We start from the raw sequence: 69,968 nt of genomic DNA, 5'->3' as shown, positions 1-69,968 counted from the left end.
CAAATTTTTACGCCTAACTCATGAGCTCAACCATCCCAACTTATTACGATGAAGAACTCAATGAACTAATAACATCTATGGAGCCAAACATAAGTTACAGTCCTTATTTATAATTCAAGTGACTTTCATCTGACTTCAGAATCGACGTCTTGCTGAAATAGAAATTAATATGATGTCTGCTTCCAAAGCGACGTGACTACTCAACCATTCTCTTCCATTCTCGCTAGGATCGCGGTCGACAACTCTAACGTTACATACCTTTTGCTACGGCTACATCTACCTAAGCTATATTATGTTTTGCTATTTATACTGAGAGTTATTTACATTAGCGTAGTGATTTTACATAACTTAGCTTCTATACGAGGCAATCATTGCTATCATTTCATTCCATTAACTTTTCTTGCAAAAAGTTTGTCTAGACTGAATATGAACAGTAAATTTAAAAGTAATATCACTACTCATATTTACATCGATCAATCTAAAGGTCAGTTGCCCCCGAAACTGTTATAGCGGTGGCAACGATTCGGCCTACTCAGTCATATTATGCCATCAAAACTACTAGTATTCTTATAGTATTCAGAGAAAAAAGAAAATATTCTAAAAAATCACTTCCGTTGAGATGTGGCCGTGGAGCCGGGACGATTTATTTGTCGCTCTGCATTCTGATTTCAGGGTGGTTTAAAGTGGAGGTTGCTAACTGAATAGGCCTAAATACTCGACTCACTTAATTTGCAGGATTTTCACTCCGAACCCTTAGATATACCATGGAAGCCGATAACAGCAAACGATACATTATGTGCATATTAAGAATTACAAAAACTATGATGCCAGAACAGGTACGGACTCCAGAGACGCGAGGCCGCGGGTTGCCGGAAGTTTTTTTTTCCAGTGTTACATTGATTAAAATGGGGCATTAATGTTCACTATAGTCCATTCCATAATTCAATATAAAGCTTCCGTATATAAGAGAATCAAAAAATATAAAAGTAGGTAGGTACCTAATAATACTATTATGCCCGAACTAAATCTCACTAATTACAAATGTAATTTATGTCGAAGTATATACAAGGTATGAATTATTTCCAACAGAAATTAAAAACCGAACTTGATCAATTATACATATCATATCTGATCGGATTGTTTACAAATTCCGTCGGCAGGTGACCCCCGCTGCTCGGCCGTCCATCGCGAGGCACCTTTCAATGAATTATTCTTCCAGATATACATAATTTACCATATCATTTATCGCCATATAAATATCCACAGATATTTTTGAAAATGTCTATTTAGTAAACATAATTAACTACTTTAGAACTCTTTTGAACTTGTAGCACTGAACACGCGACACTATCGTCTTATACAGAATTTTTTACACTCCATTCACTCCATTTCAGTCCATGAAAAGTGAAATTTGTCCATGAACATCAGTCTACTTTGTCTACACTGCTTGTCCACTAAGACACTAGAACTACGACCAGCTGGCTCCGTCAACTCGCACTTCTAGTACAGGTCGGCCGTGGGAGCCGCCGCTCGGCGCTCGGGGCTCGCCGCTCGCTCAGAACCAGTACAGGTCCTTGGAAGTATCCTGCACTTGTGCTTCCAGACCTGTCAAAATAGAATTACTCGTAAAAAAATATGTTCAAAATTAAATATTAAATTATACAAGTCAAACCAAATGATCCATACTTGTCATTTTTTTTCCTTGGGATATAGTTTTGGTACATACGATACGAATTACTCAGATATATTTGACATATTGCTACTGTTGCGGTTAGGTAACGTCCCAAAGGTATTTTCAGCGAAGCGTACCTATTGCATGTTACAGCACGCGATTTTTCTTTAATTACATTGGAAAGAAATACCTACCTAAGTATTACATTAAAAAGAAAGACCTATCTTTCATATCAGCAGGGTGTCCAGTCCACAGCGAACTTTTCCCGGACCATTTTTTCATATTTTCAAATCAATGTTTTAAATTTTTCAGCAAGTACCTATTGTTATGTGTAATTTGTAGTTTTTAAGCGAATTAAAATACATCCCAAATTAAGTATATCATGAAACGCCAAAGTCATCAAAGTTAAAAATTTGTAATCATTCTAGGCTATTCTCTTGCTAATTCTATTCTCTTACTAAGCTCTTGCTGGATTAGATAGGTAGGTATACCTATCTAATCCAGCAAGAGCTTAGCAAGAGGGTCGAGAGTAAGCAATGTCTGACCAAGTGTGGTCGTCACGAATTTTTTCCGAATATTTCATAAACTTCTGTTACATATTGATTTTCAGCCTGTAATATCTTAATATTTGTGTAACGTAGAGAGAAAAATAACATGATTAGGGAGAGGGGAAAAGGAAGACCGGAAAAGAGATGGATGGATTGCGTTTGCGTGAGAGACGATCGTGTAGCGAGGACATGACAGGTTGACTTAGAACAGAGACTTATGGAAAAATAAGACAATTGCCAAATAAAAATTAGTGAATAATAGTAAATATTTTTACAGTAAAAAAATAAACCTCAGTTTTATTATTTTACATAATTTCACTTAAAAAATTCTGGAATCGAGCGGGAATTGAACCCACGACCCTGTCTACCCAGAAACCACTGAGCTATCGAGAAGCCAGAACGGCGAAATTATTTCCGTCTTATCTACTCGAAATATATGTATAATTTTATTCAGAGCAGAGTAGATATGTCGCAGCCAAATTGTTAAAATAATCGTTCAATCAAACAGCTAGCTCTTTGACTGAACAACAACGCCACGTGTTTGATTGAACGGCTATTTTAACCAGTTGGCTGCGACAGACACAAAGTAAAGGATGTAAAGAATCTTAAGATACCTACCTACTTTTAGATATTTCTTGTTTCTTTTTGGCAGTTATGGGATCTATTAATTGCAACCGTAGGCATATTGTGTATCGCTTGTCTCGTCGCTCTTGATCACTGACGATTAATTTTTTACCAAGAACACTTTGCTAGGCATCGAGTGCTCCCTAAATAAAAAAAGAAGTTGCAAAGAAGTGGAGATAAAGATACATGACGACCTCTGACGACCTCTGTGGCGCAGTGGTAAAGTGCTTGCGTCTGAACTGAGAAGTCCCGGGTACGATGCCCGGTCGGGTCATGAAAAAGATATTTTTCCGATTGGCCTGGGTCTTGGATGTTTATCTTTATATGTATTTGTTATAAAATATAGTATCGTTGAGTTAGTATCCCATAACACAAGTCTCGAACTTACTTTGGGGCTAGCTCAATCTGTGTGATTTGTTCTAATATATTAATTTTCATATTAAAATAGGAAAATAACAATATCAAATTTTTATTTTAACTGAAAATTCCTTATTGATTTATACGTGTACAGAAAGAGATCATGCGATAGCGGTCGGCCAGGCAGGTCGGTGTCAATACTCTGCACATGGGGATAGTTAATGTGGGGCCAGTGGCGGGGTGCGGGCAGCGGGAATTGACGGCCGCCTTGTGATAGTGACCGGAGGCGCGGACGGAGGGAGGTGGACGGGGATTGGTCGCCGCTCGCCAGCCCCCACCCACCGTCGCAGCCCGCGCCCACACCGCCCTTCTTGCCTCCCTTCCTAGTCCGGCTCTGGCTGCCCGGACAAACCTATTTAATTTGTTGTTGTGACTCGAGTATTGTTCTGCTGTAAAATTAGTTCTAGCTGGCTTTTCAAGCCAGCTAGAACTAATTTTTATCCAAATTTATAGCCAGATGCCAAACATATTATGGGCAAATGACTTTTGTCATCTATACGAAGACCACACCATAGCAAATAAATAGATAACCTCCCTCTAACACCTTGATATTTATAGGGCATTAGAGCCAGTAATCTATTTATGTTCTTCCTTTGGCCATGTCCTTATGCTATTCACACCATAGATCTAATCCTTGGTTGAGTCGATGTACCTAACTACTAAATTGCCATAAGGAAGATAAAGTACAGATACTACCAATTAATTAATTTCAAGGTTACCCTATAACAATTTAATGTCAGATGATAAAGTCTGTTATGCAAATTACATTTCGATATGCAAATAAACAGGGGTAATATTTATACTGGAATACCTATTGACGTTAAAATAATGGAAAACGACAACTGGTTTTCTTGACTAATTTCCTATCGTATAGTCTGTGTAGGTCCTATGTTAGGTAGCTAATAATTGAGGTACCTAAGTAGGTATAGTTAATAAATTGTCACCTGGTACCTACTAATCTAAATCCTCTGTATTTAAACCATGACATCTACCTAATTTGATGCCACGAATGATCCAGACAGACAGAACGAAACAAATTGATACCTATACTTACCTACCTATTAAAAATAAACTTATAATAGCGCCAGTGAAGAAATGACAAGACGAAATTTAGAGCCATGTGGCGGTGTCTATTTTAGGTGTTTACAAAATTTAAATATAGGTGAAATGCAATAATAGCTATATAGGTACGAGTAATAAAAATCCATCTCGAATTCCCAACGCGAAGAATCTCAACGCTTTTACAAGGGGAATCTCATTAGGATACAGATTTAAAAAGAAATTGGGAGGAAAATATCGGTACGAGTTAGAAAAATACGAACCCTATTTATGGGCAGCCGTGCGTGTCGAAACGGGGGCACATTTTCTTTCCCTCTGCTCGCTTCAGAAAATGTTATCAATCAAGAGAATAGCTGCGATTGGTGAAACAAAGGGTCGGACGAGGAACACGGTGCCCGGGGAGAGTGGGGTTACATTACGCGGGTGAAGAATTTAATTTGCGAGGGCCGCCCCCGTCGCGCAAATTAATTTTAATCGTCGTCATTAGGAGCAGGGTCGCACTCAGCGCCGCACCCGGGCCCCGCGCCCCGCGCCCCTTGCACGCGTAGGTTGATCGCCTCGGACTCGCCGGCCCGACTGGTTTTTATCCCGAGATGTTTGTTCGGGGTCGGCAATCGTTTGTAATCACATTCCCATCCGCTGAACAATTACCCTATCCTTAGAAATTAATCTAAATTCCAGCTCTGAAGGCTGCGAATCACGCGAACCTGAAGCGAGGGCTTAACGTTTGCTTACCAGTACATTACATCAGAAAGCACGTAGCGTCGGCTATCGTAATCGGCTATTTTATTTTTTGTTAAAATACGAGTAGTTACAACACTGTTACAACAACACTATTTTATTTATATACTAGCTTCTGCCCGCGGCTTCGCCCGCGTGAATTTCATAGCAAAATCTCAGTAATTTTTTTATCGCGTACTCTGTAAGTCTGGTAAACATATATGATTTAAATTCACATTTTTTCTCATCTTTAGATCAATTTCCAGTTTCCCGCTGCGTTTCTCGTCCAGCAAACTTGTCCAATCCCGCAATGTAGATATCCCGTACCGTTTCCTACATGTTGTGCCACCATGTTTTTCGCAATGTGTCCCGTCCCGTTTCCGACTCCCACACCCGCTTTCTGCAACGCGTGCCGTCCCATTTTCCATGACGTTTTACGTGCCGGTTTTTTATTAACCACAAACGAAAATTAAACATTTTTTGTATTTACTTACTGTTATTTACTACAAAAAGTAAGTGTGCCAATTTTCATATTTTTATCTTGAAAATTGTATTAAGTCCCATACAATCTTTCACCCCTCTTTTGAAGGGTAAAGGTAAATTTTCAGAAAAATCTGAAACACGTATTCATTAATTTGTTGTAAACAACCAAAATCCAAATTTTCTAGTCAGTAACTTCAACGGCGTAGAACTTTCATATTAAGATTTTCACTCCTTTTTCTTTCTACAAAATTTTTAAGTAAATCGACTCCGTGGATTGTTATTTTAATTTTCCTACAGGATCCTCCTCATTTTCCGGGATGAAATGTCTATAAGATGTTAACCCGGGACTCCGAGGTATTTTTGATTTATTATTAGTTTTTCAATCATCCTATGGAAACCTGACCATTTACCGGAATTAAGCCGGTATATAAGGTCCCAAATTTCAAGCAAATCGGTCTAGTAGATTTCGAGTGGTGCGCGTTCAGACAGACAGACAAAAATTTCCAAAACTATATTTTCGTCATCTATATCAGTAATTAAGTATATTCCATGAAGAATTAAAAAAAAATATGTACAAATTTGGCCTTACTTCAATTTTATTATATGTATTCATATTGAATTTGACTAAAAGGAACTGAAAGTTCCTATACAATCCTAAATAATTCTATAAATGCCAAATGGTTGTTTGTTTATTTGTACCTCTTCATGCTCTATATACTCAACCAATCTTCTTGAAATTTTGCATACATGTAGTTTGAAGTATGGAGAAGGACATTGGGTACCTTCATTCCGGAAAATTAACGCGGGCAAAAGCTAGTTCTCTGGACAATAAAACCTAGGACCAGTTCAAGGTTTATTGACTTTGAGTGACTTGACTTTTTGTTATTTTAATGTTTTCAGACTCTCATGAACTTCGCAAACAAATTCGGAGACAAACTACAACAACATATAATAATGTCCATTCGTTTAAAAAAAGCTTTAAGATGTGTCATAAGTGTGAAAATAAATATAAGTATTTTTGTGGTTTTAGTTTTCAAAATCAAAATCAAATCATTTATTCAGAAATTAGGCCTTCACAGGCACTTTTTGACGCCATATTCTAAATTAAATGATATTTAGTTATTATATATAGTTTTATGTATTTTATTTATAATTTTAAAAATAGTATAAAAGTAACAAATGATATCTTCAAATTAGCTGTCGCAATGCCTGAACACCAAGGTACTGGAGACAAGTAACCAGTGTCTTGTCCATATTCACTTATGGTGCTGAGTACCAGACCCAGCAGTGGGTTGGTTGATGCTCATTGCAGCAGTGGCTAAAACGCTAATGATAAAAATGACGCGTGTTCCATGGAATATAAAAGAATTTAACCGTCTGACATATAATATACGACAATTTTATTCTCAAAATTAGTTGTCCAAATCCAGAGACGAGAGGTCTCCTCGGAGTGTTCCACGAAGCGGGGCGGCGGCGCAGGTCAAAGCTGGAATGCTTTGTTTTGTCGCGGAGTTCGCTGCTGCACTTCAATCACCACAATTAAAATATTTCTCCGAGAACATCCCAGTGTCAACTGTTTCTGTGAGACTTGACAAACACACGCGGAACTGAAACTTTGTGACATCCTCCGCCATGCTTATTTTATATTTATTGTGCGCTTTTATGTTTTACGAGTTTTATGTTTTTTCACAGACTCTTTTAATCTCTTAGATAGCTATTATTTTATTCATCAGACAAAATTGCCCTCGAAGGATAATCGTTTAGGTATGCCATTATGTGCAATATTAAATTTTTATTTATTTTATACTAGCTGATGCCCGGGACTTCGTTCGCGTGGCCGAACAATTTTTGGTAAGGAGTCAAAATTATTAGAGAAATTTAATTGTACCGACAAAGCATAACGATAACTATACATACAGAACTAAAAAACCATTATTACTCTTCTTCAGGTGTTTCAGATCTTACATTATTTATACATCAACTAGTGTTCTAGATCTTCGATTTTTATACCTCGACAAAAAATGCTCATCAGACTGAACAACTTTTGTTTAGGCGTCATTTATATACTTCCTATAGTTCAGCTGCCATCAGTAGTACCATCATGGGTCTACATCAGGTGTTCCAGTTTTGAAAAATATATAATTTTGTTATTATGTAAATTTATTCAATGTACAGACTTTTTTCTACTGTTTTATTATATGTATCGATGCAGGAACTCGATTGATGACTTTGAGCAACTCCATATTAATTCAATACATCTAAAGCTTGGAATCAGAATAATAAGTACTGTTAGGCAGTTTTTGACAACGCTAGAAGCTCTTAGGTACTTATATTAGAATCGCTAATCTCACATATTTACCTACTTACCTAAATAAGTCTTTAAATGTACTGTGCCCTTATACCTACATTAAGGATGGCAGCCACCCATGAGGCTGTGAAAATGGCAGACTACTTTGTGGGAAAAAATAATAAATCTGGTTGTTGTTGGAGTTGGAACGGCATCAACACACCAAGAAGAAAATTATACTTTTGAACGACAACAATCTACGCTAAAACGATTCCAGAGATGGTAAAATGATCTTATTTCGCTCTGACCTGGCACAGGTGGGTAAGAGTAGGGCGAGCAGGCAGCTGGGTCGAGATGGTGCGAGGGATGATGCTGAGCGTGCGCGTGCGCGTGATGCGCGTGCGCGTGCGCGTGCGCGGGCCACTCCACCGGCTTGTACTGCGTCAGCGAGGAGCGGCCCAGCAGCAGCCCGCCGACGCCGTAGCCCGCCGCCGCCGCCATGTTGTGGTGCGCCTGCGCCGCCGCGTGGTACTCCGCCGCGTGCCGGTGCGCCGCATGCCCGTAGCTAATTATACCAAATTAATACAAATTAAGTATTAAAAGCCGTCTTCTTTGTTAAATAACGATGGGAGATTTATTATTGATTTATTTTCGCAACACACAAAAGCTGACTGATTAATTTATTTTTGTTGAATAGGCATATTATTTCAAGAACAGATTATTCCACAATATCCGGTTACACGGTACACACCCAGTATAATGCTGGTGCCAAGGATCGTAGTCGTAGATGTCGACGCCCGCACACGCGCCGCTCGCCGCCACGCCGGCAGCAGCCGCTGCGTTGAAGAACGATGCAGGCAAGTTACGCGACACCATCGGGACACCGTCTGGAGAATGACCAACATATAGTTAGGTTCTATTACTATCTACCTACTAGATAAGATACCTCATATTGATATATATATATTCACATTGTATGACGAAAAACTAAGAAAATACAAGATTAGAGAAAGTGCAACTGATGTCCTAATACCTGATATCGCCAGTAAAAGACGCGATTGTATTATTAGCATTCAAGTGGTTTAGTGCCATTCTGATTAGAGCGCAGTGTTGTTTTTGCTCGCGATGGCCGACAATCGAGCTCCGCCGCCAGTATGGCAGTGCTATGTGTTTTTGTCGCGCGGCTCCCTTAGAAATCCTTTAAGTAATGGCCACTTCTTTAACTAATCTGTTCGCGTAAGCTTGCCGAGCGAAGGGACGCGCCCTTCGCATCACAATGCGGCCCAGTTTTTGGCAACACGCGGCGGCTGCGTTCCAACCGACCGGTTTCGCGACTCGCACCGTTGCGTCATTCGCGATCTTTACCAATACGACTTGATAATCATCCTTCACATACAGTATCTATAACTATTTCAAACAGTGTGCAGTCTCAACATCGTTAGCCGAGCATGCACATGACAGATTCCATATTGTCCCAGTTGCCAATATGGAAACCAATTTCATCTCGTGGCAAGAAGTTTTGCATATACTGCCACTAGAAGAGAGAAAATGGGCGTAGATCGTAAAATACTGCATACAATATAAATCAAAGACATATGGTCTCGGGGAACTAAACAAAATAGACCCGGCGGCAGCGTCTGATGCTATATAGGTATATACCTATTTCAAAGAGAGAAAACAAAGTCTTAAGACCATCTCTGTCTGTTTCTAAGCTTTCTTCTTTTAAACCACGTAACGGAGTTTGTAGAAGTTTCACTGGTATTTAGGCAATTTATTCCCTAATATTTAATATAGAAGTCAGGCCAAGTCGCTAGTAATATTCATAACACTGTTCATTTATTATTTTCAAGTACCTAGCCGTGATCGATTCTACGGTTTTAATGGTCCTACTGTGAAGTGGTTTAGTAGTTCTCAGTGGTCGATGTCATAAGATTGAAGTTACCTGAAGTGATGGCATCCACAGACCATATACCCTTAAAGACAACGCTTGCATACATTTTTGTATGAAAACGCAATTGCCAAATTGTGGTCAGGTGCGGGTACGGGGAAAGTTGCTTAGCTCTCATCGGAGCGTTCAAAAATACATCAAAATTGACAACGTTTTGACTACTGTGTCTGACTGACTAGTGATGGGCAACACGATGACTTCAATCGAGAATTTCTAAGGCCAGACACACATGTCCCATTAGTGAGAAAAAAAACTCTTGTCTCGAACACAGTATGGGAGGTCTCGGGAAATGTATATCTGTATGACTAACAATACCTGGGTTAATGTTGCAACAGAAAAATAATATATTTTTGTCAAAAAAGACATAAAGGAAAGACAATATATTATTGTCTTGATCATTTATTTGATCTTTATTAGGTACTATTGTTCATTGTAATAAATATTGTTGAGAGGTTTGCGTAAGTACCTATAAGTATTTTACTCCAATAAATAGGTACTATTTTATTTACACGAGTAATCCTCGCGACAAGCTTTTATGATCATATTAGCTGATGCCCGCGACTTCGTTCACGTGGCCGAACAATTTTTGGTAAGGAGTCAAAATTATTAGAAAAATTTAACTGTACAGACAAAGCGTAACGTTACCTATACAGGAGATGCTCATACGACTGATATATATATTTCCTATAGTTTAGCTGGACCATTATGACTCTTCTTCAGGTGTTCCAGAGCTTCGATTTTTATACATCAACAGGAAATGCTCATCAGGCTGAACAACCTTGGTTAAGGCGTCATTTCTGTAGTTTCCCGGACCATCATGGGTCTGCATGAGGTGTTCTAAATCTTCAATTTTTATACCTAAACAGAAAAATCTCTTCAGACTGGACTACTTTTATAAGGGCGTAATTTCTATATTTCCTGTAGTTTAGCTGTGCCATCTTGGGTCTGCATAAGGTATTCTAGATCTTCGATTTTTTTACCTCAACAGAAAATGCTCATCAGGCTGGACATCTTATGTTAAATCGTTATTTCTATATACATATATTTTCTATAGTTTAGCTGTACCATCATGGGTCTACATCAGGTGTTCCAGATCTTAAATTTTTATACCTCAACAGAAAATGCTCATCAGACTGAACAACTTTTGTTAGGGCGTCATTTCTATTTTTCCTATAGTTTAGCCGTACCATCATGGGTCTACATCAGGTGTTCCAAATATTCGATTTTTATATCTCAACAGAAAATGCTCATCAGGCTGAACAATTTTTATTAAGGCGAAATTTCTGTATTTCCTGTAGTTTAGATGTACCAACATTGTTCTCCATCTGGTGTTCCAAAGTTTTCAAAATAACAAAAAAAATTGCATTCAAATCCGTCCAGTAGTTCCGAAAATTAGCGTGTACAAACAGACATACAGACAAACAGACAGAGATTTTTTTTCAAATTCTTTTTCTGTTATTATGACTCTATCGCCTAATTTTGTTTTTATGTAAATATATTCAATGTATCGGATTTTTTTTCTACTGATTTATTATATGTATTGATTGATAAATTGTGTATAATGAGGTTATAAGTTGACAGTTAAAATTTTAAAGGAACATTTTATTTTCTTCTTTTTGGAGCATTTAAATAAAAGTTTTTTTTTTATTTTAATTTATTTTTAATTTGTAGTTATGCTTTCTAGGTTTCTGAGTCTGTTCATCTCACTCAACGTATCATTGTTGTTGCAAGGTCGTTTGCCGGTTAATTTCGAACAGTCTAGCTCTTCTATAAGAAGACCTTCTAATGTTTTTACCCTATTTAAGGCCACGTATGCTTGACCAGCAGCAAAGATCTTTTTTTTACCTTTTTATTCTCAGCCCGTCTGCTCATACTATAAGAAAGCATAAAAAACTATAAAAGTCCGCCATTGGATTAAGAATGATATCAGAATATTTTTCCAATTATTCTCGGCGAGCCGTTTTATTTGATACCCACATTTCAGAAATGCATTAAAAATAACTATGATCCGCGAACTTGGATGGTCAGCCATATTGGATTTAGAATGACTTCACACAGCTTATCATGTATTGTCACCCAAATTAAACATGTATACAAAATTTCAGCTCTATCGATTGAAGATTCATCAATTATGATCACGAATCAATTTTTCAAAGAACTCGAGAATTAGGGTTCTCAGCCACGAATATATATTTTGACTTTATTTCGATCTTAGAATGCTCACCTTTGGGCTTGTCGATCGCGAGTGCTCTTGTGAAGTGTTCATCGACGACTGCGGCAACGTCTCCCGAGTAGTGCGTGAAGACCACGCAGTTAGCGCTGACGTACTGAGCTCGTGCGCGGCCGGCGCCTGCGCCTGCGCCGCTTTCGCCTTCCGACTCCGAGGATCCACCGCCTGGGAATAGTGTAATCAGTTTTTTATTACGAAAAATGTATCTTTCATCTTGTTCGTAGTTGCTTTGCGGGCTGTGACACCGCGAAGTCGACAGTCAGTATAAGAATTAAACCTTAAAGCGTTGAAGATTTACCTATGATTATATACAAATAGTCACCTTTCTATCGTCAACACCCCCTTGGGAATGCTATTGTTATATTATCCTTGGCCGCCTCGTACGACATCCTGGTTCTGTTCCAAAGCAGAAGCATAATAAACCGTACCATCAGCGCTGGTGCGGCCGTGGGCCGACAGATCCTCCTCCTTGGCTCGCAGCCTGGGGGCGAGGTGCGCGTGGTGCGCGTGCGGCGGCGAGCCGGCGCCCGGGGACTGCGCGCCCGACGACGCGGAGCCCGAGCTGACCGCGCCTCCTGCGCTGGCGCCGTACGCCTCGCTGCCTGCATTGCTACCACTCTGCACGTTGAACTGTTGACATTATACGCTTGTAAAGAACATAACGTTAAACCTAAAAACTACATTGAATTTTATTGTAAATTTTGTTTTCTTTCAGACACCAGCGTTAGCACTAATACACGGGAAAATAAAGAAGATCGATACCTATGTTCACTACGCTTCATTACAGTCAAACAAGGCTGGTCGGGCCGGCCGCGCCGTACCCCTGTATGTGCCCTGTAGTGTATAACCCCTGAAGTTAAACGGTGCCATCAAGTGTATGTGATCTTTCCAATTATATTTTATTTTGTTATATTTGTTAAGTAGATTGTTATTTGTTAAGTAGATTGTTATTTGTTAATGGTGTTCTTTAGATACAAATCGGTCAAGTGGTAGTTGAATTCGCGTGATAAGAGTTACGTACATTTTATAGTTTAATTATAGGTTTTCCTGTAATCTACAAGCAATTGTTGATACTGACCCGGTCATACTGAAAGTGCGGCGCGTGATGGAAGGAGCGCGCAGCGCCGCGGCCGTACAGGTAGGGGTAGTAGGCGCCGTACATCACCTCCGTGCAGCTCACCGCCATCCCGCCGGCGGCGCGCGCCCCATCGCCCTCCCCGCCCGTCCACTCTCGCTGCTACCTGCCAACGAACAAATACACGTAACCCAAACCGCCAACGGGACATCACTAAATAGCATAATATATGTATATAGTACATAGTACCGTACCTAGTTACTTTTCAAGAAGGGTTTCGAGAGAAGTGATCTAAAATCATCCATCTTAAACCTTCAACAATCAACTTAAACCCCACCGCTCCCATCTGACAAGATGACATTCATGGAAAGTGAGCTTTAAAGCGTTCTCTGGAGACAGGTACTATTTACATTGACCACAAATAAGCGGACCAACTCACTGTCAGCACTCGTCTTGTACTTTGCTGTAAATAGGTATATCCCAATCCCAACTATTGAATGCGAAAGTAAGTTTGTTTATTATTAAGAGTATGGATAGGACCTTTAATTAGAGTACCTTTAATTCCGGAAAAAAACTATTGTTCCCGTGGGATTTGCGAAAAACCTGTATTCCATTATAGGTGGCGCTAAATGTTAATAAAAAAAATACAATAAAAACACTAGATGGCGCTGTGTATTTTAAATGTGCTATGGGTGTATTTCAACTGAAAAAGTGTTCACAAGGGCGTTCAAGCTAATAAACTAAGAAATCGGGATGGTAGATATACCTAGCTAGAGCTAAAGTTTCTAGAACGATTTTAATCCTCGAGACTGGAAGAGAAATGTAAAAATGATTGATGCCCAAATCAACACCCAAGAGTATGTAATTAACGCAAGTGTAGGTACTTGAGAAAAAATATTAGTCAATCAATCGCGAAATTACTTTCGAACCCTTTGCTCTTTGCAATCATATTTTATTAACAAAAATGTGCTAATGGTTCAATTTCCTAAATATCAGACAGCAAAGTAAAAAGATTATAAAAACAGTTTGCTTCACTGGTTCAAAATTTACAATTTTGCAATCTCGGATGCGAGTCAATTGGACTTACTAATAAAGACCAAAATGGCGGCGGTTCGCGAGCATTAGTTTTGTTTTTATCAAGTTCGTACTTCCTTCTATATAAAGTATTCTCTCTAAGTCAAATTCAAATTCAAAATTCTTTATTCAATTTAGGATGATATACATCACTTATTGACGTAAAAAAAATACTTAAACTACTGCCGGCTTCCAAAGCGCAGGTGAAGAAGAAGCGCCGCAACAAACTTCACCGCAGCCTTTTCTCCAAGGACGTCAATTAACAAATACTCGTATAGGTCTTACTAAAAATTAGGACGAATTTACATCATTATTAAAAATGTTAAAATTTGAATGAATAAATAAAATAAAAGTTGCATTTCCAATAAAATTATTGAAAATTGTCACACAAAATATTTATATATATATATATATATATATATAAATAAAAAGCGAAATGTACAAAACGTACGTAATAATGTCATAAATCAATTACATATGTTATGAGGACACTGCACCATGCTTGGGCCAAACATTATTGTCGTTCACATAATCATCAGACTTGTAATATGCCTTTTTACAAAGTACTTCTTTTATATAATTTCTAAATTTTTTGTCTGTAAGACTACTCGTACCTATATTATTGGATATACCTAACATAGTATGTGCTTCTGAAGATGGTTTTGTACACATGGCAAATCTGGTTCATCGAATTAAATGCGCAATGGACAACTATCGTTGGTTTCCTAATCGCCCGCTGTCATTTTGATGAAAATAATGGTAGTAGTCATTCAGAGCAACAACATTAGATTTTTAATTTAGCACGCTTTTAGTACTCATGTGTAATTTGTCTTGTATTGCCAGAATTAAGCTTCTGTCTCCGGGAAGAGTTCTCGACTTAGCCATGCGTTTAAAGCTTCCTTATCGACATTAGTTTGGTAAGTGTTGGTAGGTAGTGCCTAACTTTTAAAGACTTGGAGGTCGATTTAGCAATTTTGGCTTACTATGAACTATTCCTATTTCCACAGTGCAGGTTTGCGAACTCTTAAGAAGATTACACCACACGATCGTGTATGATATAAATCGTATCAAGATCGTTTGGGTTTGCTTTAGCTCGAGGCGTTTACTCGGATCGGAGTCCCGAAGGCGACTAACGATCGAGAGTTACTTGTATGCTTTTCATTTCGATTCGAAAGAGGAAATTACAAAAATATATTTGTCAACATATAAACCATACGTTTATTTAGTTACCATTGTTCTCATTTTCAAAATTTTAGTATTTGTTGTCAATGTTTTTTTATAGTACCTACCTATATTCGTTAATCAAATGTAGACTTATTAGAACTAGCTACGCCCAACTATGCTTCCAGCGTAGAAATCTCGAAATTCCAAAAATTTCGGGATAAAAAGTATCCTATGTGTTATTCCAGGTTATATTCTACCTGTGTGTCTAATTTCATAACAATCTATCCAGTGATTTTGCGTGTAAAAATAAAAAAATACACACATAATCACATACTTTATTAACAATACAAAGGGAAATATCCGAAATTGTTAAATTACACAATTTCGGATAAAATAAATAAGCTTGTTTAAAAAAAACATTAAATGTCGCAAAATTTACGACTAAATAAAATATAATAGAAAAATCAAAATCTATGGTAGGTACTTCCGTGGACCCAGATGAGATTTGACAAAAATGATGACAGATGAGATTTGACCTAACAATGCATATAGTAATTATAGCGCCATTAAAAAATATAACTACTATTCATGTCGCAAATTTTGAACCTACAGGGTTCCCACTGACTTAAAATTATTGGAATTGGTACTTGAATTAGTGTAAATAGTAGAGCAGATGAGTTCTAGGTATTTATTGAAATATTTTGTTTTTTTATACGTACCTACTTATTACTACGCTACGAAAATTCGCCACTTGCAGACTATCATTCCAGCGAATGCTGGTCTGCAAGTGGCGATACAGCGGTTAAGAACGGGGAAATGCCTATTTTTGATGAAGGAGTTTGAGTTCGAGCCTGGCGTTAACCGATTTTTTTTTCTTTTACTTTTTTTCGTAAAGAAACATTTTGCACATTTTTAATTTTATTGATTCCAAATCATTAACATTTACCTCAATAAATGGCGCTTTGCTTGGAATATATTTTGGAAAGAACGTCGTTTTTTACTGTCGTAGTCGAAGAATCACGCATTACACACGTGACCAAAAGTCATGCCCGAGCAGTAAACCGTTGAGGAGTTCTTTCTTCGGAAGCCAATCCTGGGCGCACCATCAAGTCATGCTTCCATAGTCATACATTAACTCGAAGTGCACCTAGCGGCACTCACCGACGCGATGAATATGACATTGTTTAGTTTGTGTGAGAGCTATCATTGACCGCAATGTACCTATTTACGGCAATATTTTTATTGAAAACAACCAAGGCAATTAGTTTAGTATAGCGCATTTGGGATTATTTTGAGGTACCTACTTAACCTTGTTTCATGTAAATACAACCAACTTGTAACCCCATTTTTATCCCTATAGGGATGGAATTGTCAAATGCCTTGGGTAGCATTATTATTTTTGACTAACCACAAACACAATTATATAAAATTTAATGTGTCTTAACTTTAAAAATGATGAATTTTCATACAAACTTGCACCTCCTATTCTACTCAGTCAGGTCAGGGGTGAATTTCTGAGATATAAACTACCCTATATTGTGCTCCGTCACTTTCTTACACTGAAAATCCCATTAAAATCGGATAAGCCATTTCGGAGATTAGCCTGAACAAACATACAGAAAGACAAAAATCTAAAACTAGTTGTTCGCCGCGAACATAGACCTCGCGGATACATTTTTTTTTACAAAATTGTTAATATTTAAAAAACCACTTAACCGATTTTGATCACCCACGAACTTAAACATTCTACTGACAGATCCTATGTAGGTACCTACCTTTTATTTTTTTTTCCAAAATCGGATCAACGGTTCAAAAGTTATCGAGATACAAACATACACAAAATGTATTTATGCCCCAACTAGAAGGTAAGAAAAAAAATGTATAATAAGCTTCGAAGCGTTAGTAAAAATAAAACTAAATACCTATAGTGAACTAAAAAGAGGTCAACCTTCCTGCGGCATTCGAACTCCAGACGCTCAAGTCATAAACTGTTTGTAAACGAACTGGACTATTCACCTTCAGACAACGCTGATGAAAATATCCGTCTATTATGTCTATGTGTATGTCATATTATTTCGTTGTCACTACAAACACGAAATAGTCGTAAGAGCCATCAATTCCAAAGGCGCTTAGGCCATTTGTGCCAACTCCGCCATTTTCAAAAATTTCCTCGACAATCGATTTTCTTATGTTTTTCGAACCTGCTCGCAAAATTTCACGGGAATCGGTTGAGAAATGCGACCTCTAGAGGAGAACACACAGACATACGAAAGCACTTTTGGCCAAGCTGAAACGAAGACCTCGCTCGCTTCGCTCGCTCGGTCAAAGTTGTTTCGGTAATGCAATCGGGTAAACACTATACAATTAAGAAAATGTAGTTATTTTGAAATTACAGACTTTTTTTAGTTTATAGAATTTTTTAGTTCGTGGGGGCATCAAAATCGGTTAAGTCGTTTTTCAATTATTCACAACTAGCTGATGAAAGAGAAATGTAATTATACAGACAAATGTAACGATTTCCTATACATACAGAAGATTCTAATCAAACTGAAAAAGTATATTTTCTATAGTTTAGCTGAACTATTGTGACTCTTCTTCAGGTGTTCCAGATCTTGGCTTTTTACACCTCGACAGAAAATGTTCTTCAGACTGAACAACTTTTATTCGATAATTTCTATGTTTTCTATAGTATTTTAGCTGTACCATCATAGGTCTACATCAGGTGTTCCAGATCTTCAATTTCTATATCTTAACAGAAAATGCTCATCAGGCTGAATAACTTTTGTTATGGCGTCATTTTAATATTTCCTATAGTTTAGCTGTACCATCAAATGTATACCCTATATGTTGCCCAGGCTTAATAGCTATACAACAAAAAAGTTTCATTCAAATTCGTCTAGTAGTTCCAAAGATTAGCGTGTACAGACAGAAATACAGACAGATTTTTTTTCAAATTCTTACTCTGTTGCTGTGACTCTATCGCCTAATTTTATTTCTATGTAAATTAATTCAATGTACAGGATTTTTTTTTCTACTGTTTTATTATATATATATATATATAATATAGTATATGTATAGATTTGTAAAAATGTATTGCGTTAGAACGCGAACTTGGACCTCGCGGGTCTAAGTTCGCGACGAACAACTAGTGCGAAAGAAAGTATGTTTATTTGTATGTTACCTCTTTACGCGTTATTTAAGTACTCGACCAATCTTCTTGAAATTTAAAAACTAATTATAAAAACACTAGCTGTTGCCCGCGGCATCGCCCGCGTTTATTTGCTTTAACAGTTAATTCTCACGGATAAAAGGTAACTTATGTCCTTCTCCATACTTCAAACTATGTAGGCATGGACGTATAAAAAAAAAACATTTTTTATAAGTCCATGTATGTAGGTATGCAAAATTTCAAGAAGATTGGTTAAGCAGATATAAAGCGTGAAGTGGTAACAAATATACTTTTTCGCATTTATAAATCTACTAGTTGTTCGCCGCGAACTTGACCTCGCGAATACAATATTTATTCAAATTTGTTAATATTTCAAAAACTACTTAACCGATTTTGATACCCCACGAATTTAAAATTTCTATTGACAGATCCTACATACCTTTTAAATTTCAAAGTTATCGCGTTACAAACACACATAAAAAATGTATTTTTGTCCCAACTAGATGGCGCTGTGTGTATTTTAAATGCGCTATGGATATTTTATTTAAACTAACCCAATCCCATTTAAATACGAAGAAAAATCTGTTCCCGAGGGCATTTACGCGGGCGAAGCCGCGGGTCCTAGCGAGTTGGTTATATACATAAATATATTTATTTTATCCATGTTGGTACTATTTACTCCACCCTGTATTTATATTTTAGAAGCTTGTAAATTCGCGCGAAATTACCTAACTATGCAACTGTTTTCCAAAAACAAGGGGAAACGTCAGAAAAATCCCAACAAACTGCAACTGCCTAATTTCCGCCTTCGCCTACACTCTACTAGCCCCCTAGCAATCACCTTAAAGTACCTATACTACAAAATATTCCTGCAACATATGAAATAAATTGTTATTAATAAATGCTATTACACTGTCTCAGAGTTGAAGACCTGGAAGATAAAATTATTTAAATAATGTAATGTAATATTATTTAAATAATATAATGTAACATAAACAATAATAAACGAATATCTAATAATAAATCTATAAAAATAAAATAATAAAGAAACTAATAATCAATGAAAAATTAATTGATTTACTAAAAGAAATTGAATCAATATACCAACTTAATGTAATTATGGACAAGTCAGCCCCTCTTCGAATGCTGCGCCCGAGGGTCTGTAATTGTTGTTATAATAGATAACTATATAAGAAAGATCTGACATAGTAAGGATGCAAATAAAGAATTGAGTATTGAGTACATAGGTACCTATTTATAAAACGGAACTAATAAATGATGATGTTCACATGTTTTATTCTATTCTGCCCCTAATAGGGAGTATTACTGCACATTTATCCCGCCAGAGTACAGCACTGTATGTTAGGTACACAAAAGCTTTGCCGCCTTTTGCTTTGTCGATTAAAAAGTTTATTTTAGAGTACTATATTAATCCTTTCATTATGTAAGCATTCGTTTGTAAAGGTTGAAAACAAACAACATGTAGCATATTCGGGTGCCGAAATATTGGGAAAAATCGTTTTCCTTAATATAAAAAAACTTCGAAAACTATGGGATACCTACGCCTCACGCTGTAATATTTTTGAGCCAGTAAACGGTCGAAAAAAAGCTCGGAATACTTCACACGTGAACACTTATTAAAATATGGTCTTCATACAGGTAAGATCTTCAGTCAAAATAAAGTTTATATCAGTTTATGACTACAGTTGACCAAATAATGCAGAACATAACCTAAAATAGTGTTATTATTTTCAGGATAATCCACTAAATCCTTCCTTTTTCCTTTAAACTCGCACCACGATTGCGTAGAAGGTATTTTTGGTCGCAAATCTGCAACAATATTGAAAATTGGCGCTTTTTGTCTCCATTGGCAATGTTTGTGTACCTTAGTTGTACCAGTAGCTCCATCTGCGCTGCTTTGCGTAATATGCCCTTGTGATTTTTTGGCACATACCTAAGTATTGAATGCAATAAGATCTCTCTGACAACAATAAAAGCATGTGTCAAAAATGACATTATTGTAAGAACTCATTTATGTGTGTGTGTTCATTCCACGTAATGACCACGAGCCATAAGGACCTAAATACGATTTTGAAGAAGATACCTATTTTATTAAAATACTAATAAATAACAAAACATGAACCAACCTATACACAGTTAATTAAACATATTTACAACAACAGTATGGTAGTGCATTTACGTACCAGTCTTCTGGAACTATACACTGTGGAGTCAAAAAAGGTGATCCACAATCTCACCTTACAATATTTTTTATAAGTTTGTTATGGGCGAAAATAGACTAAGAAATCTCCGTTTTGCCGACGACGTTTTGTCTTGTCTTGCTGTCTACTTCCCTCACAAGAACCTGTGCAAGGCAAGCCTCGAGGTTGGACTTACGATGAATAAGGTCGAAAACTATAATAATGACAAACAGGTCCAAAATCCCTATCAAGGTGGACGGCAAGGAATAGGTACAATATGTCAACGACTACATCTACATGGGCCAGCTTCTATCCAAGTTATCAAGTATGTATTTTTAAAAGAGTTTATTGATAGTTTAGAAACTCTTCTTCTGGTAATCTTTTCAAATTACGGACCACTGATTGCTCAGGAAGTGGTGCGCTGTTCTGTTGGTTTTGGACACGTGCGACATACCTATTATGTCCTCGGTGACGTGAAATTGTCATTCTGGTTCTTTATATTGAGCTAAACTTGTATTTTCCATTCAAAATCTTATAGAAATGTCTCAATGAGATCACCACGAAGACGAATGCTTTCTTCAACGGTGGTGAGGAACAGGGCGTGAAGTCTCTCTTCGTAATAGGTACCTAGGTACCTATAACTTCTGACGAAGAGCATGAGGAATTTTAGTAGCTCTTTTTTGGACACTTCCCATCATATTAATGTCTTCTAAAAGTACAGGCTCCATGTTTGAAAGGCTACTCTAGTACTCTAGTAAAGTTATAATTTTTTTGAAAGTTTCAATAGTTTATCAATGGAAAATGGTGTAACACTGCTACACCGTTGTGTAACTGGGAAGATTTTTTTCCCAATGTGCACCAGTGGTACAAATCGTGGTGACACAATGTGAACAAACCGAGGGAGGGAAGATGGCTATTATCCTTACATACCCCTATTATAAAACAGTCTGTTCGCGGTAGACTCAAAAACTGATGCATGGATTTGCGTGCGGTTTTCACTAATAGATAGAGTGATTCCTGAGGAAGGTTTAGGGGTATCATCTATTTTTACCCGAGCGAAGCCGGGACTGGTCGCTAGTATTACCTATCTATTCTAAAGTTAGATAAAGTTTATGCTGTCAAGGTAGGTAGGTATCCCTTCCACAGGTAGGTATCAATTTATTAGCAGTTTTTTGTTGTTGTGGTTCTTCGTGTATTTAATCATTCAGACTGTAGATATAAGATAAATTTAGAGCAATTAATTTATAAGTATAGTAGGTAGGTATAGCCTACCTAAGTATGGTCTATAAGTACCCGTGTCCTTGGGTGACGACTTGTCATGATTAAATATTTCCTAGTAGTACCTACTCGTAAGTATTCTGAAATAGTTATTGTCATTCACCCTCCGGTTATTTTAACATATAAGTCTGTGCACCCTCATAATAACTACTTAGGTAGGTACCTGCACTTGTTCATAAAAGAAGGTCCTTCTAAGTAGGGTATATGTTTGTTTACACGACGGCAGGAGACAAGGGCAATCCAGGCACTGTGTATCACACAATATCACGTCACTCACAGCACTAACACAGATGATTCGTTTTGAGGGTTGTTGTATCAAAATGAAGCACTGCACTCGCGAGCGCCGCTCGCTCCACGGACTACGGTCCGCCGCACACAACACACCTACTCAGTCCGTCGCGCCGCGCGGTACTGCCGGCAAGCCCTGTGTCTCCATTGGTCAGCGCCGCCTCCTGCCCCCGCACTGCATTACGCTCCCCTTCTTATTGACTCCTCCCCTTGAACACTAGGCCCGCCTTCGTCTTCTATGCAACAGCTGGTAGTAGTAGGTAAGTTCGCTATTACCCTGCCTAATTAGGTAGGTACAGGATTATGGACTGTCCGAACAACACAAGTCACCGGAATTTAAAACTCTATAAGTATTGATAAGAGAAGATGCTGAGATGGGCAGCCGATGTCGGGAGCTCTATGAAGTGTAAAACGAATCGAAACATTGACTACAAAGTTGGGAATGCGTGGACGGGTTACTTTGCCGCTATAATGAGAAAGTGTTGCGCTCCCATGTTGTGCGAGTGCGATCCAGCTCCAGTCCCAATAGCATCCTAAAGGTTTTTGTTGACCGATCAGAACCATCCTTGTCGTTATTAGAGATGGATAAAAATCCAAGTGATTAACTAAACATTACATGGATTGTCATGCAGTTTTCACCAATAGATAGTGTGATTCCTGAGGAAGGTTTAGGTGTCCTACTTAAGCATAATTTACTAGCAGCCCGTCCCGGCTTCGCTCGGGTAAAACCGTAATAAATTACACACCTAAACCTTTGTTATTTTCGGTGCCAATTAAATTTCAGGTAGGTAGGTACCTATTCCGCTCGGTATAGTCGAAACACAGATCATTTAGAGTCGAAAGTACCTACCTACCTATTTTAGACGCATATCGATGACTACAGCTAGTAGCAGTCAATATGCGTCCAGGTCCTGCCTGCGAGGTATATAATAGGTACCTACCTACTTTGAATCTTCGTAACTTCTAACACCTTGTAAACCACGCATTAAATTCAAATGCATCAAAAAGCTAAAATCATAAGTACCTGCCTAGGTAAGGTAATACCTACTTGTATGGCGATAAACTTGTGTATTTTGATGAGGATAATTGTACTTACTTAGCAAATATCTCCAGTTAAACATCATTTAATGATTTTAATTAATTTTTTTAGGGTTCCGTAGCCAAATGACAAATACGGAATCCTTTCGTCATGTCCATCTGTTCGTCCGCCTGTTTGTATAACTACCTATCACATTTATTTTATTCGGAGACTGCGTATACCTACTAGGTATAAGGTTGAATTGAAACTTGGTAGGTATATGTGTATTCAATGAACGGCTACAAAATTGTACAGTACCTACCTACCAGCTTTTGCCCGCAGCGTCGCCCGCGTGAATTTCATAGCAAAATCTCTCAGCAATTTTTTTATCACGTGTTCTGTAAGACGGGTAAACATACCTATTTAGGTAGGTATATGATTCAAATTCTTTTTTTTCTTATCTTTAGTTCAATTTCCTGTTTCCCACTACGTGTCTCGTCCCGCAACTTGTCCAATCCCTCTTCCTGCTATGTAGGTATCCCGTACCGTTTCCTAAATAGCTATTGTGCCATCACGTTTTTCGTACATAAATTAAACACAAACATAAATTAAACATTTTATGGGTATCTCTTCAAAAATAATGAAGTTTTATATAAATTTCCTTTGGTTCATTTGGTAAAATTTCAGAAAAATCTTGAAACACGTAGGCACCTATTCCTTAATTTGTTGTAAACTAAAATTCAAATTTTACTATTTAACTTCAACGGTGTAGGGTACCACTCCTACCTAATTTTAATTTAAAATTAGGTAGGGTAGGTACCTACCTACCACTAGGGTAGGGATTAAACATTTTTTTAGACCATATAGTATTGTGGGGTGTCATTGGATAGGTCTTTAATAATTATAGGTATGAAGGTTTCTAAAACAGTTCTTTGATTACTTAGTACAATATTTTGGGAAATATTTGCTTCTAAAGTAGTACAAAGTCTGACCCCCTCTAATTTTTAGGTAAACTATGCAGTGAAAAATCGTAAAAATTTTGATATATATTTTATCTCAAAATTCCCACGGGAGCGAAGCCCCGGGCAACATCTAGTATGGGATAATTTCGATATTTAAGTACCTACCTACATATCTATACGAGTACAATAAGTACTTATAATATTTATTATAAGTAAGTTTGTACTTAATGTACTCGTAGGGGTAGATTATTTTTAGTAAAAATATTTTGTACATTTAGTATTTTTGACTGAAATGGATAGAGGGACACTTAAAAAGAATATCTAAAAGTAAGCAAAAAAAATTTTTCTTTGAATTTTTTGTCTGTCTGTATGTATGATCACGCTTATTTCCAAAAGTATTGGACGGATTACAATGAAACTTTTTTGTTATATACTATTACTATTAATAATATAACCCTGGTCAACATATTATATAGGGTATCAATTATTTTGAAAACTGTGGAACATCTGATGGAGAACTATGATGGTTCAACTACACTAGGTATATTAAATTAAATACTTATTATAGGTATATATGAAGAAATCACACAGATTGAGTTAGCCCCCAAGTAAGTTTGAAACTTGTGTTATGGGATACACTAACTCAACGATACTATATTCTATAATATACACATATATAGATAAACATCCAAGACTCAGATCAATCTGAAAAAGATCATTTCCCATGTTGACCTGACCGGGGATCGAACCCGGGACCTCCAGTGTAGCAGTCCGGCATGATGACCATTAGGCCACGGAGGTCGTCAAAAGTTGTACAGCCCGATGAACATTTCCTGTTAAAGCAGGTAAGTATAAAAATCTAAAATCTTGAACAACTGACGAAGAGTCACAATGGACCAGCTAAATTATACTTAGGAAATATACAAATGAGGCCTTAACATACTTTTTTCGGTCTGATGAGCGTCACCTGTAATAGGTAAGTACCTATCTTTACTACACTTTGTCTGTACAGTTAAATTTATTTCCATAACATTGTGTTTATGAATATTTAAAATATCGAAGAAGAATAGACCCCCAATATACCTAGTATAAGTATAAATATTTTTTTATCTTTCTCTAGATACACATAGGTGTAGTTTTTTAAAGTATCTATTGGTTTAGTATCTATAGAGATACTAAATCAATAGATATATAATAGTGGTTTAGTATCTATAGAGATACTAAACCAATATATATATAATAGTGGTTTAGTATCTATAGAGATACTAAACCAATAGATACTTTAAAAAACTTCTAAAATCAACTTCAAAATACCGGCCATAAAATATAAATATCTATCTCTATCTTCTATAATCTATACATATAATAAAACTGTAAGTGGGATAGGTATGTTTGTTCGCGCAAAACGTAAAAACCAGATTAACCAGGTCTCTTTGTAAACAACTGGCTATCCATCTTTTAACATTGCTGGTTAAAATACCTATCTGTCTACGTAGTTATGTCATAATCCCAACTAATACTTTAAATGCGAAAGTATGTTTGTTACTCCTCACGCGTTATCTACGCAACCAATCTTCTTGAAATTTCTCATATATATAATTTAGAGTATGGAAAAGGAGACCTACCTTTACCTACGTACCTTTCAACCCGGAAAAAAACTATTGTTCCTGTGGGATTTGCAAAAAACCTATGTTCTAAGTGGCGCCACATATAATAGAAACACTAGATGGTGCGGTGTTTATTTTAAGGTGGTGCTAAATGCTAATAAAAAAAACTTTGTAATAAAACACTAGATGGCGCTGTATGTTTTTAAGGTGGTGCTAAATGCTAATAAAATTTTTTGTAATAAAACACTAGATGGCGCTGTGTGTATTTTACTTACACTATGGATATTTTATATCAACTATCCTAATTCCATTTCAATATGAAGTAAAGACAGTTCCTGAGGGAATTTAAGTGGGCGAAGTCGCAGTAAACAGCTAGTAGAAAATAAAATTTCTATCTTATTTTGTTGTGATTGTCAAACACAAAATGGTCGTAAGAGCCATACAATCTAAAGGTGCTTAGGACCATTATGCCATCACCATTATTTTAAAAAAAATTCAAAAAATGTCTCAACTTTTATATTATATTCATATCAAACCTGCTCCAAAATTTCATGGGAATCGGTTAAGAAATGTGACCTCTAGAGCAGAACACACAAATACAAAAGCATTTTTGACCAAGTTTATCATATGATGATATATGTAACTATAAATATTAGAAATGCAGTGGGTTTGTTTGTTACCTCTTCACACATCTTGTTCACATAGAATGGAGAAGAACATAGGGTAGGTGAGAAATCCACATAGGAGAAGATGCAAACAAAAGCAAGTGATCCCTAAATTGATATCATGATTTAGAGAGAATAACACTGAATCTCAAATTATTAAAGACTTTTTAATAATTTTGGTGTTTACAAACTTAAGTAAAGTTAAGTAAGAAATAATCACAAATGGAACAAGTCAGTTCTATTCTTGATCTCTGTAATGAGGCCACGCTCTATTAGAGGCACATTAATGCGATCGTAGCCACAACTGGAGCTAACGTAGACAGGCCGCCGCAGCCAGGCCGCCAGACGCCGTGCCAGCGCCGTGTAGCCGCCGTCGGCGCCCAGGAGCGCAGTGCCCAGCCCGCCGCGGCCTGATAGTGAGTTGGCTGCCGGCACTCCCAGTGCCAACTCTCCCAACTCCAATGCGCCGTTTCCGCCACCGCCGACCCATATAAACAACGCTCCGTCTACCTTTAGTACCACGACTTTACATACTAGTTCTACGCTCCAAATATCAAATTTGTGAACTTTCCACGTGCTTTCTCTGTATGCAATACGTCGCTTTGAAGTCACAATACGAGGAGAACTCTTCGAGTCCTCTTGTGATTGAATGAACATCATGACAAGCACGACAGTCTAGGGCATGTCGTAATTAGATACAATTCGCTGGTAGAATTTCCAAACGATAAAATACAATTTGTTAATAATTTTTAATAACTAATTAACAATGCATAAAATTCACTCGAAATCACTAATTAATTCGTCTTTTTGTGTACCTACACAATAATAATTAATCAATGTCAAATTTGACACTTAATTTGACATTAAGTATTTTAAACCAAAGACAAAGAAAGGTGAAGACGACGATGTAGCGTACCTAGCTTTGGCAGGGTAGCATTAAGGAGTCAGATGAAAAATATGTGAAAACTGTATGGATTTAGTAAGTGCTTCGTTGTACGGAGTACCTACTTAGTTGTACGGAGTATTCCATGAAAAACTGTTGTTGTTTGGTTCACTCCACTGTAAATGTTTTTATGTTGATGTTAAAAAAATTATGAGATGAGGTAATCAATGTAAAAGGGCATATTACGCAAAGCTCAGCGCAGATGGCGCTACTGGTACAATTAAAGTACACAAACATTGCCAATGAAGGCAAAAAGCGTAAATTTACAATATTGTTGCAGATTTACGACAAGAATGAGTTTTACTATGACTAAGAATGACTTTATTATGACTTCACATTAATTACTCTGTACTGTAGTAATGTCAATTTTATGAATGATTGATTTTGGAAATGATTCCTTCCTCAAGAAAATTGACAGATTGTCAGTTGACATTGTGCTAGATCATGGATTACCGATTGTTAGAAAAGAAAATGAAATCGCATCCTTGGATGATTAATGACTAATCAGCATTATTTTTGGTATTAGTTAGTGGTAATGGCCACAGATATTAGAACATAATGTTTTTACTGTTTATCACAAAAAAATAGCCAATCTTGCTAAGTTCGCAACACTGGAATCGACTTGATAGTGAGATCATGGTCCGATATGGAGTACCTAACTCCATGGGGGAGATGCAAGGTTAACTACACTCACAGATATAAAAACATTACTTTTAAATTTAAATCTGTGACTACCTATACTACGCACCCATACGCACACAGAAAGAAAGGGGTAGCACCGCGCGCGGGGCACCTTTCTTAGTCTATGGGTAGTAGAATAGAAAAGTCATAGATAGACATAATAAGCATGTGAGAAAAGCTAAAGTAAACTTATTTTGTAACTTAATCGTAGCATCAGCGCGGAGTCCTTTCTTTCTAAATCTATGAGTGATATAAGCTGCTCGAAAAGAAAAAATAAAACAAAAGCTGAACGCCAATCAAAATAAGACATTTGGTTACAATACTCTGTCATTTGTCGAAGTAATGCCGTGGTCGTAGTTCATTGGATAAAAAATTTCATCGCCAATCATAAACCGCTACGAAGCTATAAAGTGACATTCACATTGATTGCTACGTCAGGAAGTGTCGCATTTGCTTCGTCGCGTCGCATTCATTTGGATTTGGCGATTTTGGTGTTTTAGTTCTACCGGCGGCGTGCGTATAAGAATAATTACAATTGATACCTGTGTTTCAAAATCTAGCAATGAAATACATTTTATTGCTAGGTTGCTTTTTATTTCTATCAGGTAACTATGAACTATATTCATATTCCGATGATCCTAGTAAAATCACATTTCACCGGTTTCTAATTATGTACGATATTACAACAATAAAAGTAATTTGCCTGTAAGTTTTTGAATGAAAAATTGTTTTGCTATGAATGTAGTTTAGTTTTACTATAAAAATCGATACCATGTGTTAGTCCCGAAGGGGGTAAGTCTTAGATTGCCAGAAATTTCTCTACGCTTCGTGTTTTATGTGATTTTTGTACTCGCAAATAGTATTAAATCTCTTTGTTATAAATTTTTAGGATGGGGCTACGCTCAGGAAACGAGCGAAGGCACCGCTGATGTGACGGTGGATGCAGATCTCGGCGCTTCGCGAGAAGGGTCGCGCACAGGTCAGTCGCCGCACCGTACTCATGTACCTACACACTTGTTCATACAATTGTATGCTATTCACCCCACTGTTTAGCAGCAGTAGTGGATTAGGTTTTTTTCTTTAGGTAGTAGCTATATTGCAATATCATATGGTTGAAGGTATTTTTCAAATGTCTAGAAATTATTTATCCTATTATTCATAAAAAGTCAAAACACACTCTAAGCTAAAACATATTTTGTCTCTTTCAGTCAATTTCAAATATTATAAAATGTGATAGTGACAAAACATATTCTGGCAGTATGTTTTAACTTTTTTATATGAAAAATATATATAATAGGGTTATAAAATAAATATTAGGTATAATAATGTTTGGATTATGAAGTTTAGTTGTTGTGTGAGATATGTTAGTGTTAATTTGGAAGAAGTACTTTGTAAAAAGGCATACTTATGATAATACTGACACCTAGTTTTATGGCCCAACCAAGTTTTAATCTAGTATCATCATAACTGTAATTAATTTGTACATACATATTGTACATAGGACATAGGACAACTTTTATATCTGTCGTATAAAAGCTCTAAAATCTATATTAGCAATAATAATCAACTAATTTTTTGACATTGAAATATGACATTATTAAATAATTAGTGCTCATCTACACTCCCCAGGGAACCTACATACTAAATTTCAGTTTCCTGCGCCCAGTAATTTTCGCTGTATGTTGTCTGTCAGTCAGTCACCCAGTAACAGAAGAGTTTTATATATATTAATTATAAGTAAGTTTATTATAGAAATTTGATTTCTTTGAGTACTCTCTCTCATCTGAGTGATTTCCCGGTTCCTTCCTCAGTCATGGAGCGTTGGAGCCCACTAACTTCTCTGTACTGGTTGGGCCAATTTAGAGAAATATTAATGGATAATGTTGAGATTAGAAACTTCAAAGACCTTCAGTTTTATCCACATTGATAATTAAGTATTGATTAACTTGATAGTAGATAAAATAAAAAGGAAGTGGAATTACCACATATTTTTTTTTATTACCTCAATTTTTTTTTTCCAAGCTTTCTATTTTCAAATATCATAACCTAATAATATTTCTAATAAATTTTTGATCACCTTTTCTTTCATATTGGATTACTAAACATTCAGCAGGATAACCATTGCATATATTTAATCTTATTAAATGTTTAAATAAATTTCCATTGATAAATCTCCAAAAAATATGTAACACCTATAAAATAAACTGTTTAAAATTTCAAATACAAAGAATAGCCAGGATTTTTTCTGATCAGAGTGATTATTACAGTAGGAACTCATAAATAAAACTAAACTAAAAATTTTTAGTTGTTCATTTTGTTTTTATACTGTTTGCTTGCTCATTAAAAAAATTGTAAAAAAATCTGTATAAGAAACTTGACTGGAAGTGCTCAAATTGTAGTTTTCAAGACAGTTATACTCTCGGATTCCTAATAGAAGTGAAGCTTGAAATGGTTCAGGAGGGATCAGTTGAGATGATAGATGCACATTATGTACTATCGCCGTTTGAGCAGTGCGTCAGCGTGCAGCACTCGTACGCGGGCCTTGAGCCAGGCTGAGTCCACGATGTGGTGCTGCAGCCGCCGGTCGCGCCGGTCCGGCTGCGCCGCCGCCGCCCAGTGCCAGCCGTACCTGCTACGACTATCGTACTTAGTGAGACTTTTACACAAAACAATCCACTGCATGGTTGCAATATTATAAAAATGTGCACATCTATATTTGCATTTTTCATTGAACTAGCTCATACTTAACTTAGTAATGTGCCATTAATATGTGGTTGTTGGCACAAGAAGGCTGAGCAGCTAAAGAGGTTAGTATAGGACGTACTCTTGCGCGGAGGTGCGAGGGGCCGGATGCCAGTCGCGCGGCCCTCGCCGGAACATGTCCTGAATGGTCCGCAGCGCCGCCTCCTCCAGCGCCGCGCCCTCCTCCCGCCGCACGTTGTAGAACTTGTCCGTCACCGTCGATGCTAAAAACCATAATAGGTACCACATTTAGGTTTTAAAAATGATGCAAACATTTTTACCCATTCAATCACATAGATACAAAACTCCTACCTATCATTTTAATGCTTTTGAATTAATTTTTTAGGTCGTTAATCTCTATCTTGAAGTTGTTACAACATTATGTTCCACATTTAACTGTTTCTACTGTAAAAATCCATGTGAATGCCTGTATGTACTAGTATTTAAGTACATTATATTTAAGACTCTTCTTTCTTTTTGTTATGTAGTTTTTAAGTAAATCATTAACACTTAATTACCTAAGTTTTTCTTAATGTGTGAAAGAGTAACAAACATACATACACATATCCTCAAAAACTTTCGCGTTATAATATTAGTAGGATGTTTGCTCTCTTCTTGATTATTCATGTTTAATTAAAGAAATATATTTACTATTAATGATCCTGATGATGAACCTATCCTTTTTATTAGTGTAGATAGATGTTTTTGAAATGTTATTTATTTGTTGGTCATGAGAATAGTGGGGTCGAGTTTAGGGAGTACTGACGTAATCCAAGCGGCTTGACTAGCGACACATCAGAACGACCGAGTTCTCGGCACTGCGCGAATCTTAGCTTGAAGGAACTCTTGTGTAATGGCCTCGACTCTGTGTCCACCGGAGGCGGCAGCCCGTTTGTTGGGCTCGACATAGCTCAGATTTTTCGAACTTATACACAAATCGTTTTCGTGCTGGTAACGAGAAGTGTTGCTTACTGCCAACTCAGTCGTTTAATCGATACTGGTAACCAAAGAGATTATTGATATTGTTGACAAAACATTTCTAGAAAACTGGGTTCTTCAAAGTTTGTCGTCAATGATAAACTTGTGTTATTTTTCTGGTTATTAGTTGCTAAAATTATTTTTATGAATTGCGCCGACATACGGTTTAGATAGGTATCTGTTCGAGTGTGTTGACATTATGAGGGAATGTAATGAAGCATGGTGCTGTAGATGCGGAGGCGTTGTTGCGCGAGGAGGAGGCGATTTCGCCGGACGGGCTGAGTGTGGCGCAGCTGCGCGAGATGAAGGCGCGCGCGCAGAACTACACTTTCCAGACAGAGGTCAACCGCATGATGAAGCTAATCATCAACTCGCTCTACAGGAATAAAGAGGTATTTATTACATTTGCTCACTTGATTCTAATTAGATCATTATGAAGCATTTTCACATCTTGAAACGTTTACAACAATTTATTTATTGAATAGTAGAGAGGCAGCTACTCCAGCTGTTGCGTCTATATATCAGGCATCGTTGAAAGTTCTGGAGAACTAAATTTTGTCTGGATGTGTGGTCAGATCTTCCTGCGGGAGCTTATCTCGAACGGGTCGGACGCGCTGGACAAGATCCGGCTGCTGTCGCTGACGGACCGGTCGGTGCTGGACACGGAGCCGGAGCTGGCCATCCGCATCAAGGCGGACCCCGAGCGGCGGCTGCTGCACATCATCGACACCGGCCTGGGCATGACCCGCAACGACCTCATCAACAACCTCGGCACCATCGCCAAATCCGGCACCGCCGACTTCCTCTCCAAGATGCAGGACGCTGAAAAGGTATTTCATCTTTCCTCGTTTCGATAATTTTGAGATAAACCATCCTAAAATTAGTGTTTATTATTTTGCTATTAAAGTCTTCATAAACTTTTCAAATGTTTTAAAGTACTTCTTTAAAAAAAGAAAGTGTCGTCTTGTTTTTATTTTCACATCCATACTAATCCATAGTTCCATACTAATATTATAAAGAAAACGTATTTGTATTTCTATTTTTTTGTTTGTAATGAATAGACTCAAAAACTACAAGGCAAATTTTGATGAAATTTGGCACAGATATAGACGAAACTTTCAGAACTAACATAGGCTATTTTTTATCATAGTTTTACCAGTGCGAAGCCGGGGCGGGCTAGTTCTGTATCATCTCATTATTACTGAAAATTTTAAAACCTGGAAAATAAATTCAATGAGGGATTTTTGAACATTACCTGCGGTGTGTACCCTGCTTATATCTAAGTAGACCATTGGAGTGATTTTGGGCCTGTTTCACCACTTTCTACATAAATATCTTCAGCTGTTAGACCATCGACACGCATTCGGTCAGGGCCAGGCGGATGCGGCATAGCTAATCATTTGTTCCCGACTAATAGTTACTCCTAACCTGACAGGTAAATTAATCGCTAGTTAAATCTCCCTAAAGTTATTTACATATACCATTTACATATACCTACCTGTTAGTCATAACCACCATTAGTGAAATTTGTATAACACTATCTACCTCAGTTTATCAGCAGGCGGTTAAAAAATTACTATCGTTCGAATTGATAAAACACTACTACACTTGACCTATATTCGTCTATGAATGTTTAGATAAATACATAATATTGTCAGAGCATGTGTGATTGGATCGGTGCACTAAGAGAATACAGCAGAGGGTGTTGTGTTGTCCGAGCAGAGCGGCGCTCAGGAGATGAACGACATGATCGGGCAGTTCGGCGTGGGGTTCTACTCCGCGTTCCTGGTCGCCGACAAAGTGTCGGTGGTGTCCAAGCACAACGACGACGTGCAGCACGTGTGGGAGTCCGACGCCAACTCCTTCAGCGTGGTGGAGGACCCGCGCCGAGACCTGAAGCGCGGCACGCACATTACGTATGTACACATTTATGCTTTCAGCTTTTATCTTCCAAAATCATGTAAGTGAATGTAATTCGTTTACTCTCGTTTTTTTACTAATTTAAATAAAAATCTCTTAATGTAATGCTCTTTCAGGTTGCACCTGAAGGAAGAAGCGGCAGACTACCTGCAGCCGGACACGATCCGAGCCCTGGTGAAGAAATACTCGCAGTTCATCAATTTCCCCATCTACCTGTGGGCCTCGCGCACCGAGACCGTCGAAGAGGTGAGTGCAGTTTCGCCACAAATCAGGGAGTACCAGAGCTGTGCGCTGATCTGTCACTTTAATTGTGTTTTGTGTCTCCCGTTATGTGTTACTTATAAGGCGTGTGAGATTAATATTTTGTGCACATGTTTACAGAGGATATAGTAGGCTATACTTAATGCTAAGCATTGTTTGTCTTACCCATCTCTTGAGTTCACCTTGGGGATAATGTCAGAATGTTATTACGTGCAAGTGCAAGCGATACTTTCAATTTGTATCATTAGTAGACATAGAAACTTAACTTTTAGTGTTTTTATTGTAAATATTCTTTCGGCTGTCAGGAGGAAGCCGACGACACTGACAAGCCGGAAGCTGACGAAGACGGCGTCGTGGAGGACGCGGAGGAGAAAAAGGAGACGAAGAAGACTGAGAAGACTGTGTGGGACTGGGAGATCATGAATGACAACAAGCCCATCTGGACGCGCAAGCCCAGCGAGGTATGCCGTTTCGCTTTGTCGATTGGGATAATATCATCGAAAGCAGTTTCGATTAAAACAAAATGAGCAAATAGAGTCGGCGTGTAGATGTAGATGTAGATGTAGATGTAGAAACATGATGTCTGACGATGTGCAGGTGAGCGACGCGGAGTACTCGTCGTTCTACAAGAGCCTGACGAAGGACAGCGCGGCGCCGCTGGCGCGCGCTCACTTCGTGGCGGAGGGCGAGGTCTCGTTCCGCGCGCTGCTGTTCGTGCCGCGCCTGCAGCCCGCCGACAGCTTCAACCGCTACGGCGCGCACACCGACCACATCAAGCTCTACGTGCGCCGCGTCTTCATCACCGACGAGTTCAACGACCTCATGCCCAACTACCTCTCCTTCATACAGGTCTGTGCTTCTCTTGTCTGCTTTCCGTGCGCGCACTGTGTACAAATTTAATCTATAATCGGAGTGACGTTTATAAAATCCGCTGTGCCGACGATTAGCATTTTATAATACGAGCTGTTTTACCGATAATATGGTGCTAAAATGACAATAAATTTAATGCTCCGTTGAAATTTATTGTCGCGAACCTTTTTTTTTATCTTTAAATAAATGTTGTAATATGAAGATATAAATAAATGTGTGAATGTCCAGGGCATCGTGGACAGCGACGACCTGCCGCTGAACGTGAGCCGAGAGACTTTGCAGCAGCACAAGCTAATCAAGATCATCAAGAAGAAACTCGTCCGGAAGGTACATTTCATACACTGACAAGACCACACAAACAGTATTTATTTTTTGTTATTACGTGATGATACGTGCAGGTTTCTTCACAAGATGTCCTTCACCGGAGCAAGTGGTGGTTGATTAAAAAATACATGAGTCATGAATACATGAGTCAAATTGGTATACAAACTCATGTGGCTCGAGTAGGATTCCCTGTCCCGGTACAGGCAAGTGTCTTAATCATTACACCACCACCGCTTCTTCGTATTTGACAAATTGTGCCCTACAGTATTTCCATTTCAACTTTAGAGACTACATAAAATAAGTCGCATTAATATAACTCGACGATTTTTTCTTCTTTTAAAGCCATAATGGCAGACAAATGACATGCTTCCGATAGTGACGCTGTTTCTTGGAGCTCCCCTACCGTGGTGTCGTATTGACACTCGTGTCTTTGCAGGCGCTGGACATGCTGAAGAAGATCCCGGACGAGGAGTACTCTCACTTCTGGAAGGAGTACTCCACCAACATAAAGCTGGGCATTATGGAGGACCCCAGCAACCGCTCGCGCTTGGCCAAGCTGCTGCGCTTCCAGTCCACGAAGAGTAGCTCGGAGATGACGTTCCTGCAGGACTACGTGGCGCGGATGAAGCCCGGCCAGAACCACATCTACTACATCGCCGGCGCCTCCCGCGCTGAGGTACTGGACATCGTCAGAACGTCTAATTTCATTGTCTCGTTAATGATGATCGAATGACTTTAATGAGTCGTTCTCTACGTCCGGAGAAGTAGGTTGGAATAAATAGAAGTGAATGTGTCTCAGGTGGAGAAGTCGCCGTTCGCGGAGCGGCTGGTGGCGCGCGGGCTGGAGGTGCTGCTGCTGACGGAGGCCGTGGACGAGTACTGCCTCGCGGCGTTGCCCGAGTACGACGGCAAGAAGTTCCAGAACATCGCCAAGGAGGTCAGTCGCACACTTTATATAGAACCACATCCATTTCATGAACGATAAGAGCGTATCCTGTCGACGTGCTGAACTTTAGGTCGACGTAATGAAAGCTAACTTTTGTATGCCGTAGGGGAATTCAGCTGTACCTGTAATTTTATTGACTGTTCCACGTTACAAGAATACATATTATAATTTAAAAAGAACGTTAAATAATGAAGTCTCTACTTCATGTATGTGCTGTACACTTGATGCGGGTCTCATGGGGGTCGATTCGCTGATCCACGCCCCAACGATTCTGGAGCAGTTTTGAGTCGCTTATTAACAATTTTACCATGATTAATAATCCAGACTAGACAGAAGCAAAACAGTAGCGTGTTCATTATGTATCGTTCGTTGCTATGCGGTCAGTTGACATAAGCTAGGTAGTTCGCTCTTGTTTTAGTCATAGCTAGAGCTAGATTAATATTTGTCAAGTCAGTTTTTGTCGAATGATATATTTGCGAAAACAAATGCTTGTCACAATAACAATTGATAAAGCCTTCTTTTGTAAAATAAAAAACTGGCAATGTATTATTTGACGGGGGTTTGGCGCAAAATGTGAATATGTTAACTGTTCAATTTTGTGTATCAAAATTTCTTAGTTTCTATATTATAAGATAACTGATGGATTAATTTGTGTTACTGGCTCTGTAACACAACCCGTAAAGAAAAATGAAGACGTAATGTGGGTAGGTCGCAGTAAAATTAAGTTTAGTAATATAAAAATCTACCATATTTAAATTTGAAAGGGAATTACTTATTTGGTAAGATATATATACATTTTTACAATGGCTCTCTTCACACTGTAATCGTAATATAATAAAATGCAAAATAATACCGAATTTTTGCACAAGTTTTGTATGTAAAATATACTGTTAGTATGTAAAATTCCACATTTTGCGAAGTGCTCATTTTCGATCGTAAAAGTGACGTACTGTCCAGGTGTTCGACCTGGAGGAGAGCGAGTCTCAACGCGAGAGACTGGAGGCGTACAAGAAGGAGTTCCAGCCGCTGACCTCGTGGCTGGCGGACAGACTGAGCGCGTGGGTGTCGCGCTGTGCCGTGTCCCGGCGACTGGCGCGCTCGCCCGCCGCGCTCGCCGCCTCCGCCTTCGGCTGGACCGGCAACATGGAGCGCCTCGCGCTCTCCAACGCGCATCAGAAGGTATGTCTCGTCACCACGTCCACCGCACCCCGCCACCCCGCACCGAGCTGCTAGTGGACAACCGATACTGACACGATGCGATGTTCGCAGGCGGACGACGCGCAGCGCAGACATCACCTCACGCAGAAGAAGATGCTGGAGATCAACCCGCGGCACCCGATGATCGTGGAGCTGCTGCGCAGAGTGAAGGCCGACCCCGACAGCGCCGAGGCCCTGGAGGCCGCGCGCACGCTGTACCGCACGGCGGCGCTGCGCTCGGGCTACATGCTGCAGGAGGGACAGGCCGGGGACTTCGCCGAGACTGTGGAGCGCATGTTGCAGCGCGCGCTGGGCGCGGGCGACGCGCTGCCGGAGCCCGAGCCCGAGGACGACCTGGAGGTCGGCGGCGACGACCGGGAAGTCGGCGACGACGACCAGGAGGTCGGCGGCGACGACCACGACGAGCTGTAGGCGTGTCGGCCCGGAGCGGGAGCGTGGAGCGCCCGAGAAGAACTGACTGCATTTTTATACTCGTTCTCGGACGCGATGGTCGCCTAGTAATGTAAATAAATATTTATTTTATAGTACAGTTGTTTGTTTCGTTTCTTATTTTCCCATATACGGATGATACGAATTTATTCCCGACGAACTTTGGTAATATTTACTACACGTAATAATTTGTATTAGAATTGTTCCTAGCCAAATCCGTAGATAGCTTTGCATTTCATTGCGCAGTTTACGATCCGATAGAGGTCCGTAGTGTTGTATTTTTCTATTGATTTTGACACTGACATGCGTTATCGTACATCGAAATTTTACGATTCATAGTAGGTACTACGGGTCCGAGAAATAATTCATTATGGTATAAGCATGAATTTAATAAGTAACGCAGTACCTACTAATTCCATGGGTATAAGATCTTTTAGTAGGACTTCGTGACCTAATGAGACAAGTTGAACAATACAAATAATATACCAAATGAAAAACATAATATAAGTACAATTTATTTTATAAAAAACAAATGTAAAAATAATTTATCTATATTTTTATTACAATACTGGCTTTAAATTATACTGTTTGTAACAAACTATATATGTAGATTCAAATAAATAGGTTTCTTTTCGCCTCAGTTTCAATTGAACAGATTGTTAATCCAACTACTAGTTGGTTCCAAACATTAGTAACTTGAAATAATAATAGAAAATTAGCTTATTGGCTCTAAACACAAACTGCGACAACTTGCAATTTCTTGTTTTGAATGTGTTTATTCATTTATTTTATTATCACACACAACGGATTACAACTATTACTAAACAACATATAAAAAACAAATTTTTAAAACTAGGTTAAAAAAATGATGAGTCAGATTAGTATGATATACAAACTCATGTGGCGTCAGTAGGATTTGAACCTAGGACTTTCAATCACAGGCGGCCACTGACCACCACCGCTTCAGTTCACACTAAGTTTACATGTGAACATGTAAACTTAGTTTGAACTGAAGCGAACTTTGTGGAACACTGAAGTGTTCCACAAAGTTTCTTAACTAAAAAAACAATCTCTATTACTACATGTATATTTCACGAAAATATATATTAGTGTTGCCCAAAATTGGAACTTGGTCTTGCAGTCCTAATCTTGTTCCTTGCATTTTCGCAAGACCAAGACCGCCTAATTTTAGCAAGACCAAGAACAAGATTGACCGTGAAATATTTGAGCAAGAACAAGACTGCGAGACTCTTGCAGTTAGGACTTAGTGTCATTTCAAGGAGTACCTAGGAGAGTATTAGGAATTCTATGAGACGCAAAAAATAAAAAAAAAAAATTGAAAAATGGACTTATGCGCGTGCGTTGACAGGAACACGTGCACTCAAAACTAAATAACAAAACAGATAGGCAGAATATTTCTATACATAGATTGGTATGTAAATTCACATTGCTGTTACGAACTATGTTCGTATTTAACTTATATTTGTCTAATTATATTATATGTATAAAGTATACCTAAATAAATCAACTATTCTGCATCATATCTAACTAATAAACTCCTTCACTTTGACTTTAGTTTTCTCGTAATTACCTACAATGAGTAAAAATAAGTATTTAAAACCCATACTGTTGAATATTGTACTGATAAATATCAAGTGGAAGCAAGTTCTGTGGTATGCTAATTTCTTAACAAAAGTAATTGATTTTCCGAATCCAAGTACTTATATCCCTTTGATGTTAGGCAGGCATTAGCAACTAAAATTCAGGCAGAGTTGGGCGTTATCAACTACATTCAACAATTACAATTTAATCATCATGAGAGGTCACCCAGCCCAGACGAGGCCAGGACTTTTCAGAGCCAACAACCGTCTCAGAACATACTCCACAGAATCGAGCCCTCTAATACTAGCACTTAAATTAGTGCAAATCAACAAACACTTCTAAGGTAATGTTGGCCACCAATGCTGTGGTCGTTGCGCAACACCTGTCTGAAGAAAATAAAATAGATTCGTTGGGAGAGTTCCTACTCGCTAAGCAGAACGTTAATCATGATAACACATAAGATTACTTGTAATCTAATAAGTCTTGCATTATGATTATTTTTTATTGAAAATGATTATTTTTCATTGCTAATATCCAACCATTAATCTGGTATGTCCAAAGGTCTGGTAAAGTTAACTAACTAGGTAATCCTTCATCATCAATCAGACTAATTTTTGCTTATACCTGGAACCGGAAGTTAGTTATAAGATTAAGGCAATGGTATACCTAAAACAATTCAGCTTTAAGTGGTTCATCATATTTTTCATAAATTAATACATTATTATTTTTATTATTCTAACATATATTTAAACACCCCTGCAGAACTAAATCGAGAGGGTCAACCCACTCGAAAATAAAAAGAAATCCAAAGAAATTACAAAATTTATATAAACAATTACCGAACGTTGGTAACAATCTCGATATTTACATTATCACCATTTCATTTGTAAACCGATGTATACTCTGAAACATAATATGTAGGATAGATATACAAACGGCGCCGCCGGCACCGCGCACCGGTCAGACCGGCAGCAGCGGCGTGGCGAGGTCGGAGCGGGCGCGCAGCTTGGCGCGGTTGTAGAGCAGCACGCCGGCCGCCGCCAGCGCCATGCCGGCGAGGTTGGCGGCGGACGCGGGGTTGCGCAGCACCAGCAGCGACGCGGCCACTACAGCCGCGCGCTTGGCCGCCGACGCGACCGCGTACGCCAGCGGCGACACCCGCGACAGCACGCTGAACGCCGCCACCGCCTGCAGCCACGCCAGTAGGCCGTCTGCGCACCGACGTTCATCGATTATTTCAATCTCACTTCAAATTTGGATGATGATGATGATCATGGTCTTTTGTAAACTAGTTTTAAAAGTCCGTGTCAACGAACTTGATGTTTAAACTATACGTCTAGCTCTAAGTAGACAATGCGTGAAGAGGCAACAAACAAACTTACTTTCGGATTTATAATATTAGTTATAAGTCATCGACCTGTGTATCTTGCCAATCCTAACCTACGGCGCTCAAACTTGGTCCCTGACTAAAAAAACAAAAACAAAAGCTGCAGGTTTGCCAAAGAGCCATGGAGCGTAGCATATTAGGTATAAAGAGGCCGGATCGCGTCAGAAATAACACCTTGCGCTCCATCACGCAATTAACTGACGTCCGGTAGAAACTAAAGTGGGATTGGGCGGGTCATGTAAAATAAATTTTGATGAGATTTTACAAAATTGTGAATATTTCAAAAACGGCTTAACCGATTTTGTTGCCCGATGAAAATACCTTGTAGCTTTTGAAAAAATTCCCATGAACAAGTGCCTGTGAAGGTCTTTATTTTAAGGAAATCCTACAGTAATTATTTACCATAATGAAAATGGGAAAGTTGCCAACAACAGGTCTTCACTATTAATGACATAGTAGTTTAAAACTGTTGAGAAATATATGTAGATTACTAAGACAATAGATATAGAAGAATAGATAGAAAGATATAGAATATAGATAGGTAGTTAGAAGAGACAGTCGGAGTGTAAATAGGAGTATATTTCCGTTAAATGAATATGTAAAACAAACCTAAAGCGAGTAAGGGCATCGTCCTGTGGGCGGAGTGCAGCCAGGCGGCCTCTTGCCAGAGCGTGGTGCCGTCGCGCCACAGCCATACGGGCAGGAACAGCAGCAGCGCCAGCCGGCCCAGCAGCTGCAGCAGCCGCAAGTGGTGCACGCCGGTGTCGCGCATCACGCGCTTGGAGAACAGATGCTGCAGCGACAGCAGCGCGGCGGCGGCCAGCGCGGCGCCGAGGCCGAGCGCGTCGAACTGCAGCTCGGTGGCGGACGCGACCGCCACGCCCGCCGCGATCAGCAGCAGCGCGCCCGCCACCGCGCGCGGCTGCCGCTCCCCGAACAGCACGAACGCCAGGCCCGCCGTCCACAGCGGCGTCGTCGCCTTCACTGCGACCAGACTTGTCACTCGATTTTACCAAATATTCGTTAAAAATAATGTTTTCCCTTCGTGACGCTTACGCAGCAGACACATTGCACTCGCACCGACCGTGTGCTTTAATCATTAATCTGACTACTTTTCCATCTCTGACTGCCACTAGGCAAATGAAACACTGCAATCCATGGACACTACTAGAAAGTGATGATTATTTACAGGCACTTTTTCACATCAAAATTTAAAATGTATTTTTTCAAAACTACAAACTATTAGCACATTTGAGAATGATGTTGTTTCAAGTCGTTCAACATAGACCAAGATATATTTTGCTAGATCTTACTACTAGCTCTTGCTAGTAAGATAAATAGTAAATTAATAAGCTGTTTGTTTCTTAGTAATGAAGCCTCTAAGTAAAGTCATTTCAAGTCTAAGGTATTAAGGTAGGTAAGGTACTGCAATTTCTTTATTAATATACCTAGTTAATATTAAATATCTCACTAGGTACTTCAGATCTTCAATGTTGCACCTGTATGTAAAAATACATGAGATTTCAGTACAAATCTAGAATTTGTGCATAGGAACATTGAAGATCTGGAGTATTGGTGATCCTAATGAGAAACCATACAAGTAAGAGCCCAACCAAGTTATTGTAGATATTGACATACTGTTGTCTATTGAGTACATGAACTCAACACCTACTCTTAGACACAGTTAATAATAATGAAGTTAGTGAATTTTAATTATCTGAGAACTTATAGATGTGGTAGTTGGTTATTTTTTTGTTTATTTAATAGAAAGTGTTTATTAAATGATATTGAGGAATTGTATAGCTTCAATAGTATATATGTATAAGACATGGGAAAATGGCACCTTAGAGAATTGTTCAGGCTGATAAGCATTTTATCTTCACATATAAAACTTATAAAATCTAAAACATCTAATGACCGGCACTAAGAGACCAGCTGCACTATAGAATATATGGAAGTGCATATTAATTATATCATATTTTTTATTCAAATGAGTGGTTTTCTAAGATTGTGTAAATTTATATGCATGGTTTATCTAACAAAATGAATGAAGTAATGAAAAATATTGCTTCTAATTTTCAATCACTTTGATTTATGTACCTTGATAGATATTCTTAAGTTGTGATTTTGGTTATCTGGATGGAAACACCAATGCATTATTGTCAGCAATCAACATACACCTACATATACATAATAACATAATGATCACCTGTATGAGCATATGAGATGGGCACTTTCCATATGGAAATCTGGGAGAACATGGTGGTGAAGAACTTGGCCCAGGCGAGCGGCACCAGCACACGCCAGAAGTAGCGGCGCGGGAAGTCGGGCGTCCGCCGCACGCCCGCTGCGCGGAACGCGGGCGCCGAGTACACCACGATCGACAGCAGCTGCACCATGCTTACGGTCACCGGGAACGGGAACTCTGTCAGCACCAGCTTGCCCACCACGTTGGAGGCTGAGCTCACTGTATACCACGCCGCGCACAGTCCGCATACGACTAGCGCTTCGCGCCGACTTCCCTCCAACCCCATGTTTAGTCCTGTACCTTTCAATTTTCGACTTGGTCACCGATGATCACAAAATAACTGTATAATTTCTATGTGACATTTCGTTTCAAGTTCATTTTCTCATTCAACAATTCATTGTAGAAATACACTATTTGTATTTAATCTAGGCAGTTAGAGGTACGAGAAGTTGTCCTTGTTAGTTTCGTAATTTTTATTATAACTTTGACGATGAGTGAGTGGCTCACTCACTATCACTACCTCTACGTCACTAAGCACCTAGGTAGAGTAGGTAGGTAGATTCCTATCCGAGATTTTACCAAGGGATAGTTCCTACAGCTAACATATATTTTCAGGCTGTCACACGTAATGTCAGATGTCGATCAGTTGTGATGTGACATGGTTGTGACGTCACGTGACAATGACCAAAGAAACATATGGACTGGAAATATCTACAAGAAAAACGTGCATACCTAAACTGTAATCGTCGACTAAAATGGCTGCCACTGCTAGGAATGCGACTACAAAGTTCCTCTTGGATATAAAGATAATTTAAATAGATAGGTAAATTTTACCCACCTAGTTTTTAAATTATCCGTGGTCTTTAGTTTTCTTTGTCTTTTATTAAGAACTAGGCATGTCTTAAATGTTCACTTATGTATGATTGGTTGGCTGCAACTATATGTTATCTTCGCAGCATCTTGTGAGTGGTGTTAAAAACGTTAATAGTCTGATCTGTGACATGACCATGACAGACTAGTCTGTCTGTGAGTGAACTCGAACGAAAGAAAGAAATATATACGAAGAAAGTTTTTTTAGTTCTCACATTGTTTTTCTTTAAAAATATTATAAGCAGGCTGATTTTATATTATCTTTACTCTGTTAACTGTAAATACTTTGAGTGGAACCTATAAATCTGTAAAGTGCACTCTTCTGACTAATAAATTTGATAACAAAAAACGACGTTCATCAAACTGAGATTGTTAGAAAACTTGTCCACTAAATAATGATACCCCGGTTTTGTTCGTGACCTGTAATCTCTAATCGAAGTTATTTCACAGATATTTCTGGGTAAGTTTATGCAGAATATTTTACCCCAACAGGAATCACTTAGTGATAACATCATCCTGTGAGGAACCACCAATCACGCGATTCACTCGTTATCCTTGATAGCCATACAGGTAGTTTTAATTTGTTATTCTTATATTTTTCGCATTTCGTCATAAGATGTTTGATGATATGTAATGGATGTAATGGAATGGAAGTTATAATTACTAAGTTATAGAGTCATAACTATCATCATATCAATAATACCCACACCCTACTTACATACACCCATGTACCTAAATATAATAAATTTGTAATTCTATATTTACCAAATGTAATACCTACTTTTACATATATAAAAAATAAATAACTATATGTTTTTTCAACACTCAAAATTGTATTGCATGAACAAACATCAGTAATGTTGTCTATAATATGTAGACATACTATCATCATTGATACATACTACTTGAGATACTACATTAATACATAAACCTTCCTCAGGTTTACACGATCTATTGGTGGTTTATCGAGTTCATTCAGATTGATGAACAGAGTAGTTTACTTCTGTTATTTTCATAGCTATAGTCTTAAGGAATATACTTTAGACTTCTTAGAGCCATTTGACTTTTTTAAATCAAATTTTATGAAATTCCATTGCCACAGCTATTTTATTCCCGCCTCATTTACTGTTTGTCATTGCCCATTGCATGTCCTTATGGTAGGTTAATATATGTAGAGTGTATAGCCTCTGAGCTCATTTATGTCTAATCTATACATACATAAATTCTTTTTGACATTAGAATTATATATCTAATGTGACTAGAAGGAAAATAGCCACTTTTTCACATCCATTTTTATATTAAATAGTAATTTCTCACAAGCTACAAACTACTGGCATTTCGGAAAGACCATTGCTGAGCTGAAAGAAATTCATTTGAACAGTGTTGGTCCCTAACATGCCAGAAGGGTGTACCATTATTGTTCCTTACAATTTTTTTTAATAGTACATAATGTAGATAATCAAAAAGTATATCAAAGTAGGGTATGATATTGTTCACATCTACATATATATTTTTTTATTCAGCACTTGGATCACAAGATCCATCAAAATTTATATGTAGATGTTATGTCTCATGAATACTTTTTCAAATCTACCGTATCGTTCATGTGCTGAATAAAAAAAAAAATATGTAGATGTGAACAAGTATTCACGAAGTGACACATGATTCAGCTCACTACCCAGCCCACGACGCCACCGCCAGGTTGGTCATTTGAGTGCGTTTGACACACTCGATTCCCATCACTTCATAATACAAATCTTACATATTTTGAAAAAAAATATCCACTATATTATGAATATGGATATATATCATATATATATATATATATATATATATATATATATATATATATATATATATATATACCATACCATATTATCTGTACTATTTTTTATCACTTGTGTTACAAAACATAGTATTTAAGATAGTAGGGATACCTAGATTCAATTGACCACAAGTCCAACTTAAAGAGGTTTAACCATATTGGATTATTTTGAATTACCAAGTAATTACCCAATAAAAAAGTTCAAGTCCAGAAGAATAAATCTGAAAGCAAAGCAAAACAAACATAAAGACATAAAAAAAAATTGATTACTGTCGTATTCGTTTCACGTATGTAGCGGATTTTACGGAACCCTCGTTTTAAGTAACTACAAGTAATCTGTTAACTAGAGCCATGTATGTTCAGAGGTGGAGGGGCAGCGGGTGATGGTGCGATGGCGTCGCGGCGCGTGACGCGCAAGTGGGAGGTGTTCGCCGGGCGCAACCGCTTCTGGTGCGACGGCCGCCTCATGACGGCGCCGCACCCCGGCGTGTTCGCGCTCACGCTGGCGCTCATCTGCGGCACGTGCGCGCTGCACTTCGCCTTCGACTGCCCCTACCTGGCGGCGCGCGTGTCGCCCGCGGTGCCGGCGGCCGGCGGCGCGCTGTTCGTGTTCACGCTGTCGGCGCTGCTGCGCACGGCGCTCAGCGACCCCGGCATCATCCCGCGCGCGGCGCCGCACGAGGCGGCGGCGCTGGAGGCCGGCTGTGAGCCGCCGGGCGCCGGCGCCGGCCGCCCGCCGCCGCGCGCGCGCGAGGTGCTGGTCCGCGGCCGCCCCGTCAAGCTCAAGTACTGTTTCACCTGCAAGATGTTCAGGCCGCCGCGTGCGTCGCATTGTTCGCTCTGCGACAACTGCGTGGACCGCTTCGACCACCACTGCCCGTGGGTGGGCAACTGCGTGGGCAAGCGCAACTACCGTTACTTCTACACGTTCGTGGTGTCGCTGTCGTTCCTGGCGGTGTTCGTGTTCGCGTGCGCGGTGACGCACCTGGCGCTGGAGGCGCGCGGCGCGGGCTTGGCGGCGGCGCTGCGGTCGTCGCCCGCGTCCGCGGTGGTGGCGGCCGTCTGCTTCCTGTCCGTGTGGTCGGTGCTGGGGCTGGCCGGCTTCCACACGTACCTGGCGTCCACGGACCAGACCACCAACGAGGACATCAAGGGCTCCTTCTCGTCGCGGCGCGGCGTCTCCAACCCCAACCCGTACTCGCGCGGGAACGCCTGCGCCAATTGCTGGCACGTGCTCTGCGGTCCACTCGCGCCCAGCCTCATTGACCGGTAAAACGCTCGAATACATACTTTTCACGAATATATAAATAAAGATTTTGAAGACTTAAATGTGATAAAGAGAGGTAAACGATGGAAAGTTAGTATTTTTCACAACCGAAGGAAAACTAGGTAGTTTTCCTCAAATTTGAAATGGTGCAGAACCGCCGGTTTCAGGTCCTCGTACATAGCCAGAAGAGCAGGTGGCAGCGTTCTAGCGTCTACTTTATTCAATATTTATACCTAAAAACCCAGTCAAATAGTTTCGAGGACTTGATTGTGTGTTCCGATGAGCGAATGTCTCGTTGTTTTGTACAGTTTACTTGTGTGCTAATGTTGTGACGATAGCGAATTTTTTTGACAGCGAATTTGTTTGCAGTCGCGGCGTGTTCACGATCGACTTGAAGGACGAGCTGCCGCCGGTGTTCGCGCGAGCGGTGGCCCCTCCCCCCGCCGCGTCCGCCGCCGCCCCTGCCACTGCCCCCGCCCCCGTCCCCGCCCCCTCCCTCGCCTCGGCCGCCGCCCACGCCCCCGCCCCCGCCCCCGCGGACGGCATTCCCCTCGCGCTCGCCGTCACCACGCCACCGAGACCTGCAGCCGCCTCCCCTGACGGTGACTTGTTTATTTTTTTTATTACAAGCTTTTATTTAGTTTCACCTGTCCCGGTGTTTGTTGTCTGTCCAAACAAGCTAGGTGTCTCCTACTTCCAGTTGTCCTACAAAGTTGAAATTTCCCACGTTGGTTCAGTTTCTATGACTATGCATTATTGAGATAAGTATAATCTAATGTTGCATCCAGGATCGATTCCCAACGAGGAAACTTCTCGATGGTTACAGCACAGATGTTGGTTCTTTTTCAGGCGTTAAAAGCCACAAGATCTCTCTGACGACAACAAAATCTTATGGAAATATGTAATTTTTCATTTTTAGCATTTTATTTTACCTAGTACTTGACTAGGTAAAACAAAAGCAAATTGGTACTGCTTCTTAATAAGAAAAAAAAATGACGATATGTCAAGACGAGGCAAGTCGAGCGCCTTTCATTCGATCATGTGTTTTGTAATCTAATCATATTGATAAAATGACGTATTGTTTTTATCGATATGTATTATTTCTATACATTTTACGATATCATATTTGTTAGAAATATTCCTGTTGTATTAGTCAGTATACATTATATAGCACTCGAAACGGCGCTAGTCGTGAAACATAGAATTGGATTCGAGCAGAATATAATGTAAAGTATGTTCCGTTCCGTTCCCTCAGACGGCAGCTACCGCAATCTGTTCGGCGGCGGGTACCTGAACCGCAGCCTGGAGCCGGAGCTGCCGCTGGTGGCGGCGGGCGGCGCGCTGTCGGCGTCGCGGCTGCGGCTGCTGCACGACACCACCATGATCGACGCGGCGCTGGACCTGGACGAGCCGGAGCCGCCGCCGCACCTGCCGACCGCGCTCCGCGCCGCGCTCTGACACCACGCCCTTCACGCCCTTCACGCGCCCGCCTCTCCTTGTACATAATATTAAATATACATTATTTTAAGGATAAATAGTCCTTTCATTTATCAACCCACTCCACCCGTATCGTAGGGTATCGTATCCACATTCTCAGAAAAATATTTCCATGTGGAAAAAACGTCACAATAGGGTAGGGAGTTAATTAAGATTATGCTAAAATTAGTGCAGTGCCAACCGTGGAACAGCTGATTTCATTCATTTGTACAACTTATTGTTCATTGACGTCAGTACAAATTATGATGATAAAAATTCAAAACATGGCTTTTATGCCTAAGATCTTTGGACAATATTAACTTTTACATGCAACATCGCTTTTACGGGACTGTCTCTATGGAAAACGTAAGTAAAAGCAATAATAAGAAATTTTATCTTATTGACAATTGAAGCAATTCAACTTTTAAAATTATTACAAAGTAAACAATTGGGTACAATTTAGGGAATATCTCTTCTGCGAATTTGATCTTTAAAATAACGTGTGCGTCTGTGTGAATGTGAAGAAAGAGATTGAAGGAATGAAATATTGCCTATTATTTTTAGTGACGATTCCATGGTTCTGTATGATTTATTATTACCCACTCATAAAAAAGTTTGATGTGAAATCTTTATAGTTTGTTACGTTTTTCAATTAATGAAATAAATCATTATTGATGTTAATAATTTAAAAAAAATCTTAAGTAAAAATCTCTTGTTCACACGGTGCTGCATGTTAGAGTAATCTCGAAAAGTGGTTTTAGCAATGATGGTCTTACAACATACAGTGCGAGGAGTAGAAGAAAAAGTAGGCAAGTGGACCCTCGGCTCTGTCGCGTCTGGGGAAGTAACACACAAATTTATTGACATTTAGCGCGAGGAACTCTAAATAGGTTAGTACCTAGTGGCGGACAGACATTTTGGAGTCTGGACGGACTATTTACTTATAGAAGATATTATAGCAATCAATAAAACGTGGGTAGAACCTGCTTGCATGTTTAACGCAACATCTGTAATCTGTATCCACAGATGGCGCGGTAAAGAGAAGAGAATATAGGTAAACAAAATATAATATATAAATTGGTTGTTTGGTTGGTTGGTTGGTTGGTTGGTTGGTTGGTTGGTTGGTTGGTTGGTTGGTTGGTTGGTTAGGTTAGGTTAGGTTAGGTTAGGTTAGGTTAGGTTAGGTTAGGTTAGGTTAGGTTAGGTTAGGTTAGGTTAGGTTGGGGTACTTCCGAGAGCTGGGGCAAAGGATCATCAGGACGGCTGCGTCGCTGGGCCGACTCCTGCCCAATCTGGGTGGGCCCAGCGACGCTGTACGGAAGCTGTACTCCGGCGTGTGCCGGAGTATGGCGATGTACGGCGCCCCCGTTTGGGTGGACGCCCTTGCCGCGGAGAATAAGCGCCTTCTCCGGCAGGCGCAGAAGGTGATCGCGGTAAGGGCGATACGGGGGTACCGTACAGTGGCGTTCTCTGCGGCCACAGCCCTCGCGGGCGACCCGCCGTGGGAGTTGGTGGCGGAGGTGCTCGCCGAGGTTTACCACTTTGTGGCGAACAGGAGGGAAATCGGCGAGCACCCCTCGCCTGAGATGGTCCGGCGGGTCCGCCTGCGAGGGCAAGCGGAACTCATGCGGAGGTGGGAGGCAGACCTGGCGCGGGCAACGTACGGTGTACGCACAGTGGAGGCCCTGCGCCAGGTCCTGGAGAGATGGATGTTGAGGCGGCGCAAGCCTCTCACCTTCCGCATGACGCAGGTGCTCACCGGGCATGGCTGCTTCGGTGAGTACTTGCACCGCGTGGCCCAGCGGGAGACCGAGCCGGTCTGCCACGATTGTGGCGAGGCTCGGGACACTGCTCAACATGTTCTAGAGCAGTGTCCCAGGTGGAGTCGGCAGCGCCACGATCTGGTGGCAGTGCTCGGTGGAGTGGATCTGTCGCTCCCGAGTGTCGTCAATGCGATGCTCGGGAGTGACGGAGCCTGGGCGGCAGTGGCCTCCTTCTGTGAGACTGTTATGTCACAGAGGGAGGCCGAGGAAAGGAACCGCGAGGACCACCCCCTCGCGGAGCCGATCCGCAGAAGGCGGACGGGGGTGCGACGCAGGCGCTACCTTGCGCGCCTGCAGGCGCCCCCCTAAATCGGTGGGACTAGTCCCACCCGACGGCAGGGGTCCACCAGGTGTCGGTGGGCCCCTGAGAATGGTGAGTCCGGTCTCTGGCGAAAGAGACCGGCCAGTCGCTAAGGCGTCTTGTGTTAGATAGATCCGAGGCGCCTCCCTGTAAAGCGGCCGATGGCACCCGCAGGGGTTTAGTGGGTAGTCTGGGCTGGATAGCGGCCCAGGAGTCCCACACTCAGTGCGTAAATGCATTCCCCTGCGAAAACAAAAAAAAAAAAAAAAAAAAGGTTAGGTTGGGGTGCTACTGTCAGGAAACCTCCACGTTGGCTCGATGATTTGAAGGTTTGCTTCTGTCACTTGATCTTTGATTCGGTGATAGCGGCGGCTGACAAGTTATTGGGCTGGTGCACCCTGGGCGACGGTTAATAACTCCCCGTTTAGGGGTCTTGTTAGCCGTTGGCAAATGTCCTGGCAACTGGTGGTGGGTTACCCATGTCGGGTAACCCAGGTTGGAGAGCCAATTGGCTCAGTGGCTGTGAGAGAAGGGGGCTAAGCCCTCTACTCTTACAGCCGTGGTAGGGGTCGCGGGGGAAGAGGAGGGGTTGGTATTACGGTGCGCCGCTCTCCCTATCCTCCGCGACCAGGCGCGGCCATGGCGCAAACATGGTGATCGGTGGGGCCGCAGAGGAGGAGGACTGCCGGTATTACGGTGCGCCGCTGTCCCTATCCTCTGCGGCCGAATGAGGCGCGGCCATGGCGCAGGCATGGTGGTCGGTGGGGCCGCAGAGGAGGAGGACTGCCGGTATTACGGTGCGCCGCTGTCCCTATCCTCTGCGGCCGAATAAGACGGAGAGCCGCTGCCTCCGGTCTGCTTCCGGACTGGATGGCGTGCGGCTCGCCTTGGTGGTTGGGGGCGCGCCTGCGGGCGCCCCCCCTGAATCGGTGGGACAGAGGTCCCACCCGGCGGCAGGGGTCCTCCAGATGTCGGAGGGCCCCTGAGAGTGGAGAGTCCGGTCTCTGGTGAAAGAGACCGGCCAGTCGCTGAGGCGCCTTGTGCTAGTTAGATCCGAGGCGCCTCTTTGTAAAGCGGCCGATGGCATCCGCAGGGGTTTAGTGGGTAGTCTGGGCCGATTAGCTGCCCAGGAGTCCCACACTCAGTGCGTAAATGCATTCCCCTGCGAAAACAAAAAAAAAAAAAAAAAAGGTTAGGTTAGGTTAGGTTAGGTTAGGTTAGGTTAGGTTAGGTTAGGTTCTGAGGAGGCGGCCATGACTGAGGCTTGGATCAGACCCACACCAAGCCGTTCCCTTGGTGTGGACGAGAGGGCAACAGGCCTTCGTGCGTCGCTCACGCGGATCTGCGACGCTTCGATGAGGAGGTCCGGGCCGCCGGCTGCAAAAACGGCGGTTCACTGGTGGTCGGAAGAGATCGCTGCTCTCCGATCCGCCAGTAACCGAGCCCGACGCGATTATACGCGTTGCAGACGGCGGCGTAATGTCGTTGACGGAGAGGAGGCGCGGCTGCACCTCGCTCTCCAGGAGGCCAAAAGGACCCTGTCGGTTGCGATAGCCAAGGCCAAGGACGACGCCTACAAGGAGTTCTTGGCCACGCTCGACAGGGACCCATGGGGGAGGCCATACAGGACTGTTCGCAACAAACTGCGATACGCCCCCCCCACGGCCTCCATGGAACCGGACCTCCTCAAGCGGATCGTGGAAGGCCTGTTCCCCTCTGCTGAGGAATTTGTCCCTCCGAGGATGTCGGCCCCTGAACGGGAGTCCACCGCGGCGAGTGTGCCACCGGTAACGGATGAGGAGTTTGACTGGGGACTAAAGCGTCTGGAGGGCCGCAGAAAGGCCCCAGGCCCAGACGGAGTCCCTGGTCCCATACTCCCGGTGGCGGCGAAACACATTGGGAGCCGCCTCAGAGAACTGTTCGACGACTGCTTGTCGACGGGGCGGTTCCCAAAGCCGTGGAAAGAAGGCCGGCTTGTCCTTATTAGGAAAGAAGGCCGGCCTGAGGACTCTCCTTCGGGGTGGAGGCCCCTCCTGATGCTGGACGAGACGGGTAAACTGCTGGAACGTATCGTGGCGGCCCGAATCGCCCGGCATCTGGAAAATGATGGACCCAATGTGTCGGACTGCCAATATGGCTTTCGAAAGGGGCGGTCCACCATTGACGCCATCGGGGCCCTGAGGACATTCTCGGAGGAAGCAATTGGGGGAGGGGGAGGGGCCGTGGGCGTATCGCTTGATATCGCGAACGCCTTCGGCTCCCTCCCTTATGAAGTGATAGAGGAGGCGCTCCGGTATCACGGAGTGCCCCTCTATCTAAGGAACCTCGTAGGGCACTACCTAACAGGAAGGGAGGTGCTCTACGAGGACAAGGAGGGACGGAAGTCGAGGGCGATGACCTGCGGCGTTCCCCAGGGTTCGGTTTTAGGCCCCCTGCTGTGGAACGTCGGTTTCGACTGGGCCATCCGCGCGGCCCTACCCCCCCGGACAATAGTTATCTGCTATGCAGATGACACAATGGTGGCTGTCCGGGGGGAGCAGTTGGAGAGCACCCTTAGGGCTGCGGCGGTCGCAGCAGACCTGATGCTCACACGCATCAGGATGCTGGGACTAAGGGTGGCCCTCAGCAAGTGCGAGGTCATTGCCTTCGGCAGGAAAAGAAGATGGAGACCGCCCTCGAACGAATGCGTTCCCATTGGCGGGGAGAGAGTCCAGGTGAAGCCGTACATAAAGTACCTGGGCATCATCCTGGACTCACGCTGGGACTTCGGGGAGCACTTTCGTCAACTGGCTCCCCGAGTAATAGGCGCAGCGTCGGCAATGAGCCGTCTGCTGCCCAATGTTGGAGGGCCTGGCGCCTCGTGCCGCCAGCTGTATGCGGGAGTTACCCGCAGCATGGCGCTGTACGGGGCGCCGATCTGGTCGGACAGGCTCTCCACAGCCAACAAGGCCCGGCTGCGTAGGCCACAAAAAGTGGTGGCCAATCGCATCGCCCGGGCCTATGTGACGGTGGCTTGGGCAGCAGCTTGTGCTCTTGCCGGAACCCCGCCATGGGAACTAGAAGCCCAGGTACAAACGGAAGTGTACCGGGAGCGGGCCAGGTGCAGGTCACTTGAAATCAGGCTCGCTCCCAGGGAAATGAGGGCGGTCAGGCAGCTGGCCGTGGACAGATTGCGCGAGCGATGGAAAGTCGAGCTGGAGAACTCCCCATATGGTGTAAGAACCATTGGGGCGCTCCTGCCATCGCTCGCAGACTGGGTCGGAAGGGGCCACGGCCAGCTGACCTACAGGTTGACGCAGGTAATGACCGGACACGGGTGCTTCGGTCATTACCTGCACAGGATTGGGAGAGAGGCGAGCGCGGTCTGCCATGAGTGTGGAGAGCCGGATGATACGGCCCAACACACTCTGGCAGACTGCGAAAAGTGGGCGGAAGAGAGAGTTGTTCTCGTCGTGGAACTGGGAGGAGACGACCTTTCGCTGCACAGCGTCGTAGACAAGATGCTGCGCAGCGAAAGGTGTTGGGATGCTGTGGCTTCCTTCTGCGAGGCTGTCATCTCGCAGAAGGAGGCCGCCGAGAGGGTGCGTGAGGCGCAAGCCGACGCCCCTCTGAATAGGAGAGGCAGAGGTGGCAGGCGGCGGGCACGATACGCCCGTCGTCTGCTACGGTGAGGACGCCTGGCGAGGCAGAACCGGGGGGCGTCGTGGTGAAATGTCCGCGATCCCATGGCGCCCCCATCAACGGTTGGTTGGAAAACGCCGCAGGAGGTTTTAGTGGGTAGTCTGGGCCGGCAGCGGCCTGGGAGCCCCACACTCCGGGGGAGATGTTCTTCCCCTGGGTCGCCCGTAAATGGGTTTCCTCCTGCGAGAACAAAAAAAAAAAAAAAAAAAAAAGGTTAGGTTAGGTTAGGTTAGGTTAGGTTAGGTTAGGTTAGGTTAGGTTAGGTTAGGTTAGGTTAGGTTAGGTTAGGTTAGGTTAGGTTAGGTTAGGTTAGGTTAGGTTAGGTTAGGTTAGGTTAGGTTAGGTTAGGTTAGGTTAGGTTAGGTTAGGTTAGGTTAGGTTAGGTTAGGTTAGGTTAGGTTAGGTTAGGTTAGGTTAGGTTAGGTTAGGTTAGGTTAGGTTAGGTTAGGTTAGGTTAGGTTAGGTTAGGTTAGGTTAGGTTAGGTTAGGTTAGGTTAGGTTACTGAAGGTGAGCTAAGGTACTGAAGGTGAGCTAAGGTACTGAAGGTGAGCTGAAGGTACTGAAGGTGAGCTAAGGTACTGAAGGTGAGCTGAAGGTACTGAAGGTGAGCTGAGGGTACTGACGTTGTGTTGAGTGTGGTTCAAGGTGTCCTGGAGATTTTTGTCACCAAGAGTCTTTCTTTTGGTTACTTACTTTTGTTTTCGACGGTTCAGTGTCTTGGCTCCTTGTGGAGTTGGGGCACTGGCAAGATCCCATTCTTCTTTACAAAAGCAAGGTTGTGTTTTTGACCACAGCTACCAGACCGCTGGTGCGGGGTAGCTCAGCTTTCTGTAACCAGGCAGGGGCCAATTTCTGCCCCCTGTCTGCGAATTTTGTGTTGCTTATTTTTGGCGTGGTCGCGTCCGGCCCAATATGGGTAGGACGGTGGCCAAATCTGCACGGGGAAGATCTCTGACCCCAAGGGGGAAGAAATCGACTGGGGGGGATAACGAGGAGGTAGGAGAGAAGACTGTGATCAGCCGGTCAGAGTCTCTCTACTTCTCGGACGGCGAATCGGACGGTGACTCGGATGGGTCAATCTGGCTCCCGGACGTAATGACGACTGGGAAGGAGCGGGGCCAAGCCTCAAAGAGGAAGGCATCAGAGGACGTGGAGGAGGCCGAAAGGGCTTCCAACAAGGTTTCCTCAGCCACGAGAGGCCGGGCTGCTCATCGGGGCTCCTACGCTGGCACGGCCGAGACCAAAGAGAGGCTCCGGGACCTGTCTGCGGACTATGCCCAATTCGAGCGCGAGCTCGAGAAGGCTGGTACCAGCAGGTACCTGAAGGCCAGCGAGAAGAGCGGGAAGAGGTGCCTCGTTGATGAGCACCTGGAGGTGGTGAGGGCGGCTGCCCAGAAGGTTTTGGCGGAGGCCGGAAAGTCCGGCAACCTAAAGGGGACGGCATGGCGGGCCATGAACGAGGCCTGCCATGACATAATTGTGGCGGCTGGGAAAATCGAGGCTCAGTGCGAGGAGTCGGAAGCTGTCCGCATACTCAGGGCGGACAACAAGAGGATGCGGGAGCAGCTTTCGCTCCTCGAGCAGGAGACCAAGGCCCTGCGCACGGCCTTTGCCGAGCGCACGGCATCGGCGCTGAATGAGGCCCAACCAGCGGTGGGTGCCCCCTCGCTGGAGGACATTAGGGGACTCCTCTCTGAATGGAAGGAGTCCTTTGAAAGGAACATGTTCCTCAAGCTGGGGGGCATGGTTAATGACCGCCTCAAGGAAGCGGAGAAAAGGGGCTTTTTGGCCCCTGAGCCGATTGTCCGGCCGCCTCTGGCGGCCGATAAGAGGAAGGAGGCCGAACCGACGGCCCCAAAAGCTGGGAGGAGCTATGCTGGTGCAGTTGCGGGGGCTACCCTGATGCCCCCAGCACGACCTGGGCCTGCACCCAAGGCTACACCAGCCAAAAAGCAGCCCCAACAAGTGACGGTGCAGGCCCAGACACCTACTGGGCAACCTGTCGAAGTACCTCCGCCTCAGGAAGGTGAACAGGGGTGGGCTGAGGTGGTCAGAAGGGGGAAAAAGAAGGGGAACAAAGCCTCCCCTCCTGCCCAGCCTGAGCCTACCCTAGCGAAGGCCCCCAAGGCGAGCGCACAGCCGCCTAAAATAGTCAAATTTGCTGCACCCAAGACTTCGGCGGTGGTGGTGACCCTCAAGCCGGAATCTAAACTAGATTACCGCACGGTGATATCGAGGGCCACCACCATTGACCTGTCGTCAATTGGGGTGGATCATGTGGCGGCTGTCCGTGGCACGGCAACGGGGGCCCGCATTATTGAAATACCCGGGGCTAACAGTGGGGCTGCGGCGGACAGCCTCGCAGAGAAGCTCCGGGAGGTCATAGGGACTGAGGCGGAGGTCACAAGACCGTTCAAGGCGGCCCAAATAAGGGTCTCTGGATTCGACGAGGGAGTAACGCCAGAGGCCCTTAAAGAGGCCACAGCGAGGGCAGGAAAATGTCCACCGGGACAAATTAAAGTGGGCAACATCCGCATATCACCAGATATGACAGCGGCGGTGATTATCACTTGCCCCGTGGCGGCTGCCAACGCCCTAATCGACGAGGGGCGTCTTCTCGTTGGTTGGACAGCCGCCAAGGTCAGAGGACTGGAGGCCTTGCCCATGCGGTGCTTCCGGTGCATGGGTATAGGCCACACCAGAGCCCTCTGCCCGTCCCCGGTGGACAGGTCAGAGTTGTGCCATCGCTGTGGCAAAGCAGGGCATATTTCCTCTGCGTGCGAGGCCAGTGAACCCTGGTGCGCGGTGTGCTATGCGCACAAGTTGGCCGCCAAACACATTATGGGCGGCCCCTCGTGCAATCCCCCGCGCACACGGGGCAAACTGGCCCCAAATAAGGGAACCCCTGAGGGCACCACCATGGAGCACTAATGCCTGGCGGGTCTGCGCAACAGGCAGAGGTGCTGCAGGCCAATGTCAACCACTGCGCCCGTGCACAGGACCTCCTAGTCCAGCACGTGGCGGAGTGGGCCATTGGTGCTGCCGTCGTGGTGGAGCCGTATTGCGTCCCCCCCCTTCCTACTTGGATCGGAGACACGGACGGGCTGGTGGCAATCACCTCTCCCCGAGCTGGAGATCGCCCACCCCTCTCGAGAATTGGTTGTGGTCCGGGATACGCGGCGGCAAAGTGGGGAGAGTTTGCCATAGTTGCGGCATACTTCTCCCCCAACAGGCCGCTGCGTGCCTTTGAGGACTTTCTCGAGAGGGTGGGCGAGGTAATCGGGAGAGCGGCGCCAGCACCGGTGCTACTGATGGGAGACCTCAACGCCAAGCACTCGGCTTGGGGTTCTCCTATCGACGATCCGAGGGGAGAGGCCCTGTACGACTGGGCTGTGGGTTTGGGGCTTGAAGTCCTAAACCGGGGCAACGTCGACACATGCGTGCGGCGGAACGGGGCGTCGATTGTCGACATATCCTTTGCGAGCCCCGTCATTGCCGCGCGTGTCGTGGATTGGCGTGTCCTGGAGGACGTGGAGACCCTCTCGGACCACAGGTACATCCGAATGGGGGTCTCCAACAGGCCCCAGCAGCCCGTACAGGGCTTGAGGGGGCGGGACCGGGGGTTCCCGAGATGGAGTCTGGCTAGCCTCGACAGGGACCTGGCTGAGGAGGCGGCCATGACTGAGGCTTGGATTAGACCCACACCAAGCCGTTCCCTTGGTGTGGACGAGAGGGCAACAGGCCTTCGTGCGTCGCTCACGCGGATCTGTGACGCTTCGATGAGGAGGTCCGGGCCGCCGGCTGCAAAAACGGCGGTTCACTGGTGGTCGGAAGAGATCGCTGCTCTCCGATCCGCCAGTAACCGAGCCCGACGCGAATATACGCGTTGCAGACGGCGGCGTAATGTCGTTGACGGAGAGGAGGCGCGGCTGCACCTCGCTCTCCAGGAGGCCAAAAGGACCCTGTCGGCTGCGATAGCCAAGGCCAAGGACGACGCCTACAAGGAGTTCTTGGCCACGCTCGACAGGGACCCATGGGGGAGGCCATACAGGACTGTTCGCAACAAACTGCGATACGCCCCCCCCACGGCCTCCATGGAACCGGACCTCCTCAAGCGGATCGTGGAAGGCCTGTTCCCCTCTGCTGAGGAATTTGTCCCTCCGAGGATGTCGGCCCCTGAACGGGAGTCCACCGCGGCGAGTGTGCCACCGGTAACGGATGAGGAGTTTGACTGGGGACTAAAGCGTCTGGAGGGCCGCAGAAAGGCCCCAGGCCCAGACGGAGTCCCCGGTCCAATACTCCCGGTGGCGGCGAAACACATTGGGAGCCGCCTCAGAGAACTGTTCGACGACTGCTTGTCGACGGGGCGGTTCCCAAAGCCGTGGAAAGAAGGCCGGCTTGTCCTTATTAGGAAAGAAGGCCGGCCTGAGGACTCTCCTTCGGGGTGGAGGCCCCTCCTGATGCTGGACGAGACGGGTAAACTGCTGGAACGTATCGTGGCGGCCCGAATCGCCCGGCATCTGGAAAATGATGGACCCAATGTGTCGGACTGCCAATATGGCTTTCGAAAGGGGCGGTCCACCATTGACGCCATCGGGGCCCTGAGGACATTCTCGGAGGAAGCAATTGGGGGAGGGGGAGGGGCCGTGGGCGTATCGCTTGATATTGCGAACGCCTTCGGCTCCCTCCCTTATGAAGTGATAGAGGAGGCGCTCCGGTATCACGGAGTGCCCCTCTATCTAAGGAACCTCGTAGGGCACTACCTTACAGGGAGGGAGGTGCTCTACGAGGACAAGGAGGGACGGAAGTCGAGGGCGATGACCTGCGGCGTTCCCCAGGGTTCGGTTTTAGGCCCCCTGCTGTGGAACGTCGGTTTCGACTGGGCCATCCGCGCGGCCCTACCCCCCCGGACAATAGTTATCTGCTATGCAGATGACACAATGGTGGCTGTCCGGGGGGAGCAGTTGGAGAGCACCCTTAGGGCTGCGGCGGTCGCAGCAGACCTGATGCTCACACGCATCAGGATGCTGGGACTAAGGGTGGCCCTTAGCAAGTGCGAGGTCATTGCCTTCGGCAGGAAAAGAAGATGGAGACCGCCCTCGAACGAATGCGTTCCCATTGGCGGGGAGAGAGTCCAGGTGAAGCCGTACATAAAGTACTTGGGCATCATCCTGGACTCACGCTGGGACTTCGGGGAGCACTTTCGTCAACTGGCTCCCCGAGTAATAGGCGCAGCGTCGGCAATGAGCCGTCTGCTGCCCAATGTTGGAGGGCCTGGCGCCTCGTGCCGCCAGCTGTATGCGGGAGTTACCCGCAGCATGGCGCTGTACGGGGCGCCGATCTGGTCGGACAGGCTCTCCACAGCCAATAAGGCCCGGCTGCGTAGGCCACAAAAAGTGGTGGCCAATCGCATCGCCCGGGCCTATGTGACGGTGGCTTGGGCAGCAGCTTGTGCTCTTGCCGGAACCCCGCCATGGGAACTAGAAGCCCAGGTACAAACGGAAGTGTACCGGGAGCGGGCCAGGTGCAGGTCACTTGAAATCAGGCTCGCTCCCAGGGAAATGAGGGCGGTCAGGCAGCTGGCCGTGGACAGATTGCGCGAGCGATGGAAAGTCGAGCTGGAGAACTCCCCATATGGTGTAAGAACCATTGGGCCCATATGGTGTAAGAACCATTGGGGCGCTCCTGCCATCGCTCGCAGACTGGGTCGGAAGAGGTCACGGCCAGCTGACCTACAGGTTGACGCAGGTAATGACCGGACACGGGTGCTTCGGTCATTACCTGCACAGGATTGGGAGAGAGGTGAGCGCGGTCTGCCATGAGTGTGGGGAGCCGGATGATACGGCCCAACACACTCTGGCAGACTGCGAAAAGTGGGCAGAGGAGAGAGTCGTTCTCGTCGTGGAACTGGGAGGAGACGACCTTTCGCTGCACAGCGTCGTAGAAAAGATGCTGTGCAGCGAAAGGTGTTGGGATGCTGTGGCTTCCTTCTGCGAGGCTGTCATGTCGCAGAAGGAGGCCGCCGAGAGGGTGCGTGAGGCGCAAGCCGACGCCCCTCTGAATAGGAGAGGCAGAGGTGGCAGGCGGCGGGCACGATACGCCCGTCGTCTGCTACGGTGAGGACGCCTGGCGAGGCAGAACCGGGGGGCGTCGTGGTGAAATGTCCGCGATCCCATGGCGCCCCCATCAACGGTCGGTTGAAAAACGCCGCAGGAGGTTTTAGTGGGTAGTCTGGGCCGGCAGCGGCCTGGGAGCCCCACACTCCGGGGGAGATGTTCTTCCCCTGGGTCGCCCGTAAATGGGTTTCCTCCTGCGAGAACAAAAAAAAAAAAAAAAAAAAAAAAGGTTAGGTTAGGTTAGGTTAGGTTAGGTTAGGTTAGGTTAGGTTAGGTTAGGTTAGGTTAGGTTAGGTTAGGTTAGGTTAGGTTAGGTTAGGTTAGGTTAGGTTAGGTTAGGTTAGGTTAGGTTAGGTTAGGTTAGGTTAGGTTAGGTTAGGTTAGGTTAGGTTAGGTTAGGTTAGGTTAGGTTAGGTTAGGTTAGGTTAGGTTAGGTTAGGTTAGGTTAGGTTAGGTTAGGTTAGGTTAGGTTAGGTTAGGTTAGGTTAGGTTAGGTTAGGTTAGGTTAGGTTAGGTTAGGTTAGGTTAGGTTAGGTTAGGTTAGGTTAGGTTAGGTTAGGTTAGGTTAGGTTAGGTTAGGTTAGGTTAGGTTAGGTTAGGTTAGGTTAGGTTAGGTTAGGTTAGGTTAGGTTAGGTTAGGTTAGGTTAGGTTAGGTTAGGTTAGGTTAGGTTAGGTTAGGTTAGGTTAGGTTAGGTTAGGTTAGGTTAGGTTAGGTTAGGTTAGGTTAGGTTAGGTTAGGTTAGGTTAGGTTAGGTTAGGTTAGGTTAGGTTAGGTTAGGTTAGGTTAGGTTAGGTTAGGTTAGGTTAGGTTAGGTTAGGTTAGGTTAGGTTAGGTTAGGTTAGGTTAGGTTAGGTTAGGTTAGGTTAGGTTAGGTTAGGTTAGGTTAGGTTAGGTTAGGTTAGGTTAGGTTAGGTTAGGTTAGGTTAGGTTAGGTTAGGTTAGGTTAGGTTAGGTTAGGTTAGGTTAGGTTAGGTTAGGTTAGGTTAGGTTAGGTTAGGTTAGGTTAGGTTAGGTTAGGTTAGGTTAGGTTAGGTTAGGTTAGGTTAGGTTAGGTTAGGTTAGGTTAGGTTAGGTTAGGTTAGGTTAGGTTAGGTTAGGTTAGGTTAGGTTAGGTTAGGTTAGGTTAGGTTAGGTTAGGTTAGGTTAGGTTAGGTTAGGTTAGGTTAGGTTAGGTTAGGTTAGGTTAGGTTAGGTTAGGTTAGGTTAGGTTAGGTTAGGTTAGGTTAGGTTAGGTTGCCCGGTCGGGACGAGGGGGGGCGGCAAGGGTTCCCCAGGTGGAATATGGCAAGTCTCGACAGGGACCTGGCTGAAGAGGCTGCCATGATTATCGAATGGAGAGAACCCACACCAAGCCGGTCCCTTGGTGTGGAGGAAAGGGCAATAGGCTTTCGCGTGTCACTCACTGAGGTGTGTGACGCATCCATGAGGAGGTCCGGCCCGTTGCCTGCAAAGGCGCGGGTTCACTGGTGGTCGGAGGACATTGCTGAACTCCGACGTCTCAGTAACCGCGCCCGTCGTAACTACACCCGATGCAGGCGGCGACGGAACTGGGTAGCTGGAGAGGAGGAGCGACTCCATGCTGCCCTCCAGGAGGCTAAAAAATCCCTGTCGATGGCAATCACTAAGGCTAAGGAGGAAGCCCACGAGGCGTTTCTGGCCACACTCGACAGGGACCCGTGGGGGAGGCCATATAGGGTAGTGCGCAACAAGATGCGCCACGCCCCCCCCACAGCCTCCTTAGAGCCGGATCTCCTTAATAGGATTGTCGAAGGCCTATTCCCAACGGCCCAAACATTCGTTCCTCCGAGAATGTCGGCCCCCGAGCGGGAGTCCATCACGACGGAAGTGCCACCGGTGACGACTGAGGAATTTGACCAGGGAGTAGCGCGCCTAATGGCCTGCAAAAAGGCCCCTGGCCCAGATGGCGTCCCTGGTCTGGTTCTACCGGTGGCCTTAAAACACCTGGAAACACCTGGGGAGCCGTCTCAGACAGCTCTTTGATGACTGTTTGTCATCAGGACGGTTCCCCAAACCGTGGAAGGAGGGCAAGCTCTGCCTACTCAGGAAGGAGAGCCGGCCCGAGGACTCCCCCTCGGGGTGGAGGCCCCTACTGATGCTGGATGAAACCGGGAAAATGCTAGAACGCATTGTGGCCAACCGGATCATCCAGCATCTGGAAAATGTCGGGCCCAACGTGTCGCACCGCCAGTACGGATTCAGAAAAGGGCGGTCGACCGTTGACGCGATAGGGGCCCTCCGAATATTCTCGGAGGACGCAATGGAACGGAAGGGAGGGGCCGTGGGTGTCTCGCTGGACATAGCGAATGCCTTCGGCTCCCTCCCATATGAGGTAATAGAGGAGGCACTCAAATACCATGGGGTGCCCCTCTACCTCAGGAACCTCGTAGGGCACTACCTTACTGAGAGGGTGGTGCTCTACGAGGACAGAGAAGGCGTAAAATCCAAGGCGATGACCTGCGGTGTTCCCCAGGGGTCTGTTCTAGGGCCTCTGCTATGGAACATCGGCTTCGACTGGGCCATCCGCGGGGCCCTGCTCCCCCGGATGACTGTCATCTGCTATGCAGATGACACGATGGTGGCCATCTGGGGAGAGAAGCTGGAGAGCACCCTCAGGGCAGCCGCAGTCGCAGCAGACCTGATGGTCACCCGCGTCAGGCTGCTGGGGCTCAGGGTGGCCCTCAACAAGTGTGAGGTCATCGCCTTCGGAAGCAGGGGATGGAAGCCGCCTGAGGGCGCGTCCATATCCATCGGTGGGGAACGAGTCCAGGTGAAACCGCATATCAAGTACCTGGGTATCATCCTGGACTCACGCTGGAACTTCCGGGAGCACTTCAAACGACTGGCTCCCCGGATAGTCGGTGCTGCGTCGGCCATGGGCCGGCTGCTGCCCAATGTTGGAGGGCCCAGTGCCCCGTGCCGCAAGCTATATGCGGGTGTAACCCGAAGCATGGCATTGTACGGGGCACCAATCTGGGCAGATAGGCTCTCCAAAGCCAACGTGGCCCAGCTGCGGAGGCCACAGAGAGTGGTGGCCAATCGCATAGCTCGGGCCTACGTAACGGTGGCATGGGCGGCGGCGTGTGCACTGGCTGGCACCCCACCGTGGGATATGGACGCTAAGGTTCAGGCGGAAGTATATTGGGAGCGGGCAAGGAGGCGAGCTGTGGGGGAAAGGCCCGCCCCAAGAGAATTAAGGACTGTCCGTCAGTTGGCCGTAGACAGGTTGAAAGAGCGATGGCGAGTAGAGCTGGAAAACTCCCCGTATGGTGTTCGAACCATCGGGGCGCTCCTCCCATCGCTCGAGGAATGGATGGAAAGAACGTACGGCCAACTGACGTACAGGATGACGCAGGTGATGACCGGACACGGGTGCTTCGGTCATTACCTGCACAGAATAGGAAAGGAGGAAACCCCGGTCTGTCATGAGTGTGGGGAGCCGGATGACACGGCCCAACACACTCTGGCAGACTGCGGGAAATGGACCGAGGAGAGGGTGGCCCTAGCAGTGGCCCTAGGAGGAGGAGGCCTGGATCTCTCGCTGCACAACGTCATCAGCAAGATGTTGAGCGGCGAGGGACGCTGGGATGCAGTATACTCCTTCTGCGAAACGGTAATGTCGCAGAAGGAGGCTGCTGAAAGGGAGCGCGAGGCACGAGCGCATGCCCCTCCCCATCGGCGAGGACGAAGAGGCAGGCGGCGGGCACAATATGCCCGTCGTCTGCTAGGATAGTGCCGTGAGGCAACGCCGGGGGGCGTCGTGGTAGAATGTTCGCGATCCCATGGCGCCCCCAATAACGGCCGGTGCGGACACGCCGCAGGGGGGTTTAGTGGGTAGTCCGGGCTAGGCCTGGGAGTCCCACACTCCCCGGGAACAGTGTCCCCGGGGGCCGGTGCCTAAATGCATTCCCCCCTGCGAAAAAAAAAAAAAAAAAAAAAAAAAAAAAAAAAAAAAAAAAAAAAAAAAAAAAAAAAAAAAAAAAAAAAAAAAAAAAAAAAAAAAAAAAAAAAAAAAAAAAAGGTTAGGTTAGGTTAGGTTAGGTTAGGTTAGGTTAGGTTAGGTTAGGTTAGGTTAGGTTAGGTTAGGTTAGGTTAGGTTAGGTTAGGTTAGGTTAGGTTAGGTTAGGTTAGGTTAGGTTAGGTTAGGTTAGGTTAGGTTAGGTTAGGTTAGGTTAGGTTAGGTTAGGTTAGGTTAGGTTAGGTTAGGTTAGGTTAGGTTAGGTTAGGTTAGGTTCTCATCCTCGACGGGAGATGGTCCTTTGTCCCCCACTTCCGAGAGCTGGGGCAAAGGATCGTCAGGACGGCTGCGTCGCTGGGCCGACTCCTGCCCAATCTGGGTGGGCCCAGCGACGCTGTACGGAAGCTGTACTCCGGCGTGTGCCGGAGTATGGCGATGTACGGCGCCCCCGTTTGGGTGGACGCCCTTGCCGCGGAGAATAAGCGCCTCCTCCGGCAGGCGCAGAAGGTGATCGCGGTAAGGGCGATACGGGGGTACCGTACCGTGGCGTACGCTGCGGCCACAGCCCTCGCGGGCGACCCGCCGTGGGAGTTGGTGGCGGAGGTGCTCGCCGAGGTTTACCACTTTGTGGCGAACAGGAGGGAAATCGGCGAGCACCCCTCGCCTGAGATGGTCCGGCGGGTCCGCTTGCGAGGGCAAGCGGAACTCATGCGGAGGTGGGAGGCAGACCTGGCGCGGGCAACGTACGGTGTACGCACAGTGGAGGCCCTGCGCCAGGTCCTGGAGAGATGGATGTTGAGGCGGCGCAAGCCTCTCACCTTCCGCATGACGCAGGTGCTCACCGGGCATGGCTGCTTCGGTGAGTACCTGCACCGCGTGGCCCAGCGGGAGACCGAGCCGGTCTGCCACGATTGTAGCGAGGCTCGGGACACTGCTCAACATGTTCTAGAGCAGTGTCCCAGGTGGAGTCGGCAGCGCCACGATCTGGTGGCAGTGCTCGGTGGAGTGGATCTGTCGCTCCCGAGTGTCGTCAATGCGATGCTCGGGAGTGACGGAGCCTGGGCGGCAGTGGCCTCCTTCTGTGAGACTGTTATGTCACAGAGGGAGGCCGAGGAAAGGAACCGCGAGGACCACCCCCTCGCGGAGCCGATCCGCAGAAGGCGGACGGGGGTGCGACGCAGGCGCTACCTTGCGCGCCTGCAGGCGCCCCCCCTAAATCGGTGGGACTAGTCCCACCCGACGGCAGGGGTCCACCAGGTGTCGGTGGGCCCCTGAGAATGGTGAGTCCGGTCTCTGGCGAAAGAGACCGGCCAGTCGCTGAGGCGTCTTGTGTTAGATAGATCCGAGGCGCCTCCCTGTAAAGCGGCCGATGGCACCCGCAGGGGTTTAGTGGGTAGTCTGGGCTGGATAGCGGCCCAGGAGTCCCACACTCAGTGCGTAAATGCATTCCCCTGCGAAAACAAAAAAAAAAAAAAAGGTTAGGTTAGGTTAGGTTAGGTTAGGTTAGGTTAGGTTAGGTTAGGTTAGGTTAGGTTGGGGTGCTAGTGCGGGAAACCTCCTCGAGCGCCCGGTCCCTTGAAGGCTTTAGCCTCTCTCACTTTATCCGCAAGGATCCGGTGAGAGCGGCGGGCTGACAAGGGATTCGGGACGGTGCACCCTGGGCGGTAGCCAATAACTCCCTGGTAGTCGGGGTCTTATTGGTTACTGGCGAATATCCTGCTGATGGGAGCCACTCCTTCCCGTCTGCTTTCAGACGGTGAACGGATGTGGCTCACGTTTAGCGCGGTGGTCTTGGCTTAGGCCAGCGTCGGGCACCTCGTTACCCCATTACGGGGCCGAGGGTGCTGTGCCACTTTGTGGCCTGTGCCGAGAGGAAGAAAACCTCACCAAAAATAACCCCAATCCTAAGGTTCGGGCGTGCCGATAGGATGAATGGCGGAGGGGGAACTCCGTCCCTAGCGCTCACCATGTAGTGTGGGAGATCAGGGACCTCACCCTTGTAATAAAGGAAACTAATGAAATGGCGAGTAGTAAAAACAATCTACCCCAGGAGGGTACCGGCTTAGCCGGAGAATCCCTTCCCACGCCTTCAGGTGTGGGCTGCCCCACCGTATCTGGGGGGGGCACTAACCGCCTGAGGAACGCAAGTTCCTCCAATTTGACGTCGCAGCCAGAGGCTGGCTCACTATCCGACGCATCGTCGTGGGTGAGCGTGGAGAGCGTCGTGGCGGCGTCCGACGTGGAGATGTCGGAGCCGAGGCGCCGGAAAAGGTGCCGCAATCCGGTGGAGCCGAGGGCTGATGGGTCGGATGGCGAGTCTGCGCCGAAGATCCGCCCACCAACAGCATCGGCAAAGAAAGGGGGCCGACCTAAATCGGCACTGACGGCTGAAGCCAGGCGTGAGCTGGCGGTAGCACGTCGTGATGAGGCTGAACGGGTGGTGACCCGAATGGCTGAAATCGCCCTTGCGAAAAGGGCGACAGTGCTCTGCAGCTCTACGGTGGAGGGCCAAGTCGGAGGTGCTCTTAAAGAACTGGCCGACGCCAATATTGGTGTCATCAGGAAGGTCGCGGCCAGTTCGAATAATCTGAAGGGCACCTTCGTGAAGGGCCTTAAGGAAGCAGCTGCGTCTCTCGAGGAGGTGGTGGCTGTTCTCATCAGGCGCACTGCCAGCGAGGAGGCTGAAAGGCTACAGGCGGAGAATAAACGCCTGGAAAATAAACTGGATGCGCTGCAGAAGGAGATGGTGGAGATGCGTGCTGAAATACAGCGGTCCACGCAGCCTACGGTGTCGCCAGCGCGCACTTCCTTGGCGGACGTCCCTGCTGGGGACATAGAGTCGCTGAAGCGGCTCATATTGGAGACGGCGGGCCCCTTCGTAAACGCCCGCCTGGACGGCATTGAAGATCGTCTCCTGCCGAAACCGCAATGGCGTCCCCCGCTGGCGACGGACAAGCGCCGCACAGGTTCAAAGATTGTGGGGACTGTCACGTTGACATCGGAGTCGGAGGAGGAAGATCCCCCTGCGGTCGCTAGCAATGTGGCCCAGTGGAGGAAGACCCCGCTCACCCCCAAGCCCGTAAAAGGTAAGGGGAAGGGGAAGAAAAGTGGGGGGAAGACCTTGGAGTCTAATCCCCCTGGGGCTTCATCGAACTCCTTCGCCCTGTTGGAGCTGGACCCACTGCCATCAACGGCGAAGGCCCCGCCCCCACCTCCTAGAGCAAAGCCAGTGCCGAAAACCGCGGAACCTCTGGCGACACCTCGGTCGGCGCCTCGGTCGGCATCTCAGTCTGCGCCCCAGTCGTTGCCTCAGTCGGCGCCTCAATCGTCGCCTCAGTCAGCGCCTCGACCAGCGCCACGTGCCCTTCCTCCAGCCCCGGCGTCTATGGATGAATCATGGACGACCGTGGTGAGAAGGGGCACCCGGAAACAGGCGACTTCCGGCACCCGTCCGGGAGATCAGTCTGCCCCCCAGATGGCGGCGAGGCCTGCTCTGCAGAAGCCTCAGGCTAAGTTGCGTCCTCCGCGCTCGGCTGCCATCCTTCTCAAGATGCAGCCGGATGCCGAAAAAGGGGGCGCCACGTATGGCCAAATTTTGGAGCAGGCGCGGCAGCGGGTTGACATCGGAGAGCTTGGCATCTCCGGTGTTAAGCTAAAGAGAGCGGCCACCGGTGCCCGTATCATCGAAATTGCGGGCACCGAAAGAGATGCCAAGGCTGACGCCCTGGCCACCAAATTGAGGGAGGTGATGGACCCTCAATTGGTCGATGTGTCCCGCCCCCAGAAGTGTGTGGACCTGCGCGTGATCGGGCTCTGCGACTCGGCCACCCAGGACCTGGTGCGCGGTGCGGTCTCCCGGGTTGCTCAGTGCCCCGATACTGCCGTAAAAGTTGGGGAGATCCGGGTGGACCGCACTGGCACCCGAACAGTGTGGGTACGGTGTCCCGTCGTGGCGGCTAAAAGGTTGACCGCGCCTGGCACGCGTCTCCTTGTTGGCTGGGTGTCGGCGCAGGTGAAACTGCTGCCGACGAAACTAATGCAGTGCTACCGCTGCCTGGAGGTTGGCCATGTCAGCCAGGTATGCACTGCAGCGGTGGATAGGAGCACGCTGTGCTACAGATGTGGCAAACCAGGCCATAAGGCCTCCCAGTGCACGTCCGCAGTTGCGAACTGCGTGTTGTGCTCTGAGTCTGGCAAACCGGCGGGACACCGGGTCGCGAGTGCGGCGTGCCCGAGTGCGCGCAGGAAGAGAGGTGGAAGGCGGGGTGCGTCCGCGGCTACGGCCCAGACGCAGCCCGCCCGTGCGGCTCAGCGAGCCGAGCCGATGGAGACGGGGGCCTCCCAATAGTTATGGCTCTCAAAGTTCTCCAGGCGAATGTCAACCACTGTGCCAGGGCGCAAGACCTGCTGGCCCAGAGCGTGGCGCAGTGGTTGATAGACGTGACGGTAGTCGCTGAGCCGTACTTTGTCCCCCCTAGGGACAACTGGGTGGCGGACCGTGACGGCATGGTCGCCATTGTCTCGTCGGCGAGCTCTTCGCCTCCAATGAGTGTGGTGCGCGGTCATGGAGCGGTCTCGGCTCGTCTGGGCGACTTAGTTGTGGTAGGGGTTTATTTCTCTCCCAACCGTCCACTCAGCGAGTTCGAGGCGTTCCTGGCCGAAGTCGAGGCGCTTGTCCACAGGAGCCATCCTCTCCCTGTGCTTGTTGTTGGGGATCTCAATGCCAAGTCAACGGCCTGGGGATCTCCAGCAACAGATGCCCGGGGTGAGGTTATGGAGGAATGGCTCATCACCGTCGGACTGGCGGTGTTGAATAGGGGCACAGTTAACACGTGTGTGCGGCAACAGGGCGGGTCAATAGTGGACGTTTCGCTTGCTAGCCCTGCCCTGGCAACCCGTGTTCAGGGTTGGGGGGTGTTGGAGGACGTGGAGACGCTCTCCGATCATCGCTACGTGCGGTTTGATCTTTCCGCGTCCTCGGTCGCTCCGAGCGGCCCTAGCTGGGCCCCGAACGAGATCGGTCCACGGTGGCAATTAAAGCGCCTCGACAAGGAGTTGCTCCACGAGGCGGCTATCATACAAGCCTGGTGCCGTGCGCCAGTAAACGTGGTGGTTGAGGATGAGACCGAGTGGTTCCGCGGCGCTATGACAGCGGTGTGTAACGCGTCAATGCCCCGGAATAGTACTCGTCCTCCCAGAAGGTGGGTGTACTGGTGGTCTCCAGAGCTTTCGCGGCTACGCGAAGCCTGCATTGCTGCGAGACGCCAGTACGCCCGGTACCGGAGGAGACGGCGCCGGGATGAGAACGTAGAGGCCGCCTTGTGTGCAGCGTTAGTGGAGGCGAAGAGCGCGCTGACGAACGAGATTGCGGCCGCCAAGGAAGCGGCCAGGGAGGAGCTGCTGGCTTCGCTGGATCGCGATCCGTGGGGGCGTCCGTATAAGCTGGTCCGCAACAAGACTCGGCCATACGGTGTCCCTTTGACGCAGAGCTTGGAGCCGCAGCTCCTCGGCGAGGTAGTTGCCGCTTTGTTCCCGCAGGGAGCGGCATTCCAGCCCCCCAGCATGGCTCCACCATTGGATGTGGGGCTTGAG

General features: G+C 45.0%; 7 protein-coding genes across 8 annotated transcripts in view; 4 read left to right on the top strand and 3 right to left on the bottom strand.

The window, feature by feature from the left end:
- Window positions 1–22,373, bottom strand: part of vg (vestigial) — a 23,080-nt gene extending 707 nt beyond the window's left edge. The window contains exons 1-7 of the mRNA XM_053746816.1: window positions 22,113–22,373; window positions 13,067–13,229; window positions 12,417–12,618; window positions 11,983–12,153; window positions 8,562–8,697; window positions 8,119–8,375; window positions 1–1,605 (exon numbers count right to left, since the gene is read on the bottom strand). The exon at window positions 1–1,605 is cut by the window's left edge and continues 707 nt beyond it. Of these exons, the coding sequence (XP_053602791.1) occupies window positions 1,556–1,605; window positions 8,119–8,375; window positions 8,562–8,697; window positions 11,983–12,153; window positions 12,417–12,618; window positions 13,067–13,174 (924 nt within the window). The 5' untranslated portion in view covers window positions 13,175–13,229; window positions 22,113–22,373 and the 3' untranslated portion in view covers window positions 1–1,555. The remainder of the gene's footprint in view (window positions 1,606–8,118; window positions 8,376–8,561; window positions 8,698–11,982; window positions 12,154–12,416; window positions 12,619–13,066; window positions 13,230–22,112) is intronic.
- A 6,165-nt stretch (window positions 22,374–28,538) lies between these two features.
- On the top strand, window positions 28,539–37,901 carry Gp93 (Glycoprotein 93). Its single transcript, XM_053746205.2, has 13 exons — window positions 28,539–28,718; window positions 29,003–29,092; window positions 32,065–32,225; window positions 32,409–32,663; window positions 33,556–33,749; window positions 33,870–33,999; window positions 34,320–34,475; window positions 34,612–34,863; window positions 35,113–35,211; window positions 35,645–35,884; window positions 36,008–36,145; window positions 37,112–37,333; window positions 37,424–37,901. The coding sequence occupies exons 1-13, from the start codon at window positions 28,676–28,678 to the stop codon at window positions 37,781–37,783; spliced, it is 2,340 nt and encodes a 779-aa protein (XP_053602180.1). The 5' UTR covers window positions 28,539–28,675; the 3' UTR covers window positions 37,784–37,901.
- On the bottom strand, window positions 30,479–31,842 carry LOC128670505 (uncharacterized). Its single transcript, XM_053746210.1, has 3 exons — window positions 31,622–31,842; window positions 30,938–31,079; window positions 30,479–30,742 (listed from the first exon to the last, which is right to left on the bottom strand). Exons 1-3 carry the CDS (start codon window positions 31,761–31,763, stop codon window positions 30,607–30,609), a joined length of 420 nt encoding a protein of 139 aa, XP_053602185.1. The 5' UTR covers window positions 31,764–31,842; the 3' UTR covers window positions 30,479–30,606.
- A 390-nt stretch (window positions 37,902–38,291) lies between the features above and the next one.
- LOC128670504 (uncharacterized protein) lies at window positions 38,292–43,676 on the bottom strand. Its single transcript, XM_053746209.1, has 3 exons — window positions 43,000–43,676; window positions 41,400–41,774; window positions 38,292–40,614 (listed from the first exon to the last, which is right to left on the bottom strand). Exons 1-3 carry the CDS (start codon window positions 43,322–43,324, stop codon window positions 40,364–40,366), a joined length of 951 nt encoding a protein of 316 aa, XP_053602184.1. The 5' UTR covers window positions 43,325–43,676; the 3' UTR covers window positions 38,292–40,363.
- A 349-nt stretch (window positions 43,677–44,025) lies between these two features.
- Window positions 44,026–48,512, top strand: app (approximated). 2 transcript variants are annotated; one of them, XM_053746206.2, is made up of 4 exons: window positions 44,026–44,368; window positions 46,097–47,002; window positions 47,370–47,602; window positions 48,256–48,511. In XM_053746206.2, exons 2-4 carry the CDS (start codon window positions 46,125–46,127, stop codon window positions 48,456–48,458), a joined length of 1,314 nt encoding a protein of 437 aa, XP_053602181.1. In that variant the 5' UTR covers window positions 44,026–44,368; window positions 46,097–46,124; the 3' UTR covers window positions 48,459–48,511. The 2 variants fall into 2 exon arrangements, with proteins under 2 accessions (XP_053602181.1, XP_053602182.1); XM_053746207.2 differs by lacking the exon at window positions 44,026–44,368 and having other exon boundaries at window positions 48,256–48,512.
- Window positions 48,513–49,834: 1,322 nt separating this feature from the next.
- LOC135309726 (uncharacterized) lies at window positions 49,835–50,506 on the top strand (the record flags this gene model as incomplete). The annotated part of the gene is made up of 1 exon (XM_064435999.1): window positions 49,835–50,506. A coding segment is annotated over exon 1 (444 nt), but the record flags the coding sequence as incomplete, so codon positions are not given.
- Window positions 50,507–55,194: 4,688 nt separating this feature from the next.
- Window positions 55,195–57,213, top strand: LOC128670884 (uncharacterized). The gene has a single exon (XM_053746899.1). The coding sequence runs from the start codon at window positions 55,195–55,197 to the stop codon at window positions 57,211–57,213; it is 2,019 nt and encodes a 672-aa protein (XP_053602874.1).
- Window positions 57,214–69,968: the final 12,755 nt, after the last annotated feature.

This window comes from Plodia interpunctella, chromosome 6 (genome assembly GCF_027563975.2).
Source record: "Plodia interpunctella isolate USDA-ARS_2022_Savannah chromosome 6, ilPloInte3.2, whole genome shotgun sequence".
In the NCBI taxonomy this organism is placed as follows: Eukaryota; Metazoa; Arthropoda; class Insecta; order Lepidoptera; family Pyralidae; genus Plodia; species Plodia interpunctella.
Note: the sequence above shows the minus strand (reverse complement) of the source record. Positions and strands in the feature narration are given on the sequence as shown.

Bases quoted from the DNA above. Each gene is read 5' to 3' on its own strand.
- LOC128670884 (XM_053746899.1), top strand. From the start codon at position 55,195: ATGGGTAGGACGGTGGCCAAATCTGCACGGGGAAGATCTCTGACCCCA.
- Gp93 (XM_053746205.2), top strand. From the start codon at position 28,676: ATGAAATACATTTTATTGCTAGGTTGCTTTTTATTTCTATCAG. The intron at 33,750-33,869 runs GTATGTACACAT...ATGCTCTTTCAG, and splicing joins AAGCGCGGCACGCACATTAC to GTTGCACCTGAAGGAAGAAG. The intron at 34,476-34,611 runs GTATGCCGTTTC...GACGATGTGCAG, and splicing joins GGACGCGCAAGCCCAGCGAG to GTGAGCGACGCGGAGTACTC.
- LOC128670504 (XM_053746209.1), bottom strand. From the start codon at position 43,324: ATGGGGTTGGAGGGAAGTCGGCGCGAAGCGCTAGTCGTATGCGGACTG. The intron at 41,775-42,999 runs GTGATCATTATG...GTCTGGTCGCAG, and splicing joins CATCTCATATGCTCATACAG to TGAAGGCGACGACGCCGCTG. The intron at 40,615-41,399 runs GTTTGTTTTACA...GTCGGTGCGCAG, and splicing joins GATGCCCTTACTCGCTTTAG to ACGGCCTACTGGCGTGGCTG.
- LOC128670505 (XM_053746210.1), bottom strand. From the start codon at position 31,763: ATGTCGAGCCCAACAAACGGGCTGCCGCCTCCGGTGGACACAGAGTCG. The intron at 31,080-31,621 runs GTCAGTACTCCC...TATGGTTTTTAG, and splicing joins AGTCAAGCCGCTTGGATTAC to CATCGACGGTGACGGACAAG. The intron at 30,743-30,937 runs GTACGTCCTATA...TAGTCGTAGCAG, and splicing joins CCTCGCACCTCCGCGCAAGA to GTACGGCTGGCACTGGGCGG.
- app (XM_053746207.2), top strand. From the start codon at position 46,125: ATGGCGTCGCGGCGCGTGACGCGCAAGTGGGAGGTGTTCGCCGGGCGC. The intron at 47,003-47,369 runs GTAAAACGCTCG...ATTTGTTTGCAG, and splicing joins GCGCCCAGCCTCATTGACCG to TCGCGGCGTGTTCACGATCG. The intron at 47,603-48,255 runs GTGACTTGTTTA...CCGTTCCCTCAG, and splicing joins TGCAGCCGCCTCCCCTGACG to ACGGCAGCTACCGCAATCTG.